Source organism: Schistosoma mansoni, chromosome 6 (genome assembly GCF_000237925.1).
Source record: "Schistosoma mansoni strain Puerto Rico chromosome 6, complete genome".
Lineage (NCBI taxonomy): Eukaryota > Metazoa > Platyhelminthes > Trematoda > Strigeidida > Schistosomatidae > Schistosoma > Schistosoma mansoni.
The window spans coordinates 2,175,935-2,244,318 of NC_031500.1; the positions used below are offsets into that span (position 1 = coordinate 2,175,935).

General features: G+C 35.2%; 1 protein-coding gene and 2 non-coding genes across 3 annotated transcripts in view; all 3 read right to left on the reverse strand.

Moving 5' to 3' along the window:
• Window positions 1–34,266: 34,266 nt before the first annotated feature.
• On the reverse strand, window positions 34,267–34,333 carry Smp_tRNA_01219_Pseudo_TTG.1.1. The gene has a single exon. It is a non-coding gene (tRNA).
• Window positions 34,334–36,022: 1,689 nt separating this feature from the next.
• On the reverse strand, window positions 36,023–43,892 carry Smp_123120 (hypothetical protein; the record flags this gene model as incomplete). Its single annotated transcript, XM_018797929.1, has 4 exons — window positions 36,023–36,037; window positions 42,111–42,181; window positions 43,079–43,312; window positions 43,514–43,892. 4 exons carry the CDS (start codon window positions 43,890–43,892, stop codon window positions 36,023–36,025), a joined length of 699 nt encoding a protein of 232 aa, XP_018652923.1.
• A 24,397-nt stretch (window positions 43,893–68,289) lies between these two features.
• Smp_tRNA_00844_Pseudo_CGA.1.1 overlaps window positions 68,290–68,384 on the reverse strand; it is a 436-nt gene continuing 341 nt past the window's right edge. The window contains exon 1 of the tRNA in view: window positions 68,290–68,384. This exon is cut by the window's right edge and continues 341 nt beyond it. This is a non-coding gene — a tRNA.

Here is a 68,384-nt window from a genome sequence, read left to right on the forward strand (position 1 = left end):
ATCTTAGTAAATTCTGAGAACCATGCATTAAATAATTCATTTGTAAAATGTCAATCAATCATCTCAGACTTCCTTGTTCTTTCGTATACACACCAATCATTCTCTGTTCTTGTTCTCTTTTTCTTCGACTTTCTTAACCTTCTGCTACCAGGTATTTCACTTTCGATTGGTGTTATATACTACTTATATCTATCGACATCAGTAGCACACACCACAATACTACAGTTAAATCGACTTGAAAATATAGCTTATTTAAATTTTTTTTAACTTTTCTAAACTATATATCACTCTTCGATGATACCTCAAGGAACTACAGAAACACCTCATACAAAACATCTTAATCAAATCTGAATAACTTGATCTAGTGATTTGATTACATTTTATAATTAATGCACACAAATTTAATTTCATTCATGTCAGTCAGTCAATCAGCCACAACGTAGAACTTCGAACTTACGTACATCAGTTCGAGCCGCCATACCACATAAGCACAGAGATGCAGTTGTCGACTCAAATCCCATAGTAGTAGAAGTACTTAGAGTATAAGCAGTAATCGGAAAGATTAGGGAACGAACTGCTACACAGTAAACCCATCCTTCATTCATGTAGTAATGATAATAATAGTCCATATCTTTCAAAGACTAAAATATCATGTAAAATGTTCGTATGAAATTAATTTATCTGATGTAACATAGATAGTTTGACAACCATTAACTGAATATGCAATTATAAGATGATTGAGGGTATCAGTTCAATCTGACGAAGGACATTAAAAGAATATAAGTGTTTGTAGGTATAAAATGACCAATGAGAAAATACTTTGACCTTATAGGACCAGTTAAATGTCACTGAACCATAGCCAAATCATCCGGCTGAATGTCGAATAGTTCATCAATCCCCTCAAGGTCAAGGACAACCAGCGCACACTAGTTAATTGCACGCCACGAACAGACGCATACAGTCATGCTCACAACTTATCCCTTATACCTACTTAAAGTAATGCGCTTTCGTTATTACGTCGTTTGTGTTATACGGTCTTCATAGTATTCATACCACTTTGATACGGCGAAAGGTTAATCCATGTTAGATGTTGGCTGCCAGATGTGATTTCAATGTTAGTTGTTGGTCACACTATTCCCGTCTAACTCGAGTACGCCCTAATCATTCTACATAGATCATATACATTGGTGGTTTAAGGCCTATTATATTTCACTTGTTCATACAATACACACAAGTACTCTACAATGACAACTCACTATCATTACTATGACTCACTTTACTGAACATTAAGCATTTGAGTAGAATTCCTGAAATTCTAGCGCAAAACTCCTAACTAGTAGAGTACAATCATGTCTGAAGTGAGATCAATGGGTATCATTCTATGATATTCGTTAATTACTGTATAAATATCACAAACTGTTTCAAGCTGGAACTATGAACCAATACATTTCAACAAAGTTATCAATAAGTTACAAAACTTGAAAACCACTACTTTCAGCCCTAAATTGAATTTATAAACAAAGATGGATAGTGGCTAGCAGTGAAATCTAGGACGCGTAATTTGCCCAAATTGGAACTTGTCAGCTGAATGTATTTGCATCTCAGAATTGATGCTCACTCCAAAACTCAAACTTAATACCATTCGCTTCAAACACCATCACGTAATCCACTTAGCTACTGAGTCTACATAGTAACTAACTTGTGCAGTGGGCTGAAGTTTAAATTCACTTGGTATTATTTGCTTATATCTTCCCATTGATGTTTAGGACTGCAATTGGTCAGTCTGTTATTGGCATATGTGTATACTGTGCGCATTGCCTCGATATTTGCCTCAATTGACAAGCATTGTAAGCAAAGATGTGTATTGGCTAGTAGTGGAATCCAGGACACTTGTTTAGACTTATTTGGGACTCGTCAACTAGATGTATCTGCATCGCACAGTTGATGTTCATTCCGAAACTCAAACCCAATACCGTTAGCTCCAAACGCCATCACGTTATCCACTTAGCTACTAAGTCCAGATAGCCACTTGATTGTACAATCGAGTGAATTTTAAATTCATATGGTATTGTTTGGTTTAATCTTCCCATTGATGTTTACGACTGCAAGTGATCTGTCTCTTATTGACATATGTGCATCCTGTACAGATTGCCTCGATATTGCCTTCAGTTATAAACATTGTAAGCAAAGAGGGTTGATAGCTATCAATGGAATCCATGACACGCGTTTCCTCCTATTTTACTATCCACTATCTATCTTTCTTTAAAAAACCTTGTAACTTAAGACAATATCGAGGCATTCCTCACAGAATACACATATCCCAACAAGAGACTGATCAATTACAGTTCTGAACAACACTAAGAAGATTCAAACAAACAATTTCGAATGAATTGTTGCTAAGGTGTATTATTTAATAAGTCCCTAATAAAACGATACATTTTTTGCAGTACTCACTACTTCTTTATTGATATTCATCTAAGACAAAAAAAAATCCATTTGAATGGAACTTTAAACGATACATTCGACTTTTCTTTCGTTTTTTTTTCTTTTTCTTATATTCGTTTCTACTTAGGATAGGTAAAGAAAAAACTTTTTTTTTGTATTTTTTTTTTCGGTATATTCATTTAAAGAAATATGAACTCGTTAGTTACTATGCAAGATATTGATATTAAAATTCCCGGGTTTTTTTATTTTTTTTAACTTTTTTTTGGCATACATATCTATATACATTCAACTAGAATCTTCATTTTTATAATCAGACATATAATGTCTATTAATAAGAATAAACAGATACCCTAGATACCAATCTCTTTTATATGTATATATGTAGAGATGAATTCACTTTAGTATTGTTTGTTTGAATCTTCCCATTGATGTTTTAGGACTGCAACTTGTCAGTCTCTAATTGGAATATGTGCATATTGTGCGTAATGCCTCGATATAGCCTAAATTCACAAGCATGGTAAGCAAAGATGGATAGTGGCTAACAGTGGAATCCAGGACGCGCGTTTCGTCTTATTTGGGACTCGTCAGCTGGATGTACCTGCATTTCAGAGTTGGTATTCACTCCGAAACTCGAACTTTCGCTTCAAACGCCATCGCGTTATCCACTCGGTCACTGAGTCCTGATAGTCACTTGCTTGTGCAATGGAGTGAAGTTGAAATTCACATAGTATTGTTTGTTTGAATCTTCCCAGAAATGGTTTTTATTTGAACTATTCATATAAAGAAAGCAAATATGTCTATTTAGATTTTGGAGATGATTCAATCTCAATATTATTATTAACTAAGCTATATTGATATCAGAAAGGGATTTGAATCTCGTGAGGTAGTATCGTGGATGCGCACTGCTGAGGAGTCCCACAATATGACGAAATGGCCGTCCAGTGCTTCCAGGTTTTCCATGGTGGTCTAGTTTCAATTGATTCATGATCGCAACTATTAAAATGAGCTATATTAGATAATAATCTAGGACTCGGAAGTACTGGACTATCATTGAGTGATGCTAAATTAACCTTGAGAATATCCATTTACTAGGACTAAATGAGGTTTATAATTGTGTGTGAAGAATAAGGATCATGATTTATAGTTGATATTTAGGGTTATGAGTTAGAATTAGGGTTTTCATAATGAATTGACATCAGTTAATATACCAAAATGCTCTTCAACCAAATGAATGAATGAATGTCATGCCAAAATCCAATCTTAAATCTAATTGGTTCGTCCAGAAATTATGGTCTTGTCGATAGTTTAAATTCTTTTGGTGTTGTTATTTAGGAATGCAATTGATCAGTCTCTTGTTGGCATATGTGCACCAAGTGAATTTAAGCTTCACCCCATTGCACAAGCAGGTAGCCATCAGGACTCAGTAGCTAAGTGGATAGCGCAATGACGTTTGAAGCGAAAAGTACTGGGTTCGAGTCCGAGAGTGTGGAACACACTAGAAAGAACAGCCCAGGACAGAATGATTTAAGAATTCCTCATCGATGACCTATGCCTCAAGAAAGATTATGAATTTAATTAAGTTATTGACAACTTTGCAACTTAAGCAACCATTTCAGCAAACACAAATGATATGTACTATATACAACTCCAACTTCAATAAGATGAACGAAACTAGTTCTATCCTCATCTTTTCTTTCCACTAACTAGATTGAGAAATCCAAGTTCATATAGAAGCTTTGCTCAATTCAAGTTTATTCAATTATACATCGATCAATTCAGTGATTAAATTTATGAATGCAATAAGAATGCCTTTGAAGATGTTACAATTATTCGGAGTCTGAGAACACCATAACCAGTAAAATCTTTATGATCGAAGTATAACAACCCAGTCAAATGAGAAGCCGGGAATGAAGAAGTTCAAAGATATATTTGGAAGACTATCGGTATATCGAAGGAGTGTTTGATCTGGGCTGGCGTGTAGTCGGAAGGGATACGTAGCACGGTGTATCCACTCGTGATGGGAAACGGATGCATAACCGAGCTCCTTCAGCTAGATAAGCCCAGTATAACTAATAAGGTCAGCACCAAAAGTCGAAGACTTACAGAGCCACTGACTATGGAGATTTATTTACTGCTTCATCTTCATAATCGATTAACTAACTTCTTACTGAGTGACTAGATTTTACTGATTTAAATTCATTGAACTTCAGTGAACAAAATTCTATCATTGCAAATGAATTCAAAATGAAGTCCATTGAAAATTAAATGGAGAAAATCACTTCACTTCGATTTGGGGAATTTTAAGATTGATTTTCTTTCTTATACGATGTATTTAGGGATTAGACGTTGCGAAGATATCCCTTTTTTACTAACTGATTCCTCTTAGATTCTCTTGAAATTTAACCAACCTTCACATTTGTTGGTTTGACAATGTTCTGAAACGTAGATCTATTTATTTTGATAGTTTTAACCTTTTTTCTTTTTTCCACAGTGTCTTTTGAAGGTTGTGGTTGATGGAAAGTGTCTGTTACTGTTTCTAACCGTAGGTTGCTTGTTGGTTCCGTGTCATCCGATAATACAGATCTTCATAACTGATTGATATGGTGTGTTCATGTGTTTTTCCCAAAACACTACATCATATATTACATAGCCTAGTGTTGCTGTCACCCCCTTCTGTATCCACATAACATGTCTCGGATTCTAATCTCATATAAACAGAGGAGATCCAATTTCAAATCTTGAAAATTTCAGTATTGATCAGAGGGGGTTTTGTGGAGAATTTAGTATTTTCACAGTTGAAATCATGAGTCAATTGAAGCTAGACCACCATCGAAAACCTTGCTCAGTGGTCTATCGATTAAGGGCTCCGGCTCGAGACTGGTAGGTCCTGGGTTCGAATCTCGCGAGTGCGGGATCGTGGATGCACACTGCTGAGGAGTCCCATAGTGGGACGAAACGGCTGTCCAGTGCTTCCAGGTTTTCGATGGTGGTCTAGCTTCAAATGACTCATGATTTCAACTGTGAAAATTTCAGTATTATCATTTTCTTAATAATAGTCCTTTTACTTAAAATCAGGTGATGGGTTGTCACTAATTTGCAACCCACGGGGACTCTGTCTGGTGATTTCTGACTCCATAGTGCATTATTTACTGTGTAGTCCTGTTCACTAGTGAACAATTGTGCAATATATGTCAGTGGTCATAAACATACCGACAATATTACTAACAATACACATATGAGTTACAAAACCACTCCATTATTTCTGTTTCAATATAAGGTGTTGAGCTTATCAACATATTTCCTGTTCACTTCTATTGAGTATAATCAATACATTCAAAACTCTAAAATATAAGGTTTATATTTCCTGAATGTTTTTTGGTAACTCGATCAGAAGATTCAGGCAACCAAGAAAAAAAAACTGGATTAAACCTCACCTCATTGTATAAGCCATTGATTATCTGGACTCAGTAGGTAAGTGGATAACGTAATAGCGTTTGAAGTGAACAGCATTGGGTTCGATTCATAAAGTTAACATCAACTCCGAGATACGGGCTCATCCAACAGATGAGCCCCAGATAGGACGAAGCCTATATCTTGGTTTCCACCGTTAACCACTATCCATTTGTGTTGGAAAATACCCTGAAATATACCTTGCACGGAAGAAGGAAATTATAAATGAAATTTATCGTAAAGTACTTCTTTGAAAATGTATTTCATTTCTAAATTATCGAGTGTATAGTTGCTGAAGTAAAACAAAGTGTGTTACTTATCAATTAGTGTTATTTCGTCTGTTGTTTCACTGGTTGCTATGGTGACAATGTTTATGATAGTAGTAGTAGTAGTAGATTTTCTGATAAGATTTGTAAGATTGACATTTATATCAACAGAAGGGGGTTTTAGCAGAGATTTTAGTAATTTTATATAGTTGAAATCATGAGCCAATTGAAGCTAGACCACCATGGAAAACCTGGAAGCACTGGACGGCCGTTTCGTCCTATTGTGTGACTTCTCAGCAGTGCTCATCCACGATGCCACCTCGCGAGATTCAAATCCAGGACCTGTCACATATATAAACATTCTAAATAAATTACATTATAAATTGACCTACTGGTAATATCAGATAAGTAAAAGCTTATATCCTTTAAGATATTTGTCAATGATATGCCTAAATACATTGAATTTTGTTTTCACTTATACTGAGTAGTAAAATTATCAGCAAGAAGCGCTGGAAGTGGATAGGACACACATTGAGGAAAGCACCCAACTGCATCACAAGGTAAGCCCCTACATGGGATTTACAAGGCCAAAAGAAAATAGGAAGACCAAAGAACACATTACACCGAGAAATGGAGACAGACCTGAGAAGAATGAACAAAAGTTGTATAGAACTAGAAAGGAAGGCTCATGACAGACTAGGATGGCGGCTGCCTATGCTCTATTCGGAGTAACAGGCGTAAGTGAGTAAGTAAAGTAAGAGTAATAAAATTATCGCAAAATTCTATTCACCAGGCCGCCACTGAAAACCGGAACGTACTGAGCTGATGTTTCATCCTAGCATGGGAGTCTTCATCAGCGTACATTAACAAACTCAAGGCCGTAAGTTTGATGCTCACACCCTTCAACTGTACTGTAGGTATCCAAAGTTGTATATATCGAAATTTAAACAATTTTACGATATTCAGTGACTATCTTTCATTTCCTGGGGTGGATAACTGTAGCACACCCGACATTCTGAGCTCCACTGGTCACAACTTCTCACTAGAGCTCTAGGAATTCCGTCAAATGTTTTTTTAAGAAAAGTTTGATTGTGACTATGAAGATTCAAAAGTCTAGTTGGAAAGTTATTGGCATTTGAAGAGATATGTACTAGTTGTAAAGATCGAAACTACGAGTATTTGGTTCAAATGCTGGGAATCGAATCCTGGACATTCGGTGTTGACTTCCAGTTACGAGGTTAGGAATGCGCACTACTGATAAGTCCCATACTAGAACGAAACGACCTTGCAGTGATCCCAGGTTTTCAATGACTGTCCAACTTAGATCGGTTCATGATTTCAACGAAACTGGATTTTTCGATTGTCCCAAACTACCACATACTTCTATTTATGAACGAAGCTTCTTTGAGTCATTCATATTAAGTAATTACATTGATCCGGCTTTATATAAATAATAAACGCAAACCCTGACTAGGGTCGAAAAGTCAGAGGTTAATCAAAAATATGGTTATGTAAATCCTGGATAAAATTTGGGATACATAGAACAAAGAGAAAAAATGTCGATACTAACAATCAAACATTTTGAATAGATTTTCAGAGTATTCATTCTGTTACACTAGGTTCTAGTCACATTGAGAACATTAACACTGAGATACATGTACACCCTACTGATGAGCCTCGAAGATGACAAAACGATCGGTTTGAGTTCCATTGGTAGAAACAGTCTGACCTTACCACCTATGTTGATTGTTGATCTGGTTGTTAGAAGAGGTATCAGTCTCATGATTGCCGAAGAATATCGGCTTTCATCATGAAGCATTACAACTTTTCTAAATGAAAACCCTATAACTCCCAGGGTAGAGTTTAAATGGTTTCTTTTGGTTAACGCTTTTCCAGAAAACTTATCTTCTACGGGATTAAGTTGCTAACCCCAACCACAACACTCCTCCTTTATTCGGGGTTGGGACCGGCAGTAACCTTAGATGGGCATCATGCGGAGTTATCATCACTAACTATGATCAGATGATCCATGTTTGAAAATATGTTGTACAGTAGGCGTTCTATAAGTAAACAAGGTTTTTAATTGTTAAGATGATTAGACCGAATGTTTAATAACACTCTTTTAATGAAATGATTTGATACATTCGAGTGTAACCTTTCATGAAACCAAATTATTGACACACACCACTCAAATGAATTAAAGTCAAAAGCGAAACGAGTAATCAGATGGATAGGCTATTTCATCTATTAAAATAACTATATTTGTAGATTACTCATTCTCTAACGAATTGTAACATGGTTGCTAGATCTGCTTTATTCCTATCATATCAAGATAAGACAGTTAAATATAACAAACAAATTTATTATGTAGTTGAAATCTTGAGTCAATTGAAGCCAGACCACCATAGAAAATCTAGAAGTACTGGACGGTCGTTTCGTCGTATTGTGGGACTACTCAGTAGTGTGCATCCACGATCCTGCCCCGCATGATTCGAAACCAGTACCTATCAGTCTCACTGGTGACTGGCTCCAAGAGGTATTTCTTGGAGTTCTAGTAAGAACCAGTGACCAATGGAGTTCAACAGGGTCTGTTGTGTGATAGTAACTCACTGAAGTCAATGGTGGATGGTTGCTCGATTTCGTGGAATATTTGAAGTTGTACTTTAACACCGTTGGATACCGTTCGGTTCAGTGGTCTAGAAGTTAAGCGTTTGCACGCCAGATCGATAGATCGTGGGTTCGAACCTTGCTGGGTAGGATCGTGGATGCATATCGCTGAGTAGTCCCACACTAGGACGAAACGGTCGTCCAGTGCTTCCAGGCTTTCCATGATGGTCTAGCTTCAATTCACTCATGATTTCAACTATATATAATTACTAAAATCTCCACAAAACCCCCTTCTGTTCAACTATTACTATGATATATCTCTACACAACTATTTAGTTCACAGGAAAGTAAAAAAAGCAAACACGATTGTCTACAATATGTTTTCCTTGTTTGTCATAAGAAAAACAACTACCTATAGACAAACTATAAGATTTCTTTTGTGTATGATTCATTACATCAATGTAATCTTTTTGCAATACATGTTTGTTACAATTATATATTTTGTCTAGTTGAATAGTGAAAAAAAACTTTATCGGGGGGGGGAAGGGGTAACAGAAAAATCATAACTACTCATTCAATTGTAAAGTTTTAGAAAAAACAGTTGGTTGAAGAATAAAAATTGACTTGATATTGTTTTGGTTGAATTATCTCATTGATGTTTAAGGCTGCAATTGATCAGTCTCTCTCTTATTGGTCATATGTGTATACTGTGTGCATTGCCTCGAAATAGTCTCAAATCACAAACATTATGGCATTTGAAGCGAAAGGTACCGGGTTCGAGTCCCAGAGTGAACATCAACTCTGAGAGGCAGATAAATCCAGTTGACAAGTCCCAAATAGGACGAAATGCTCGTCAAACTGGATTCCACTACTAGCCACTATCCATTTTGCTTATGATGCTTATGAATTTAGGCTATATCGAGGCAATACGCACAGTATGTACATACGGCCAATAAGATACTGATCAATCGCAGTCCTAAACATCAATGGGAAGATTCAACCAAACAATATCAAGTGAATTTAAACTTCCCTCAATTGCACAAGTTCGTGGCTATCTGGACTCAGTAGCTAAGTGGGATAACATGATGGCGTTTGAAGCGAACGGTATTGGGTTCGAGTTTCTGAGTGAATATTAACTCTGTGATGGAGGTACATCCAGTTGACGAGTCTCAAATAGGACGAAATGCGCATCCTGGATTCTACTCCTAGCCACTATCCATTTTTGCTTATAATAGTTGTTTAAAGAGTTGTGTGTGTAGTGTGTGTGTGTGTGTAAGTGAAAGAAGCCAAGTTTTCTCTTCTTTACATCTATTACAATTAATCATTCGTAGACTGACAACTGTTCATAAATAATTTCGTTTTAAAATTTGGTAACTTGCTAGTTGACATAACAACTAAGATAATTTACGTTAGAAATGAACCAATAAGAATTAAGAGAAAATAATTTTTAGATTATTTTTGTGTGAAATTCAAAAACCCAGGGTCTTTCGATTTTAGATTATTAGGGTGAATTCTTTTTAGCTTTCGTTGAATGTAAATGACATTGTGTGGTGGTCGATATTCGATATTCTCCTTAAACTTCGTCCTGATAACCGTTACACGATAACGTCCTAACGGTGTGTAATTCAGAAGGCGAATACGAAGGGTCTATTGAGAATATTATTATTAGATCACACACAGATATCCAAAATTACAGGTACGTTAGGCAAGCATGGAAGAGTAGTGCCGTAAAGCAGACGAGTGAGCGAGAGATCAATTGATCGAGTCAGCGAGTAAGCGAGCACAATGCAGTGAACAGGATTAAGATGTACATATATATACAAATGGAAAAGCATGAATCATCGAATCAATTAAGCGATTAATAGTAAGGCTAGCAGAATGATTACATGAGTAGGCAGTAAGCAATGTTCAAGCGTACGTAATAAAGCTACAATAGTATAGATAGGTTGTTATTGTACGAATGACTCTATCCGTTAAATAAGTTAACAAAAGGGCTTAACCAAATTAGATATGAACAAACTCAATTGTATGTGAGCTGCTATAATTGTAAAGCATTTCCGTAGTGAATGAGAACACAAACTAGGATAATTAAATGTATTTAAATGCAAAATTACAGAATGTGTTGATAAACTCAGAGACTTTTTTACTTACTTACGCCTGTTAATCCCAATGGAGTATAGGCCGCTGACCAGTATTCTCCAACCCACTCTGTCATGGGCATTCCTTTCTAGTTCTATTGAATTATTGTTCATTTTTCTCATGTCTGTCTCCATTTCTCGGTGTAATGTGTTCTTTGGTTTTCCTCTTTTCCTTTGGCCTTCACGATTCCATGTGAGGGCTTACCTTGTGACGCGATTGGGTGATTTTCTCAATGTGCGTCCTATCCACTTCCACAGTTTATTCCTGATTTATTCCTCCGCTGAAATCTGGTTTGTTCTCTACCACAGTAGATTGTTGCTGATAGCGTATGACGAACAGATCTGAAGTATCTTGCGTAGACAACTGTTAATAAACACTTGTATCTTCTGGATGGTGTCTTTCGTAGTTCTCCAGGTTTCCGCCCGATACAGTAGAACTGTCTTGATATTTGTATTGAAAATTCTGATCATGTTGTTGGTTGACAGACAGTTGTTCTGACTTGCAGATGTTTTTCAGTTGTAAATATGCTTCCCTTGCTTTGCAGATCTGTGTCTTTACATGTGCATGATAAACTCAGAGAACCATATAGTAAATAATTCATTTGCAAAATGTCAGTCGATCAATTGTCTCAGACTTCACTGTTCTTTGATTTACACATCAATTACTCTCTGTTCTCGTTCTTATCTCTTAGATGTTCTTAACCCTTTGCCTCCAGGTACTTCACTTTCCATTGATGATACATACTACTTATATCTGTTGGTATCAGTGGCACGCACCACACTTCCTCCTAATTAGATTGTTGTTATATCCTTATTAAGATTAAATTACGGGTAACTTCCGAGAACTATTTATAGACTAATATTATATATTCATATTCTTATTGTATAACAATTCAGTAATTAGATTATGTATATCCATATTTCCCTTAGATTGACCTATAGACTATTATTACACGATAGACTATAAATTACTATACTATACTATAAATTATCGTCTCTCATGTTCACAGCCACTTCTTGGATTGATCTTGTATTTATGTTATTTCCTATTTTATGGTGTGATGCGGTCTTTCTGTCTGGTATATAAACCGAGTATGCTTGAAATAAATGACTCGAATAACAGAAGCTGCTATTAATGTTCTGGACTCAACTGGAAGAGTTAGACGGACAAGGTTGAACGTCATTGTTTTGGTACAGACAAGTCGTATTCCGATTGGTCGATAAATCAAGTGGTAAAAAGCCAATGCTCATTTCATCTTATCTCTAACTGCACTTAACAGTTTACATGTATGTACTGAAGAATAGATAAATAAATGAGCATAAATTGTGTGTTTGTTCATTTCTCCGAGTAGATCCTTCTAAAAAGCGAGACTAAAAGTTCAATGTATTTTTAACAGTGTAACTGTCCTTCATTCGTTTGATATCGGATAGGATGTTCATATTTTAAGATGGTTCACGATAGTCAGTGAACAAACCATATCGAATTTCTTTCATTCAACTAAAAATATAGGGATTGAAATGTTTTAACTGGATTTATACATTCCAGGTGATACTTCTGACAAACCTACACTACTCTGGTGACCTCAGTATTTAACATATGGTTGTGTAATATTTCATTTTGTGCTTTCAACTGAAACTTGATTCTCATAGGTCTTGTTTCTTGTCTGAGCGTTACTCGTTTTTCATTTCGAATTATTCAACTTTTGACAACAGCTTTTCACTTACTCCTCTGAATATGTTAAAGTAAATTATTTTCTAAGATCTTTAATATGGATTAGAAAACAGTTTAAAGTCATTCAAATGATTATCATTCATTCTTTATGGTATAGGAAATGACCTTAAATGTACCGTTCATAAGTCAACAGAATATCTACTTAAGAAGAATTAAACGCTACCGGCTGATGGATTACATTGCTGTAATACATCTCTTGAATGTACTATCTGAACAATTTATCAATCATTAGACTTAAAACAATCCTCTATCACATGTTTGTTCTTTACATTTAATGTTGCTATTTATATCATGATGATCATAGCTGTAGACTGGCATGAATTCTGTAATGATAATAATAATAATAATAATGCAGCTTAGGCCGCCGATCAGCATTCTCCAACACACTCTGTCATGAGCCTTCCTTTCTAGTTCTATCCAACTTTTGTTCATTCTTCTAATGTCTGTCTCTATTTCTCAGCGTCATATGTTCTTTAGTCTTCCTCTTTTCCTTTGGCCTTCACGATTCCATGTGAGGGCTTACCTTGTGACGCAGTTGGGTGCTTTCCTCAATGTGTATCCTATTCACTTCCAGTGCTTCTTCGCGATTTGTTCCTTCGCTGAAATCTGGTTTGTTCTCTACCACAGTAGATTGTTGCTGATAGTGTCTGGCCAGCGGATCTGAAGTATCTTGCGTAGAAAACCGTTAATAAACACCTGTATGTTTTGGATGATGTTCTTCGTAGTTCTCCAGGTTTCAATCCGATACAGTAGAACTGTCTTGATATTTGTACTGAAAATTCTGATCTTGGTGTTGGTTGACAGACAGTTGCTCTGACTTGCAGATGTTGTTTAGTTGTAAATATGCTGCTCTTGCTTTACTGATCCGCGCCCTCCCATCTGCATCAGATCTACCGTGTTCATTGATGATGCTACCCAGATATGTAAAAGTTTTTACATCCTCCAAAGCTTCTCCGTCAAGTGTAATTTGATTGGTGCATGATGTATTGTAAAATCTATTTACAGTTAATAAGAAACTTTCAAACAGAATAATGATTTTTCTGTTAACACAATATAAGGTATGTTTTGTCATTATTGTATATATTTAATATTATTATTACCAAATGCCCTGGTATGGCCGAGAGTGGGGAGAGTTAGATCTTCCTCTCGAAATGCTCTCACATGGTCACGTCAATAAAACTACTGTCAGAGAAGTCCTACTCACTACCTTTTTGCGGCGTGGGTGTTATTTACAAAATCAAGTGGATGAAAAGCAAATGTCCGATGCTTTAACCGGGTTGGTGGGCACGAAGATTTTACCTAGGGGATTCTGAAAACCCACATTCCAAACCAATGGTGCACATGAACTCTAGGATCCTGAGGGAATCAATTGTTGGTCGCCGGCTAACATGATACTGCATCTCCTGACGTTTCTTCACTTCCTCGTGAACAAGACCTTTAGGTCAAAGGCTCCGATCGTGACTCCTTAAAAAATCACCTGCCTCGGTTTGGGCACTCAAGCAGTATCCCAGCCCTCACACAAGTTGAATGATTTATATTCAATATTTCACCATTCATTTATACAACCATTCAGACTATGGTTTCTATCGACATATTACTGATGGAGGCTTGTGAAGACCGTAGAATTCTCATAGTTTGAATCACGAATTAATCTTGGCTAGACAATCACTGAAAATCAGGGACTACTAAGTAACTGTTTTGTACTGGCTTGAGATATCTGAGCAGTACTGTTCCATCATTCAACGATGTGGTTCCGAACTTAGGTTCTTCCGTATTGTCATAACGTGTGAATGTGTGTGTGCCCTGTTTGATATATAGACGTGCTGATTACCGCCAATGAGAGAGCAGCTTATTATCGATCGAAGCAATGATACATAAGAAGCTGTACGAGCAGTCTTGAGTGCTACTCAGTCCTGCTTTCTGCCTATCCCAGCCAGTTAAGTCAATCTAACTAACTTACCCAATATATTTTATATGTGTACATACCGATGTGCAATAATGAAATTGATATATTGGATTAATCAGAAATCTGACAAGTGACAAATGTACATGATTGACCAGGAAATGGCTTGTATATCTAAGGAATGAGATATACTTCAATGATGGCTTGATTGTATATAGTCTTGATTTAGTTAGTCAATTACCGTTGTTTCTCACTCGAATATCCGATTGAGTTCGTTCTGTTTTCTTCGATTTTCTTAACCTTCTGCTGTCAGGTATTTCACTTTCGATTGATGATTCATACTACTTATATCTATCGATATCAGTAGTACATACCAGTGTTCACTGTTGTTCTCGTTTACTACACTATTATTGAAAATTCTCTTCATACAACCTTTATACAACACAATGACAATGTCAAATGTTTAAATCAACGTAACACATCAATCAATCAGTTTTTTGCTTCTTATCACTTCGTTTACAGTAAACTCTCTTAAAAGAAACTAGTTTAATAACGGTTCACAGACTTATAAATGAACTTGTTATAAGGAATACCTAAGTAGAAAAGAAATTTTAGGCATGACATTTCCATGACGATACAGAGACAACAAATATTTCCCAACAATTAAACTCTTCAAAGAACTTATGGCTAACGATTTTATAGAATATGATAATTAAGAACTTTAGGATGAATAAATTCGTATACGTGTTAATCATGTTCGGATACTGATAGTGTGGTGTGAGTTACTAATATCCACATAAGTAGTATGTGATGATGGTCAGGCATTGATTATATTTCAGTAGAAGATCGTTAAGGAGAGAGCGGAAATGGCACGCAATTGGTATGTTTTGAGTCGGCTTCCGGAGAACCTTAACAGAGTCTCCAGAGGCTCATCAAGAGCCCCAACCAATCAGCGATTAATTAGAAATTGTGTGAAGTTATGTTACTAAAATAACGAGATCCTGATTGGCTGATTAACACACTGCTACTATGTTTAGCAGTATTCTAGAACTTTCGGTAAAACTCAAGGTCTCTTAAATTACTATAAAATCCCTGTATTTTCTGTACATAAATGAACCCTGTAGTAAAGTGCTTCCCACACACTTGTGCCTTTTCTCTGGTCTTCAAGTCGCTGAGTAGTTCTAGTTCGGGGGTACGGAACTAGCTTAGGGAAGCGAATATAGCGTTCCTAACCGGCCAGACGTAACAGTATGAAAATACATGAACAATTATAATCGGAGACTATGGATGGATATTTTCAGAAGAAACCGTGCAAATTGAGACATTTGATTGATAGTTTGCAAAATAACTATTCACTATATGGTTATCATATTTTAAAGAGATATTCTGTAATGTACATTCGATTGTCCCCCAGTCGTGTTCTCATTCACTACAATAGTAACCATTGAAAAATTGATTAACCCTCCAAAAACTACTCAACTTTAACAAAGTTCATTTATTTCATTCTAGAATAGTTTTAATTTATTATCTATCTCTTTTCTGATTGGTTAAAAACTATTTTGAAAAATTATGCGGTTAATTTAAAAAAACATTTACACAAACTTATATCGATACTATACTGTTACTCAACTTACTTCCTTTTTCCTTTCGTAAGAGGATAGAAAGTAGAAAACAGTCAATCAATCAATGTATTACACTTCAATGAAGGGATATGAAAGAAAAAAAAAAGAAAGAAAAGAGACATTTTTTTTCCATTTCTATTCAACACATAGGTGTTTAAATGTCTATTTTCTGGCTTGTAACAGTATTAATAATAGTATAAATAACTTTGGAAATTGTACTGTAATGTAAAATTTTACAGTATCATGAATAGTTTCCAACCTGTGGGGGGAGGGTGGAGGGGATTGAAGTGAAAAGGGGGGGGGAAAGGTATTATAAAGAAAGAATTAGTTGATAGGTAATGGTAGATATTTACATACATTCAATTCAATGAACAAGATATTATCAACATTTTATGACATAATCGTTTGAATTAGGCTCGTCATATTCCATTTTTAAAACTTATCAAAATATCTTGATTAATCGTATCCAAGAGATAAGAATATGCGATCTATTATATAATGATGAATAAGATTTTTTTTGGGGGGGAGGGGGAGTCTTATCATCAAATCACTGTCTAATACAATATTTATATAAGGCACATTGATGACATAAATTCTTCATATATAAACGATAAGCTCGATTCCCCCAAAATCCATATATGATTGTATCTAATATTGCACTTGTATAAGAAAATATACTTGTATATTGTAACCATGTATATAAATTAGATTCATATTGTAACCATTCAATGATTAATATAATAGATCTTGGTCCACGACATATAACAAAGATTAATAATAATATAATTAATATACGTAATGTACGTCTATGTTGTCGTCTTAATGCTTGAATGAGTATAGATTCATCACTGGAACGTGTTTGAATTAGATCTTGTGTACGTGATTGAAATAATGAATTAAATAGATCATTAGTACTTTTACGACGTTTCTGGATAGTATACATAGTAGATGATGATGTCTCAGTTGATGTTGTACGTCTAGATGTATGAATAGTATTATTAATAGTAGTATCATTATTAGTAGTATTAGTAGTAGTAGTAGTAGTAGTCAATAATGTTTTCGAGATCAATGTCACATTTGAATGATTCTCATAGTATTCATTATATGATGATATAGTTGGTTGAATCACAGAAATACTATTTCTACGTTCATTGAATAAATATTTCTGTTTATTATCAATACTACTATTATTATGATTATGTAATAATGAATGAGTAGTATTGGTAGTATTTGATAAATTTTTAATCGATGAATATTGAAAACTATTTTCATTTAAATCAATGAAAGGAACTAAAAGTGTATTTTGTTTTTGTTCTTGTATATTAGATATTGAATGGTTAGTGTCCAGCTGATCATTTAAAGGTTTATGGATTAGTGTATGATGCTCCTTAGATGTATTATTAGTAGTATTATTAGTAGTATTCATATGATCATCATCAAAATTCATTCGTATATCTTGATTACTACTTTCAAGTACACGTAATAATGGTATAGGGAAATTAATTGTTGTTGTAGTTAACTTTCGTTTAGTTGGTGAATTTACAGATGAAATAGATGTACCAGATATAAATGATGATTTACTAGTATTACTGGATTGTCTAGAGAAGAATCGTTTATCTCTTGATGCTACCTACAAAAGGGGGTTAAGAAAATATCAGATAAAAAAGTAAAACCCAAGTGAAATAATTTGAAAATATAGAATCAGTTAGTTAGTTCAAGGGGACAAACCTAATGTATATTACCAGATAGGGCAGGATAAAGAAAGCAACTTCGAGATATAAGGACAAATATCAAAACAACACTTGGGATGTGTGTACATCAGTTAACATTGTCATACTCTATTAGAATAGCAAGATAAAATTGTTAGGGCAAATCTTAGAGTGGTAAAGATGTGGTGGATGCTACTGACAGTATTATAAGTAGTATATTGTAGAGCGTCGCGTGGGAGTTGCTGCAGTCGACATCCGGAGACAAGAGTCTCAAGAAGAGAGTTCAGAATACTTTCGCGACTAAAAGAGAAGCTATGAAAGACTGTCTACAACAAGCTTGGGTTGCGTAACACATAATAGATCCAAATGGAAAACTGAAAATCTGTATTCCATCTGTACTTGACTTATTTATACATTACAGAGATAGTAACAGTATAAGTATCAGCAGAAAATATTAGGCATCAAAAATACAACTTAACAATGTAAAAATATAAAATAATCATAAAGGGGTTAGAAAATTCAGGATCTATGTAAAGATAAAAACTACATGAATCTGATTCATTGTGAAAGATTTTGATCCATTTGATTCCAACTATCTAACCATTAGTTAAGATAGCCAAACAGACCCCAACTAGATAGTTTACACCTATGAACATGGCTCAGTCTAATTAGCAATAACTTCATAGATTGATGCTATGTCTTGATTTGAATACCAACCTACTACTACTACACCACACATCCCCCGTCGAAGCAGTCAATGGATAGCCATACATTAAACATATAACAACCACCTCCACTGATGAAAATTTACCAACTCATCAATTGATTTGCCACTTTGTTTTTTACCTAGTACACTTGTGTGGTGTAGGTTGCTTACATCCACATAAATAGTATATGACGATAGTCAGGAAGAGAATGAATTTCAGTAGAAGATCGACAACAAAAGAATAGAAAAGAAATGTAATTCGTATGAAAATGCATGAACAATAATAAGCGGAGACTATGGACTGATATTCGTAGAAGGAAAGGTCAGGATTGACAGAATTAATTGATAGTTTGCAAATTAACTGTTTACTGTATAATAAGCAAAGATGGGAAGTGGCTAGCAGTGGAATCGAGGACATGCGTTTTGTCGCATTTGAGACTCGTCAGCTGGATGTACCTGCATCTCACAGTTGATATTCACACTGAAACTCGAACCTAGTACCTTTCGCTTCAAACGCCATCGCGTTATCCACTCAGCTACTGAGTCCTGAAAGCCACTTGCTTGTGCAATGGGGTGAAGTTTGAATTCACTTAGTATTGTTTGTTTGAATTCTTCCATTGATGCTTAGGACTGCAATACTCACAGTATGCACATATGCCAATAACAGAGAGAGACTAAGCAATTGCAGTTTTAAACATCAATGGAAAGGTTCAAACAAACAATACTAAGTGAATGTTTATTGTATAGTTGTCAGATTTTAGCGAGATAATCTGTAATTTCCATGTCAAATACATTCGATTGCCTTCACTCGTGTTCTAATTCACCACATCCTTTTCTTAACCCAGGCATTATGTACTCGATAGTTCTGAAATATACAATTAATGCTTTGAACACATCTATGATCAAATACTATCAACCTATGAATATCTTCTATTCTTATTAATCATATTTCATATTCATTATAACAGGATAAAGTGAACTATTATATAATAAACCATGTACACTTTTCTGATGAGTGCCAAATAGCACGAAACTCGAGTCCAGAGTTTCCTATTGACCACCTCCAACCACTATCTTAAATCCATTCTTTAATTGGTAAACAGATATCTTACCTATATATATCATATCTAAATATACACTTGGTATATCATTGTTTGCATTACAAGGCAATCCCTAACTTGGAATCCGGAAGGGAAGCGGAAAAGAGGAAGGCCAATGAACACATTACGTCGGGGAATAGAAGCAGATATGAAAAGGATGAATAACAACTGGAAAAGAACTGGAAAAGAAAGCTCAGGACAGAGTTGGATGGAGAATGTTGGTGAGAGGCTTATGCTCCTCGACGAGGGGGTAACAGGCGTAAGTAAGTAAGTAAGTAAGTAAGTAAGTAAATAATATCATTGTTTATAAAAGTTCACAAATGTAAACTATTAATAAATAAATAAATAAATAAGATAAATATGTAAACAATTTTTTTATTTTTTTAAAAAAAGAAAAAAAAAGAAAAAAACAAAAAAATCTTTAATCAAATAATTATCCAATCATTGATGGCATTTTTCTTTTTTTTTTAATGAAGGGAATATAATCGTTTGTTTTCTTAATATGGTTTTAATATGACCTTAATAGATAAAAGTACTTTTATTATTATTATTATTATTATTATAAAGTAATAATAATGATATTTATTGTGACTGATTAAAGTTTAATTAAAAAACTGTTATGTCTAGACCTTCAGTAAGTCGGTCAGTCAGTTACAATGTAGGATTAGGCATAAATCTACATCGGTTCAAGTTGTTATAACCTCATAAGTACAACAAGATAAACGCCAAATTCATAGACGAAGTTACTTCAAAGGTGGAAATATATAAAAGAAAGGTTGTATATAACGATATAGTACAGGAAGAAAGAAAGATATGAATCAATTTTAATAGTATAGTTTAAGAGAAGACAAAAAGTGTATACACCTATGCCATTGCGATCGATTCTGAGTTATGTCACACAGAGTCTCCAACCGTTGGTTATGATAGTCACGTGGACCCCAACAAAGTAGTCTACATCTACTAACATGGCTCAGACTAGAAGTTAGTGACTTCAAGGACTGATACCACAATTTGGTTTGGCCGCCCCTAACTCTCTTCCAACCATCCCCAATACTAGTCAGCATTGCGTGTCGTGGTAATCGGTGTTCAGGCATACGTAACATGTGGCCCAACTATCTCATCAACTGATTCACCATCATTCCCCAATACTCTGCATCTAACCTCACTATTACTTACCCAGTGATTACAGAAGATATGAGCAATATTTCTAAGACATCTGTCATCAAATACTAGTAAATTACGTGTATCTTCTACTCTTAATGGTCATGTTACGCAGCGGTAAATCAGAACAGAACGAAATGCCATACGGTATACTCGCCCCTTAATTGATAGGCAGATATCTCATCTTCACCATAAGTGACATGACTTGGCAAAAGCTAAACGAGCTTTCCTAATCTGTGTAGAGATTTTGTCGGACACCAATTTATTAAAGCCGATCAAACTTCCAACATAAGTGAAGTTGTTGACGCGTTCGACCACTTCACTCCCTATCCTTAATTCAGATGTTGACGCAGGCCAGTTCGGGAGTTACAATTTACATGTACATGGAGAGAATCGCATTCCAAACATCCTGGCAAGGTTATCGAGTTCTACCAAAACACTCTACATTTTATCAGTGTCTTCACCAAACACGATTATGTCATCTGAGTATTTTAAGTCACTAATTGAACCTCCTGGAACGAGATCAATCCCACAAAATTTCAGTGGACGAGAGCGTTATTTCCAGCAGTAGGTCTATGATGAAATTAAACAAAAATGGAGATAGTGGACAGCATTGACGGACACAACTTGAGGTTGCGAAATCAGATGACAGTTAGCCATAAGCTATCACTCGACTTGTAGTGTTCGAGTAAAATGCCTTCGCAAGATTTACGTACTTTCGAGTTTCACCTTTCAATGACATACACTGCCACAAAACCTCTCAATCTACAGAGTCAAATGCTTCTTTCAATTCAAGAAGGACCACCATTTTTGGGCGCCGATAAGTATGCCTGTGTTCTAAAATCTGACGAATGGTGAATATGTGGTGGATGCATCCACCACCGGGTCTGAAGCCAGTCTGATTTTCTCGTGTTTTCAGTTCACGAGTCTATGTTAGGCGTCCGATTATTATTAAGGCCATACCGCGTACTACTTGGGCACTCGAGTGCTAAAACACTTCAAGTCTCAAATGAGAAGACAGAAGACGAGCGAGAAGGAATTTCATTCCAAAGTGTTAAATATGGTAAAAAAAACTCTCAGGTATTTATAGTTTTTAGTAAAAACGAAATCATCATTACAGTGATCTAATCCGCGTGCGGTCCAATCAGGAATCTACACGTCAAGATTTTGGAATGTTCTTCCAAAAGATGACTAAATGGAATTTATTTGGCTCTTTACGAGCTTCCTAGAGTTTCCTTGAGTTCACCCGCGGACCGTCCTCACAAAAATGTTATAGAATTTATAGTTTCAGAAAGTGATCCAATTAGTCAAATGGCAATTTACAGATTTATAGATAATATTCACTACAGAAAATGTTCAATTAAGGAGTATTCAAAGTAAATCGCCGAATACCGAAACGACAAATGAAAAAAGAGTGTATATCAACAAGAGGGAGGATATCAATAAAGGAGACTATCAAAATTCAGCTGATACTGCATACGACGAAATAGTAGACAGTGTAAACACTATTCGGTGCCCTGCTTCTGTTGAAGAAGTTCTTCAATCTTCGATTCTGTTGTTTCTCTTTTGTTTATGGCCACCATAGATTACAGACACACTTTGTTGATGAGTTCCAACTAGCATCAAACTCAAGTCTGTGTAGATACGCACGACAAATTTATTTTGTAAATAGTTTTTGATATTATTTGCATTTATTTTGTGAATCCTCATAGTTTGTACATTTAACAGAAATGATTGTAAAAGTAGTTTAAAATTTCATGATCTTGAACTATTCCTCTTCCGTTTGTGAATACCTCATAGCACAACACACGCTGCTAACCGTTCACAAATACACTTCTACATACACGACTCCCGTTCTCAATCGTCTGTTGTTATGATAACTGAACTAACAAAATATTTATTATCTACATTTAAAAACTACAGCCTAATTCCCGTTACATACTACATCTGACTATATCTCTGGAATTACAACAACCTTATTGGAATTTTATATAGTTGAGATCATGAACCAATTGAAGCTAGACCACCATGGAAAACATGGAAACACTGAAAAGCCGTTTTGTCCTATTGTGGGACTCCTTAGCAGTGCACATCCACGATCCCACCTCACGAGATTCGAACCCAGGACCTATCAGTCCCGCTCTAGGTTCGAATCTCGCAAAATGGGATCATGAATGCGCACTGCTGAGGTTTCCCACAATAGGACAAAACGGCCGTTCAGTGTTTCCAGGTTGTCCATGGTGGTCTAGCTTCAACTGACTCATGATCTCAACTATAAAAAATTACTTAAATCTCCACAAAAGCCCCCTCCTATTTGAATTATTAATTACCTATAATTATGGATTATGGTACAAAATTCATCTCAAACACCTCGAAGCCTGCCAAACCAAGTAACGTCTCATAAATTTTCTTTGTGTTTATGTTATATCTAGAGCCTTGATTCTTATTATGCCGCGTACTACTAGACTACTTGAACGATAGAACCCGCAACGTCGCAAAAGAGAAGACAAAAGACTATTAAGTAGGAAGTTTATTCCCCAAGTCAGTGTGAAAATATAATACAGAATTATCATGTATTTATAGTTATTGGCTGAATGCAAATCATCATTTCGATCAACCAATAGGCAAATAGGGGTCATTCTTATCCATCCAATGAGGAAGCTACACGTCGACATTCTAGAACATTCTCCTAACAGTGATTGAATGGAATATGTCCGGCACTTTATGGGCTTCTTAAGGCTTCCTAGAGTTTACCAACGAGCCGTCCTTACAGTTTATAACTATTAATTGATATTCATTCAGTATTGTTTGTTTGAATCTTCCCATCGACTTGTTAGGACTGCAACTGGTCAGTCTCTAATTGGCATATGTGCATACTGTGCGTATTGCCTCGATATAGCCTTAATTCACAAGCATGGTAAGCAGAGATGGATAGTGGCTAGCAGTGGAAAGCCCTTCGCACAAGCAAGTGGCTATCAGGACTCAGTGGCCGAGTGGATAACGTGATGGCGTTTGAAGCGAGGGTACTGGGTTCGAGTCTCAGAGTGAATATCAACTATGAGATGCAGGTACATCCAGCTGACGAGTCCTAAATAGGACGAAACGCGCGTCAAACTGGATTCCACTTCTAGCCACTATCCATCTCTGCTTATAATTGATATATTATAACGTTAACTTTTGGACGTAATAACTTTATTATCATTTTTGTGTTCATATTAATTTTTGGATCCATCACACGTTCACAATTTCTTATCGAATACAACCTTAGATTATTATGTTTACTCTATGATGACAAAAAGTAATTTTAAACATTTTTGAGCAGTTTACAAAAAATTATTTCTATTGCTTGTAAAATATATATTGTTTGAATTTCGCTCAAAAAACCTCAAGGTCATGTTCTTAATTTTGATTGGCTCTTCTCTATACTCTCTCTCTCTTTTCTTTCACCATATTTAAATTTACAATATCGTGTGGGTCATAGCAACAACATTTATGTCTCTTATTCAACTTCCTTATTATTATTATTACTTTTATTATTACTAATATGGTTTTTATTACTACCATCCATTATCATAGTTTACTAAAATGATTATTATTAATAGACTATCAATTATCTTTTAGTCAGTATAAATTTTTACCCCAGCAACAACAAAAAAATAAAGAAACTTGTCATATAGTCATCTATTTTATTTTTTACTTTTGCTAGTCTCTTCCACCTTTTTTCAACATTTACCAAACTGAAGAAGGCAAAAAAGGATTCATTTAACTGGTCAATATTCTAAGAAGTAAACGATAAAAGTATTTCATGAACTAATTATAGACAAGTTACCGTAAAAAAAGCGATAAAGATAGAGGGGGGGGGAAGGAGGGAGGGAGGCAGGGGGTACAAGTTCCATTTGTTTTAATTCATTCATAAATTAAAAAAAAAAGATTTCTAATTTCTGAATGATACACATTATTGATGGGGAAATTAAAAGAAGTAATCAGGGTATAATTTTTATTACTAATCCCTAATAATAAAATGAGAATTTTAGTTAAAAGTAGTAACTATTTGATAATTTACGATGATAATTAAACAATATTATCAGAATGGAGGGGGGGGGGTTGTGAAGGTTTTAGTAAGTTTAATGATTGAATTCATGGAAAACCTGGAAGTATCAGTCAGACGGATGTTTCGTCCTTTTATGGGACTCATAAGTAGTACGCATCCATGATCCGACACACGGAACTTGAATCAAATACCTTCAATCTCGCGCGTAAGATTTTAAACTCTGCAAAACTGAGCCGTCATCTGACGGTGTTAATGTATAACTTCTATCGATTCATGATTGGGTGCGCAACTATCTATTCATAGTCTATGGCAAATACCTGTCTTTACCCGATATGGATTGAACTTCATTGGTCACAGCTTCTCACTAAAATTACAGGAAGTCATCTTGGAACCGGTCACTTGTGAGTACATGATGATTCTGAACAGAATGGGGTTTTAAAACCATTAAGAATTCTATAAATGCGTTGACTTTATAAACAAAAGAACACATTACTAGATGATTATCAGGACTCAGTAGCTGAGTGGATAACGCGATGACGTTTGAAACAAAAGTTACTGGGTTCGAGTCCCAGAGTGAACATCAACTATGAGATGCAGGTACATCCAGCTGACGAATCCCAAATAGGATGAAATGCGAGTTCTGGATTCCACTGCTAGCCACTATCTATCTTTGCTTATTATGCTTGTAAATTAAGGCTATATCGAGGCGATACGCATAGTATGCACATATGCCAATTAGAGACTGACCAGTTGCAGTCCTAAACATCAATGTGAAGATTCAAACAAGCAAGTGAATTTAAATGAATAAGTAATTAATTAGATTTAAAGTGTGCAATTGGAATTCATTTTCCTTAACACACAGACATTAGTTACTTTTGGAATATTTCAATAGTTATCTCATTCGTGCGAGTTTGGATTTTTCGAGGAAATTTATAAGTTATCTTAAGATTCAGATCGACCCTGATGATGTGTGTAAAGTAGCAGGAAACCTCAAAATAAAAATTTAGTAGTTGAATTGATGAATCGATTAAAGCTAGACCACCACGGAAATTCTAGGAGCAGTAGATGACCGTTTCGTCTTTACAACAGACAAGGTTGAACTCCACTGGTCACGGCTACATGAATTAACTTTCAATAATCCAAGTTTATTTCATTTTATCAATTATGAATTATAATCCTGAATATTAATTATTGGGAAATGATAAACTATTTCATTGACACTCTCAAGTGACAGTGCTTCTAAATGAACGCTTGAATCGGCTTTCTATGTTCTCCTAATGACCTCCAGGCTAAATCTACACGACAACGTGAATACAAAATAAAAGGCGTGAGGTATGGAAACAACGCGTTACCCCAACGTTGGTTTATGTATCGTGAATCGGGGACCTTGAACTTCTAGAGAATTCTGGAACCATACTAAACAGTAGTAAGATAGGTAATCATCCAATCAGAAGTGTAACAAGTGACTCTTCACTTTCTAGGAGTTTCTGAGAAACCCTTATTCAATGATGATTGGATAGGATATTTCCCAGAGTTTTCAGGGCCTCTCTAGACTTTTTCGAAGAATACTTTGCATCCCCTCAACATCAAGTCTGTTGGACAAATCGCTGGTTATTTTAATTCAGTAGTATGGTTGCTAATATGTGAGTGATGTATACTAGGTTCAAGTTTCAGTGTGAGTATCAAAAGTGGAGCGCAGTTACATCCAGATGAAGAGTCCCAAATAGGACGGAACACACAGTCTAGATTCCAGTACTATGACACTAGCCGACACTAGCGATATTGAAGTAATCATCTTATGATGTACGTATGATAACAAAGATTGATTAAGAATTATTAATCATCAACGACCGGTAATTACGAACGTTTACTGATGAAAGTCTTTATGAAACTGAGTTGATTACTACTGCATAACTGGACACAGAAGAATTCTCAGAACCAAATGCACGATCCTTTAATTTGTTTCCTAACCATTTGAATCTTATTTCCGTTGATAGTGAGTATTGGAATTGATCAGTCTGATCTTTAGCGGATTGCCTCAATATTGCTATCAGTCACCAGCATTGTTAAGTGTAAGTGCCTAGTGACTAACAGGGAAACCAGGACAGATGTCTTGTCTTAGCAGGGACTTGTAAGCTGGATGTGCCAATATTTTAATGTTGATGTTCACTGCGAGTCTCTAATTCAACGCCTTTAGCTCCAAATGCCGAATGAGTTATACACTTATCTACTGATTCCAATTAGTTCCTTCCTTATGCAGAGAGGATGAATTTAACTTCATTTTTTGGGGTTCAGTTTAGTTTCAAGGACTAAGACTTATCGGTCTGTCCTTGATTGCCTCAAAATTGACTTCAGTCACAAACATTGTTAAGCAAAGTTTGAATTTGAGATAAATTAAGTGTAGTCTATAGTCTCAACAAAAATAAGATCCATACATCCTCTATCAATGAATCAAAATTCGTCCTCTTTGCACAAACCAATGGGTATCTGAGCCCAAATGTTAGGCGGATATCACATTGTTAGTTTATAATAAAAGGCGGCAGGTTCGACTTCCGGTGTGAATATTAACACTGACATGCAGTTAAAATATACAACATCATTGTAAATTCCATCATAACATATACCTTATATGTAACCATTTGAAAAAGATGCCAAATTATTTTAAATTTTGAACGCTGATGATCCACAATCATCATCAAATAGTAAAATGATTTAAAAAATCAATTATCGTAGACAACACGGTAACGGGAATTTCGAACTACTGAAGGTTAAACAGTAGTCTTTAAATATTTGAAAAAATTCAGTTTGATGTTCTGTCTATATTTAGGCTAAAATACTTCAACGCAGGAATGACTCAAACTTTAATCAAATGAACACATTAACAGTCAAATTACCTAACATAAACTCAGATCATTAATAAGCTTCATTTTAATCACTTCAGAATACCCTCAAGACATTTTCAAGAAAATACAAGAAGACAATGTACTTTAACTGAGGATCTGGACAGTTAAAGGTCACGGTAATAATAAAAATAATACTTGCTTTATTCAGTGTAATATGTTTGATTGAAGTAAAACGTTTTAGCACGACACATGTTAAATTACAACAAAATTCTTATTCCATAAGTATTTATACTGATGAATGCTTCAAACAACCAATAAACATCATACTAGTGCAAAAGCCAGTGTCTGTCTGAACTCCGTAACTAGATGAATAGCACAATGAGGTTTGAGGCAAACGGCACTAGTCCCGCCTCCCAGGATGAGTATCAACTCTGAAATCAAGGCACATCCATCTGACAAATCCCAAATAACACAAAACTCTGTGTTAAATTCAACTGCTAATCACCATCCAACTCCTCTTATAATCATTATAACCTAATGGCACTACCGAGGCAATGCACACAGAATACACATGTAACAAAAAAAAATATACTGATAAGTGTATTCCTAAACACTAATGTGGGGATTCAAACAACCAATACATCATGAACTCCAAACAATATGTTTATAAAGGATTTCAAACAATGATAAGCTGTCATTCATGTTCGTCCGTGTATATCTACAATCAGTCATACTACCATGATACGTCATTTAATTACTGAAAATCTATTTCATTTATTAATTCTAGAGTAATCATCCCTATTTTTTCCCAAAAATAGAAGAAGGAAAGATATGAACCATTATGGTAGCATGATGTGTGCTACTCATGGGGATGGACACAAGTAGTACGTATCAGCAGGCAGCAGTGAAATGTTTACTGGCAAAAGAGGGAAATAAAGAGAAGGAAGAGTAAAACAGAGAGCAGTCGAATTAATAGGATCCGATCTGTCGTGTTGATCGTACGTTAGAGATTTTTTCATAATAACACATATCATTATTTATTATTACAATAATTCATTATATTCTCAGAAAAATTATGTGTACTCTGCTTTCAGACACTAAGTGCATGAGAATCACTTATGCTATCCTATTGCGCGAAAATAGAACAAGGGATTGATTGTATTACTTATGGCTTCAAAGTTTAAAGTTTTAAATATTAGGCTACTGGTCCATCGGATGGAAAATGTATTATTAAGATATATATAGTACATAAAAGATGTCTAACCCCAGGGCATGTCTCAAATTAATTGACCTGTACTCAACTAGTTGCTAGCTCATTGATTTCAAGGTTAGGTGTTTACGAGAGAGATTGACCGTCTTGTATTCGATCTACGACATGTAGGGTCACAGGTGTACATTGATGAGGCGCCTCATACTAGAACAAAACAACAGCTCAAAGCCTCCATGTTTTTAATGGTTACCCACGTAATAGTGTATTATTTTATTTGGTTACCTATCACATGGTTTTATTTTTAATATTAAAATTGGAATTTAATAACAAACAACCTTTTTTTTAATGTTTATAGTGGTAGATTTCACAAATCAGTCAACAAAATCTGTCTATGAAGGGATATAAAAGCGTATATTAGTATAATTTCTAGATGTCTCTTTTATATAAGTGATCAGATAGACAGTATCAAATTCTTTGCACTAAAAAAATCAGTGGTTAAGCCTTAGTTATTTAAAAGCTATTCTGATTTTTATTATGGTGTGCGCTACTTATATCAACATAAGTAGTATATAACTCTAGTCAGGAATAGAATATCTGGCAGCAGCCCCTAAATGCCCTAATACGGCCGAGAGTGGGGAGAGTCCGCTGTCTCTCTCGAAATGTTCTCACATGGCCACGCGTATATAGCCTCTGTCAGAGAAATCCTACTCACTGACTTCACGCATCACGGATGTTGTTTACGAAATGGAGAGGACGAAAAGCGAATGTCCGGCGCTTTAACCGTGTTGGTGAACACGGCACGTCCACCTAGGGCAGTTGGAAAACCCTGATTCCAAACCAATGATTCACATGAGCTGGCTCCAGTATCCTGGGGGAACAAATGGTGTATGAATCAATCGTTGGTCATCTCCCTACGATGCTCCACTGCCTTGTAGATCAGATCTTTAGGTCAAAGGCTCGGGGTGTGGTCCCCTAATAAAACCACCTGCTTCAGTTTGGGCACCTGGGCAGTATCATAACTCTCATACAAATCAAATGAGATTTGTGCGGCGTATATGTATCTGGTGCTTCCTTGTGTTTTAATAAATAATAATAATCTGGCAGCAGAAGGTCGAGAAGGAAAGAACGGGAACAGAAAGCAATTGGTATGGAAATGTAATAACAATAGAGTCTGAGATGATTGACTGATATTTGTAAAAGAGAACTGTCAAGTTGGAAACAATTGATGGATGTTTTGCAAATGAAGTATTTAATGTATGGTTTTAAAATTTTATGTTGAAATACATTCGATTGTCCCCATTTGTGTTCTCGTTCACTGCATTATTATCGAATATCTAAAATTAAATTTATGTATTGAAAAGCAAATAGTTCTTTTGAGATCATAAACTAGTTTAAGTTAGACAACTACCAAAAACCAAGAAGCACTAAATATTTAATTCAGACTTTTATGGGATTTATTACAAGCGTACATCCGTAACTTCGCCCTCGAGGATCGAATCCAAGAGATTCGATACGGAATAGGAATGCTCAATCTCTAAACTAATATGTCATTATCTAATGGTGTAGATGTATAGTTTCAATAAGCCTCCAAATGCTCTGGTACGGGCGATAGTGGAGAGAATCCGCTCTCCCTCTCCAAATGCTCTCACATGGTCATGCGTATATTACCTCTGACAGGGAAGTCCTACACACTGCCTTCTCGAATCACGAGTGGTGTTTACGAAATGGAGAAGACGAAAAACGAATGTCCAGTGCTTTAACCGTGTTGGTGGACACGGCACGTCCACCTAGGGGAATTGGAAAACCCTGATTCCAAACCAATGGTGCATATCAGCTCCAGTATCCTTAGGGAACAAATGGTGTATGAATCAATCGTTAGTCATCGGTTACTATGGGACTGCATGTCCTCACGATAACCGTCTCATATCCGATATTATTGAACTACACTAGTTATGAATTCTCTTTCAAACGTCAAGAATCAGATGACAAACGAGTGTAACTATAATATTACTTTATCTCAGTTAACATGAATCATATTTGACCATAGTATGATTGAGTTCCCCAAGCTGAGATGATTAATTGTTGTTCTTGACAACGATTATCAAGACACATTTCACGTAAAACTGAGTATTTCAGTTATTTCACAACTGATATATCCATTCATTTTAATGATTTCGTTTGTGATTGATTGTCTTTGTAGGATTTCTTATCTACATTTGTTCTAGTATACATATCAACTATCTTATATAATTATGATTTTCAACTCTTTCTATAAGTTGATTACAACATTACATTAGTTGTACCAATAATAATGATTGTGTAATGATTCTTTGTAGCTTTCGTAATCATTTGTGGGTATAGGTAGAGTAGATAATTAGGCCGATCTCCACCACTCGGGTTACCGCTGATGTTAGTTCATGGGAACAGTCCCATTATCCAGGGGTCACGACGAAAACGTGTGAGTTGTATACTCACTTCTGATTCATAAAATGAATTTAAGTGAAGATCAGTCTCTTAGTTGTCATTTATGAATCCTCTGTGAATTGTCTTGACGTAGACGCTTGTCACACGTATTATAGAAGAGATAAGTTGTGGCTTACAGTGTAATTTAGGACGTCAGTTTCGTTAAAATGATTATTTCGAACCAATCCTTATAAGATGGATATATACCAACTAAAAGACTAATCAAAATTTAGTCAAAAGTATCTAAAATCAGGATAACTCAAAAAAATCTCACAAATTAAGGTAAGTTCATGACGAGTACACTAGTGACATGCTACCTGAACTCAGTAATCAAGTGAACATCAACTTTGGGATGCACGTAAAATCGACTGATGAGTCCCGAATGGGGCGAAACGCGTGTCTTGAATTTAACAATCAGCTACGATCCATTTCTCTTATTTTAATATAAGGAGTTATGAATATTTTTCTCTTTTTATAGTTAAGCATCAAGGAGTGATGTTAGTTACACAACTTTTGAAAACAAGGAAACAATGGATAATTGTTGCATCTTTTTTGTCCACAAAAAACTTGAGCAGTACCTCTAGAAGTGTTAGTCAAATAAAAATGAAGTTCAAAACTGTCAGACGTAAGGAAAATATCATAAATGTCAGTGGATACTGAATGTACAATATTGAGAAGAATAGCACTCTAAAATCCAAACTCTGGATATATTGTCCAGAGGTATTCGATAATCTCCGCTCTATAAACCAAATGTTTTAAACTTGACAATGTAAATCATTGGTAAGAAAGTCAATAGTCAGACAATCCGCATAGGATGCACATAGTGAAACTAAGAGACCAATAAAAATCCAGTCAAGAATATCAGTAATAAGATAAACCAGAAACCTTTCGTAAGTTGAATGAAAATTCATATACTTTACATAAATGATAGGCTATCTCAACTAAATAACTAAGTGGATAAAGTGTTTTTAGAGTTTGAAGCTAAAGGCATTGAGTTTGAATCCCAGAGTAGAAATGAACATTTTGATGAAGTTAGATTTGGTTGACGAGTCCAAAACATGACAAACTGCTCGTTTTGGATTCTACTGTTGACCATATTTAATGTAGATTTATCGAATAATTGGTCTACGGTAATTTTATCCTAATCGTAAGCATTTATTCAACCGGTTAACTATTTATATTGTTCGAAAATTACAAATAATTAGTTATGTTGTTTTGTGGAGATTATAGAATTTTCATCAATTTTAGATAGTAACATTATTAAGCCATGACCCAGTGGTCTAAGGAATAAGCGTTTTTTCACGTGATCGAAGGTCGTGAGTTCGAATCTTCTTGGTTAATCCGTGGATACGTACTTCTGAGGAGTCTCAAGCTAGGGCGAAACGGCCGTTCAGTGCTTCTTGATTTTCAGCGATTATCTGAAATCAGTTCATATTTTATAATCTATTAAGATTAGCTATAAATCTGCCACTCAATATAATGTCAAAAATAATCTGGTCTTGAACAGATTCTTTATCTATGGTGTGTTTAAGTCTTGTATCTGATATGTATATGAATTTATAATTCTGGGTTATAGGAAATATAAAAGAGTCAACTTTTCTTGTATTTTGATTGGAAGTTAGGAACAAAAGAAATGTGCTTGATTCAATCAGCATTAATACATACTGTAGGCAAGTTATGGAAAAGGAGCAATGCAGGTGTACATGAAAATCATCGAATTCCAAATTAGTCACTTACAGATCACCTACTAATCCTGAAACCTGAAAATTTTTGGTTGAATTCTTGATGAAGTTGTGGATGAACATTACTATTGAAAATTATAATAAGTGTAAAACGTTATAATTTCCAATGTCAATCTAAATAACATCAAGTTGTGACCTGTTATTGTCCCGATAACAATAGTGAATGATAACTTTGGGATCCACTTATGGACCAATATTATGTATATATTTTTTATCGTATAATCGCTAAGTAACTGAACTATTCCTATTCATGTTACCCTTATCATGAGCTTTATTTTGAACTATAAACTATTGTTATACGATTTACCATTCATGAATTACACCCAGTCTATTGATTACTGTTCCCCTTAATCACAGCCACATTTGGCTAAATCTTGTACACATGTTATTTTCTATTTTACGGTGCGATGTAGTCAGTTTGATTGGTATATAAACTTAGTATGTTGGAAATACAAGGAATCATACCGTAGAGGCTGTTCTGGACTTAGCTGGCTGGGCTAGGCAGAAGCAGGATCGATACGTACTTTAAACTGCTCGTATGTCACTATTCCCATCGATAAATTGCTGCTCTCTGATTGGCGGTCTTATCACATCATACGTGAACAAGTCATCCACTTGGCTACAAGTTATAACAGACTAAATATCATACTCATGACTTAGCGTTATATTAGATTTACACTTCAAAATAACAGAAAAACAATTAACCACGAATATACATCAAATTTTGTAAGATAAACATGATTGATTGTTATACTGAATAATATTGAAACGATCTTGTGATTACCCTGTTTGATTGAATCCAACAGGATAATCGAAATTATAAAGTACATTTAACTATTTTGCTTCTTTAATCAAGGACAATTTTCATAGCGTACAAAACACATAGAAACAATTTACTTAGTATTGTTTGTTTGGATCTTCCCATTGATGTTATTAGGACTGTAACTTGTAAGTCTCTAATTGGCATATGTGCATACTGTGCGTATTGCCTCGATATAGCCTTTATTCACAAGCATGGTAAGCAAAGATGGATAGTGGCTAGAAGTGGAATCCAAGATGCGCGTTTCGCCTTATTTGGGACTCGTCAGCTGGATGTACCTGCATCTCATAGTTGATGTTCACTCTGAGACTCGAACCCAGTACCATTCGCTTCAAACGCCATCACGTTATCCACTCGGCCACTGAGTCCTTATGGCCACTTGCTTGTGTAATGGGGTGAAGTTTAAATTCATTTAGTATATTCTGTTTGAATCTTCCCATAGTTAGAGCTGGTCAGTCTCTAATTGCAGTCCTAAAAACATCAATGGGAAGATCTAAACAAACAATACTAAGTAAATTTCAACTTCACCCCATTGTACAAGCAAGCGGCTATCAGGAATCAATAGCCGAGTGGATAAAGCGATGAAGTTTGAAGCGAATAGAACTGAGTTCGAGTCCCAGAGTGAACATCAACTATGAGATGCAGGTATATCCAGCTGACGAGTCCCAAATAGGACGAAACGCTCGTCAAACTGGATTCCACTTCTAGCCACTATCCATCTCTGCTTAGAATGCTTGTGAATTTAGGCTATATCGAGGCAATACGCACAGTATGCACATATAGCCAATTAGAGACTGACCAGTTACAGTCCTAACACATCGATGGGAAGATTCAAACAAACATTAATGAATGAATTGTATTCTGTTTGTTTTAATACATCATTACGTCTATTAATCGCATTACCTACTCAGGTGCATTTACGTAAAGTTTAAGATTTTTCGCTGTGAAGGTTACAAAAGGTCTAATCAGAGATACCGTGATTGCTAGTGGGTAATATGCATTGAAAAGAATGTACATTGATGAGATATAGATTGTTTGGACTGCTAACTTCTAAGTAGCGAGAACTCAATATTTATCATCAGGATTGATCAAGAAGTAAGAAACCGAACTTTGTTGAATTACTTTGTGCTGAGAATTCTGCATCTTACCAAGAATATGATATTAAATAAAGCTAATAATAATAATGATAGTTTCATACTTGTATAAAGCATATGTTCATTGCTCCTTAGTTTTGATTAAGTGTTTAATTAAAGTCAGTAAGTTAAGTCGAACTCATACTAGACAGTTTTAATAAAACTCTCATACTATTCAGTATTATTTATCGGATTAATAATAATATAGTGTGAGTGGTAACATTCTATTTAAAACTTATGGGTCAAAAGTTTGAATCATATTCCATCAATTTTGTTTTGACAAGCGAGTAGATATACTACTAAAGCTGAATACATAAATCCTTACTTGGCAAACAAGTTACCAAATTAAGACATAACATCGGTTCATGAAGTATTTATAAATAGTTGTCTACGCAAAATACTCAACAGTCACTGGCCGGATACGATCAGTAACAACGTTTTATGGGAGAGGACAAGCCAGTTTCCAGCTGAAAAGGAAATTAGGACAACATGTTGGAAGTGGATCTTACGTACATTAAGGAAATTATCAAACTATATCACGAGGTAAGACTTAACTTGAAATCCGTAAGGGAAGCGGAAAATTGGAAGGTCAAAGAACACATTACATCGGGAAATAGAAGCAGATATGAAAAGGATGAATAACAACTGGAAAGAACTAGAAAGAATTGCCCAGGACAAGGTTGGATGGAGAATGTTGATGATTGGCCTATGCTCCTCCACGAGAGGTAACAGGCGTAAGTAAGTAATTAAGTAATCGATTCATGAAAACAACAACCTCATTCATCCTTAACATCTATAACATAATCCATTCATTTAAAAATAATGAAAAATCTTTTTTTTTCACGGAAAAAACTCATTTCATTATTTAGTATTTCGCCTTATGGACATAAAATAAGGGAGACATCTCAGCAACAATGTTTATCATTGTTCAATAAACTAATATTAATAAAGGGAGGGGGGGGTTAGAAAAAGATTATCATAAATATTGGCAATGGATCATGATAAATAAGGCGTAAATAAGTTAATCAAATCATATTACTCTCGAAAGATTTTTGTTTGGAGATTATATCGTGCATTCATTTTATATGGACAATCATTGAAAATCAATACTGTACAGGTGAAAAGCTAACATGCAATATCTGAAAATCTTCAAATTCAATTACTGGTGACAATAGGGGGATACTCTCTGTTGAAATATTCTATACTAGAAATAAAAAACAATTGTCTAATGATTCCTGGTTGAAAGCATGAGTCAATTAAAGCTAGACCACTAGGGAAAACCTGGAAGCACTAGACAGCTGTTTCGTCCTATTGTGGGACTCCTCAGTAGTGCGCATCCATGACCTCACCTCGCGAGATTCGAACTCAGGACAATTTACATTTACAGGGGAGAATCGCATTCCAAACATCCTGGCAAGGTTATCGAGTTCTACCAAAACACTCTACATTTTATCAGTGTCTTCACCAAACACGATTATGTCATCTGAGTATTTTAAGTCACTAATTGAACCTCCTGGAACGAGATCAATCCCACAAAATTTCAGTGGACGAGAGCGTTATTTCCAGCAGTAGGTCTATGATGAAATTAAACAAAAATGGAGATAGTGGACAGCATTGACGGACACAACTTGAGGTTGCGAAATCAGATGACAGTTAGCCATAAGCTATCACTCGACTTGTAGTGTTCGAGTAAAATGCCTTCGCAAGATTTACGTACTTTCGAGTTTCACCTTTCAATGACATACACTGCCACAAAACCTCTCAATCTACAGAGTCAAATGCTTCTTTCAATTCAAGAAGGACCACCATTTTTGGGCGCCGATAAGTATGCCTGTGTTCTAAAATCTGACGAATGGTGAATATGTGGTGGATGCATCCACGACCGGGTCTGAAGCCAGTCTGATTTTCTCGTGTTCGTAGTTCATGAGTTTGAATTAGGGGCCCGATAATTGAGGCTAGTATTTTAGATACTATATTAGTCAATTTAATCCCTCTATGGTTATCACAGGATTATTTTGACCTCACCTTATATATTAGGACAATCAGTGATTGTGACCAGTCAGATGGGATTACGTCCAACTCCCAGATTTTAGCTAAAATATTGGTCAACCTAAACGCTAAAATTGGACCACCATATTTAAAGACGTCTGGAACCAATCCATCTGGACCAGGTGCTCTTCCTCGTTTCGGATTAGTTATAGCATTGTGAAATTCAATTAAAGTCAAGGGACCTGTCTCAATATTCCATTCAGGTTGTTTGGGAATGGTGGGTAGTTGTAGAGTAGCTGGAGACCAGCTAAACTGTTGTCTAAAGTGTTCTGCCCATCGTTCTAAGCGTCTGTGCTGAGAGCCTCTTCCTTTTCCATCGCTTTCGCTTTCGTGGCCTATTACTGCTTTTGTTTAATCTAGATCTGATTTGTTTTCGCTCTTTATCGTTTTCAGAGCCTGATAGGATGAGTTCACGAGAGTCTATCAGTGCAATAGATATAGTGGAAATCTATTGGTTTTTCGTGACCCTTTGATTCAAATCACTAATAGATGTCACTGCTATTTGCTCAGCTGTCTGTATATCTTTCCAGCCAACATCTGGGTCAGTTTCGCTTTCAGAACTGCCTAAGTGTGACCTCAGTTGTTTCTGGAGTGTACTTATGACTTTCTCATCACTGAGTCCAACTTATATTGGTAATATGTGATCACACAATGTATTCTAAGCATCACTAATGTTTGGCAAGATCACTCAATTAAGTAATGTTGATTTACAGTTCTTAATTTTTTTTTTTGATAGGTAGTGTTTTTCATTCATTAAATACAGATTAATATACGTAGCTTTAAGACACACTTTATATTATAACTAATACTACTAACAAGTTAATCAAACTGAAATAGACATAGAGCAGGATTCGGACTAAAAGAATAATAAATTTCCTATTCATAATAATAGCAACAATCGTACTTATTTAATTAAATGACTGACAATGATTTTACAGTGCACATCGGTTACATAATTTCAATGATTACTCATATTACATGATGTATATTAACTGTCTAGATTGAGCTGTACTGTTCGGATTGTACCGTTGAAGCCTATATAGTGTCTGGTTCTCCTATGGGATTGAGCTGTACTGTTTGGGTTAATCCTGGGCAGTGTCTGGCTCTCACGTTAAACGGGATTGAACTGTACTGTTTGCGTTGCAGCGTGAAAGTCTGGATGGTATCTGGTTCTCTTGAAAACCAGTGCAAAATTACCCTGGCCCATAAGGGTATATTATATAACATAATAATAAATAATAACTGTCTTAGATATGAATTCACTTATTTAGTCAATTTTCATTTCATAATCAAGTATTGGAACATACTAATTAACAATTATTTTCAAAATTCTTCAAAAGGTCAATATTGTCTAGTATGGAAACAACTAAAAATTAATAATGTAGCTTATTTCTGTGAGCATACTATGCCTAATTAATGCTCCATAATCAATATTTCACATATCTTTAGTTTTTCTCAATAAACTTACTATAGTCGATTAGATTGAAGTTAAGCTCAATAGTAAAATTTCCGACTATGATAGTCAGTCAGTCAGTCACAACGTAGAACTTCGTACGTACGTACGTACATCAGTTAGAGTTGCCCTGTAGTGCCGCGATTCGTTAATCGTTCGTTTCGATAACCGATATAATTCTAATCTTAACGGCGCGTAAAATCAGAAGACAAAGGATAGCAGCAACTACAGTTTATTGTCGAATAACTCAGGTCAGAAAGTTAGCAACACCTGAGCGAATAATAACGAGCGAGTGAACAGGCGAATAAGCGAAGGAAGTGAACGAGGCGAAAGATGATGCGTATTGGAGATGGCTGGGAAGCCAACTCGATTTAAGCAAGCGTTAATCAACATTTATAGTCGGACAAAAATAAATGACAGACATATGATGAATAAGATACGAAGTGTACACATATATGCTCATATAAAAGTATAGCCAAGGTTAATAAGCGAATAATGAACAAGATCAAAATATGACTCATGACAGGCGAATTGGCTTGGCCAGTAGCTAGGATAAAGTATATGGGCTTAACAAATAAACTGATACTACAGCCCTACCACATTAACACAGAGATGCAGTTGTCTATTTCCATCCTATAGTAGTAGAAGTAGTAAGAGTATAAGGAGTAATCGAAAAGATTAGGGTTTGAAGATGTTATTCAAGGAGTATAATCCAGTGATAAGGATTTGAATCTCACACTTCAGAGACATTAATTCCTTGAAGATTTCAGATATTTCTCACAGATAAATGTTAACTAGTGTTAGTAAATACCGAAACATGGCCATTTCAAACAAACCGAGAATTTATTCACTGAAGAAACAACTTATACCAAGCCTCGAAACATCAAAAATTCAATTTTACAACCATTAAAATATTACAAATATAATATTATTATCATTGTTAACAATCTGCTCAATTCATTTAGTATTGTTTGTTTTAATCTTCTCATTATTGTTTACAACTGCAATTGATCAGTCTTTCTCTTATTGGCATATGTTCATACTGTGCAGATTGCCTCGATATAGCCTTAATTCACAAGCATAATAAGCAAAGATGGATAGTGGCTAGCAGTGGAATCCAGTTTGACGCGCGATTCGTCCTATTTCGGACTCGTCAGCTGGATGTATCTTCATCTCTGAGTTGGTGTTCACTCTGGGACTCGAACAAATTACCTTTCGCTTCAAATGTCATTGCGTTATCCACTCAGCTACTGAGTCCTGATAGTCACTTACTTGTACAATGAGGGGTGAAGTTTAAATTCTGCTCAATGATTAATTTATTTGAAATTATTAAATTATGATATTACAATGTCAAGTTCCACAACAAATCACAACATATCAACCTTGAAAAGTTTATAACAAAATGGCTATCTCAAGGCAACCCACATGGGATTTAAATATTCAGAAGAGATCAGTTAAGCCCTTACTATTTATGATATAAATATCAAATCGGTCAACAGTCAGTGAACAACCAGTGTAAACATCCTATAACTAATAGGTTTCTTTAACAAGCACATCATTTATAATGAAAAATCACACGAAATACTTGGCTAAAAAGTGTCTAGCTTGCCAAATTACAAGTTTACATGTGGATACTATGTTTTTAGTATTCAAGTATTCGATTTCCATTTGTAAAATTTTAGATTTTATAAATCATCATTAACTATGATCAGATGATCCATGTTTGTAGGGGAGGCGTTCTTAAAGTAAACAAGGTTTGTTATTTTTTTATAGTTGAGTTCATGAGTCGATTCAAACTAGAACACCATGGAAGACCTGGAAGCATAGGATGGTCGTTTCGTCCTAGTACAAGACTCTTCAGCAGTGTGAACCCACGATCCCACATGCCAGACACGAACCCAGAATATTCTGTCTCGCGTGAGAACGCTCAACCTCTAGACCATTGAGTAGGTATCCAATGGTGTTAATGTCTAACTTCAACCAATCCGCGAAATTGTGCCTCCGTCGACTATTGCCTTCAGTGAGTAACTGTTTCACAATGGAGACTCCAGTGGTTAAGCGTTCGCGTGAGAGACTTAAGGTCTTGGATTCGAGTCCCGTGTGTGGTATTGTGGATGCACAATGATGACGAGTCCCGCACAGGGACGAAACGGCCGTCTAGTGTTTCCAGGTTTTCCATGGTGGTCTAGCTTTAATCGACTCATGAATTCAACCATTAAATTACTACAATCTCCGTAAGACAATCATTTATGGATGACGTTTGAGCGACAACACTTTAGTAACCTTGAGAATGTCTACCTAATTACTACGGCTAAATATGAATCATAAATCTGTGTGAAGAATGAGATTTATGAATTATAGTTAGTAGTTAAGGTTAGGAATTAGATTTACGGTTTTTATCACGAACTGACATGAGCTATAATGCTGTTTAACCAAATGGATGAATGAATTTGGCATCAAAATCCAAGACCTACTATCCTAAATCTGATTGGAAAGTTCATAAATTATAGTCTCACCACAATCCCCGCAAAAAAAAAATATGATAAAAATCGTGTAAATTTAGTTTTAGTCAGTTAGTCAATAACTAGAATAAGACCCGGTTGATTTGTGCATCTATTGAAGTTGTCATACAGTATCAGTCACCCGAATGAGGTGAAATTGTCAGGAATAGAATATCTGGCAGCAGAAGATTAAGAAGATCGAGAAGAGAAAAATAGAAACAGAAAGGAATTGATGTAAAAATCCAGAAACAATGAAGCCTGAGACAATTAATGAACATTTTGTAAATCACATATCAGATTATAGTTGTTTTTTTTCTATTTTACCAAGTAACTTTGTAATTTGTGCTAAATACATCATAATTGATTGTCCTAGCCTGTGTTCTCCTGCACTACAATATCACCTAATATCAACATCAACAACTATTGATTACAACTATCATGTGAATCTGTAACAGATAGGCAACTACATCTATATTGAAATAGTTCAAACTGACAATCGATAATAATATAAACACTCTTTTGATTATTCCACGAAACAGATGAGAAATATACACTTCACTTATCATAATTGATTGATCATTGGGTGGTGATCAATGTCATGTGTATCAAATCCTTCTTAGTGCAGATTGAATACTACCGATCAAGTTACAATGTGGTTACTAGTCTAGTTGGCTCGACACTGCATGCATCACCACCACCTAGTCATCAATCAATTGTGAGTACATCTTAGTCATACAGGAGATTGGTCGCGGTACGGATAACTCAGTGGTAACGTCTGTGATCATGAAGCTGGGAGTATCAGTTACCTCAACATTACAGGTACATCTTGCTGATGAGTACCAAGTAATACAAAACCTAGGTCCAGGACTCCCTGTTGACCACCTCCAACCACCCACTATCTTATCTCAACACTTCACTTATATAATATATAATGAATTTGAAAGAAAAAATGAAAATCATTAAAGAACATTATAAACATAAGATTTACACACACACACACACTTACTTTTTGATAAATCAATAAATTTGTTGTGATTAATATCATTAATGGTGCTATAAATTGTCCAATAATTAATGCTGGTATAATAGAACTAGTATAGTACATATATATTTGATATTTCATATGTATATTATGTAATAATGATATATGTTTTTTTATAAAATTATTATGATTAGTAATATATGTATAATAATAATAATTATATACTATTAATGAATTAAAATATTTTATATAACTATCATTTATACTACTATTATTATGTATAATATAAGTAGTTTCAAAATTTGAAATCATATCCATTTGTTGTTGTGGTTGTTGCTGTGGTTGTTGTTCTTGTTGCCATGGCAACTGTTCAATATTAATATCAATCAGATTATATTGATTATTATATAATAATAATTTATGTTTTTTAATATATTGTATAATATTATTTAAACTATATAATGATGCTAATATAAATAATATAAATGGTAATAAACATAATAAAACACGTAAAAACCATAAAAAAATTTTATATTTTTCATGATTGATTTTTTTATTTGAATTAATGAATGATTGATTTTTTTTCATTTTAAATTGATTACATATTACATCATCAGAATTGAAATATTTTTTGATTATATTTTTAAAAAATTTAAATTTATATTGGGGTGGATTAGATTTTATTGAAGTATTGATGATGATGTTGTTACCATGGTGACATGTTGTTTTATTCCCTGTACTATTATTATTATTATTGTTACTATTAAGAGTTTGTATTTCACTAGGCCAATGTATCCCAAGTGTACGTTCTAATGCAATCCATAAAATAGCACCAATTTCTAATGTTTGTGCAATATCTATTGTCCATAAATTAATAAATGCTATAATAGTTAACCATACATTTAATATATAATATTTATGTTTATCAATATTATATATAATCATTTGACATATACACCAACTTAATAAACATAATGATAAACTTAAATTACTTATAGATAAACCAAATAAACCTCTTAAATAACGACGTTGTCGTCGTCCACGTGGTGTATGATATTGTATTGAACCATGATGATGATGATGATAGAATTGATTGGTCTGGTTTAATTTAATTAAACTAATTGATGATGGATATTTATTTAATGGAGGATTTGATAAAGAAAATGAACGTGTTGTTGTTGTAGTTGATTTGGTTGTTTTATTGATAGTTTCATTCGGTATAGTTACTATGGATGATTGATTAGATAATAAACTATTAAATCCATATGAATTTCTTTTATTTGACCATTTCTTTAATAAATAATTGAATGATAAACATTGTAGATTATTAATATTATTATGCATAAGAAGATTAGTATTAAGGTTATTACTACTAGTAGTATTGTTATTAGTAGTATTAGTAATAGTTATAAAATGATTAGAAAAACTTGAATTATTCGTTGGAATTGATGATTTAGCACATCGATCTAAATATAATAAACCAATATTTGTACAAAATGAACTGAATGCTAAAAACATAATAATAAACATATCAAAATGAAAATACCATTGTTCATGGTTAATAGAATGATGATCATTTTTTGAATTTAATATTGATTGATCTAATATTAAAGATTTATTTTGTAAATTTTCATTATGAGTAGTATTATGAGTAGTATAAATAGAAGATAGATTTACATGATGATGATTCTGTGATATAATAGTATTCAATGTTTCAATTTTACCATAAGTTATAATAATTCCATAGAATTGAATAAATAAAATGAATGGTAATAAATTTTCTCCAATATGAATCAATGGAATCATAACTTCATTCACGTTTATACCGAATAGAAGTAATAGACTCTATGTTTTTCAATAAGTTAGCAACTATTCATTGCGTTTTTTATTTTCTTCGGGGGGGGGAGAGGGTTTTACTCAGTGATAAATTAAAAAAAAAAATCAAAATTCCAAAAATGTTTTATTATCCATATTCTGTTAATTGATGGATGTAACTAACTCCTTTTCCATTATGATGTAATAGAGACCGAGAGAAAAAGAGAGAAAAAAATGAACCGGTTCATCATAATATTAACAAAAAGGGTCAGTTAACAATTTTTAAAAATTAAAAAAAAATTTTTTTGAAATAACCAATCAAATCAAAGTTGATAAGTTTATCAATCTATCTTTGTACCTGTCTGTCTATCTATTCGATATATATATATATATACTTCTCCTATAGACACATTCCAATCTTATGACTAATATATATCGAGTTACAAAAATATGACAAGGTCATCAGATAATGATTGGCCGATACTAAATATCTATATAGATATATATCAACTATGAATATATTCCAGAATTTAGGACTAAATGATGGCTGGAAGCATTGGATGGCCGTCTCGTCCTATTGTGGGACTCTTTAGTAGTGCGCATCCACGATCCTGCCTCGCGAGATCCGAACCCAAGACTTGGCGGTCTTGTGCGCGAGTGTTTAACCTGTAAACCACTAAGCCGGCCGGCATCTAACGGTGCTAATTAATTTATTTAAACACATAAATATTAGCACAAAGGGACACCAGATATATATGAGCACACAAATCTCATTCGATTTGTGTAAGGGCTGTGATACTGCCCACGTGCCCAAACCGCAACAGGTGGTTAATATACGGGACCACATCCGGAGCCTTCGACCTAAAGGTCTAACCCACAAGGCAGTAGAGCATCGTGAGGAGATACAGTCCCATAGTAGCCAGTCACCAACGATTGATTCATACGCCATTTGTTCCCTCAAGATACTGGAGTCAGTCCACGTGCACCATCGGTTTGGAATGAGGGTTTTCCAACTCCCCTAGGTGAACACGGAGAGAGTCCACCAACTCGGTTAAAGAGCCGGACATTCGCTTTTCGTCCTCTGAATTTCGTAAACAACACCTGTGGTGAGAGAAGGCAGTGAGTAGGACTTCCGTGACAGAGGCTATATACGCGTGGCCGTATGAGAGTCTTTTGAGAGGGAGAGCGGACTCTGTCCAGTCTCGACCGTACTAGGGCATTTGGACGTTAATGGTGTCAATGGCTCACTTCAACCAATCTAATAAATGATAACTATCCTATTTCTTTGTAAGAATCAAAAAAAGCAAAAAGTATGTTTGAACACTGGATACTTTGTTGTTTTCTTTTTTTTTATTTATTGATTAGTGAATTAAATGTGAAAATGAAAAAAGAAGAAAACAAATACATATTTCTCCCTTTTAATTTGGTAATCATCCAGTTCCGTAAATTAGGTTAAATTCCACAATTCTAGTCATTTACTTGAAGTTTCTTTTTCTAGTAATTAACAATGAAAAATCTTAATAGTTGAAATCATGAATCACTTGAAGCTACACCACCATGGAAAGCCTGGAAGCACTGGATAGCCGTTTCGTCCTATTATGGGACTCCTCATCAGTGCACATCCATGATCCTACACTCGCAAGATTCGAACACAGGACCTATCAGTCTTGCGCGCGAGTGCTTAACCTCTAGACCACTGAACTGATGGGCATCCAACGTTGTTAATGTCTAACTTCAACCGATCCACGAAATCGAGCGACACATCCACCATTGTCTTCAGTGAGTTACTATCTCACAACAGACCTGGGTGAACTCCACTGATCACTACTTCTCACTAGAACTCCAATAAATACTTTTTGAAGCCAGTCACTAGTGAGCATAATATCCACAAAACCCCTTCTGATAGTAATGAAAAATCTGTTTAATAAGATCTGAAATTACCACTCGATAAGTGAAATAAAAACTTTTCAGTATGAAATTATGGAGATGATTGAATTTCATTGAAATCTTGAATCGATAAATGCTAGAATATCATTGGAAACATGGAAGCACTGGACGACCATTTCGTCTTCGTATGTTACATCGTGAATCCAATTTCTGGTGGAAAGTCTTGATTAGAGGAGTTCAACCATGTCTACTGTAAGGCAATGGAAAGACAATGTAAGATGTAAGACAATGGAAAATGGTTGCACAATATCGTTGATCGGTTGAAGTTAGACATTAACATCGTTGGATTCCGGGTTAGTGATCTAATTGTTAAGCGTGAAATCGAAAGTCCTAAGTTTGGTTTCTGCGTACGAAATTGTGGATGCTCACTGTAAGGTGGTCCATCTAGTGCTTCCAGGTTTTCAACGAGGGTATGATATTGATCGATTCATGATTATAACGATATTAAAATTGATTGGAACGAAGGGAATTTTTTGGCGATTATATTATTTTGTAGATTGTATTCCTCAAAAACTGGTCTCATGACTAAAGAGTTGCCCAATGTTCCCTGATTTTCAGTGGTGCTTCATATGAGATCGGTTTCTGACAAATTCAACTCAAAACTCAAACCATTTCCCAAAATACATTTTTAACTAAACTATAATGGTCATCTCGTAAGTGGTTTACCTTGAAATGTTCTTGAAATTCTGATTAGAAATTGCGACTGTTAAAAATTAGTCATGCTGGGAATGAAACAGTTGAGATTAGTTGGACCGGATGATCGTTGGACCATATCTTAAAATCATCAAGGTTGAAATTGTACTACTGTACGCCGACCAAGTCAGTCAAATTATTAATCGTTCTGCGCCAAACCTGAGTGCCTATGATAGATCCCTGGAGGGGTCTTGAGTGTGAACTTCTGGAGAGTTTCTGACGATGGAGAAATAACTGTTCGTTTCTACTTAATGTTCAACGACTACTCAACTTAGATCACTCCATGATAATTGACACCTACATACTTACGAAACGTTTTTAAACGGCCAATGAGATATGTAGCATTACTCTTCTCAAGGCTATTAGGACACCTTATCGATAAGTGCAAATATTACGGAACCAAGACCCAAAGTTTCCTGTCGTTCATCATCAACCAACACCTTATAAGAACGTTAGTTATAACCGAAGATGTTTCGAAAATGTATTGTTTATTTATGTATAGGTGAAGTGGTTGTTCACCTTGGTCTATGTAACATCTCTCACAGATAGTGAAATTTATTTTGTGCACAATGTTAGTGTTTTTCCTCCACCGTTTCCTATCATTTATATAAGATAAAAGACTAATGCGGTCAGTGTTATTAGAACAGACTAAGTTGGTGTTTATGGAATACTTTCAAAAGGTCCACTTATGCTCAAAAGTATATACTGATGATGTTTTCCAAAATATCAGTAATAGCTCCTCAATTTAGACGATCAGATCTTAGTATCTAACAACAAGTTTATCAGGACATCTGTGACGATGACGTGACATTTTACCGAGAACAGATTTACATACTCGGTTGTGAGCCATATTATTTGAGTTCGAAGGCTAATGACACTACGAGCGAAAAAAATCCAAGTAGTTGAACTTATGACCAAATTGGAGAGAAAATTTCCAGAGTCCCAGTAACAAGCTGTGACCTGTGGGGTTCAACCGTTTCCGGTGTGAGGAATATATCATTCGAAAACAATGGAAGATAGTCGCTCGATATCGTGGATTGATTTATGTTAGACATTAACACCGTCGGTTGCCTACTCAAAGGTCTAGACTTTAAGTGTTCACGCGGAAGATCGAAGGTTATTGGTTCGATTATCTTTGTTTGGGTCATGGATGCTCACTCCTGAGGGGTTTCATACTAAAACAAAGGAGTTTTCCAGTGCTTTCTGGTTTTCAATGGTTGTCTAAGTTAACTCAGTTCGTGATTTCAATAAAATCCAACAATCTCTACAACCCCATACAGATAGGTGATTTAAAGTTTGAATATGTGGTTTACTAGCTAAAAGTCAATTAACCTAACCAGAAAAAGCAAAGCTATCAAATCTCACAGTATTTGTTAAAGATTACAATAACACCAACATATTATGTAGTGGTTTTTATAACAGAGACTGGAAATGAATCTCCTCAGTCAGTCAATCACTCATAAGTAATGTAGAACTTAACACATATATATCAACATAAGTTGCCACTAAACTGCATCATCATAGAGAGATAGACAAATGTAAGCGTACTGAAAAAATCCGTAGTAACAGGAAAGATTAGACAGAGATAATATGATATGAAGTGAAGCAATAAATTTTCAGAATGAAAGCGATGAGTTTACTTAAAAATTCAAGATCTAATAAACGACAAATAATAGGAGTAACTGAATCACGGTGACCAATTCTAAGTCATGTCATTCAGCATCTGCAACTATTGAATACAATAATCGTGCCAACCTCAGCTAGATAGTTTGCATCTACTAACAAGCCTCAGACCAACAGTCAATGAGTTCATGGTATGATCGAAGAGAATATAATTTATGAACGAACCAATCAGGTATAAGACAACAGGTCTTCGATTTTGGTGAGAAATTCATACATTCATTTGGTTAAACAGCATTTTAGATGAGTCAGTCAGCTACAACATAGGACCAGGCACATATATGCATCGGTCCAAGTTGCCATAACTTGTTAGCACAATAAGATGAACACCGAATTCATAGAAGTAGTTAATTTAGTGCTGGTAATATATAAAAGAAAGATTGTATATAAGGATAAAGTACAGGAAGGAAGACAGATATGAAGCGATTTTAATCTCACAGTTTAAGGGAAGATAAAGAGTGTATACACCTACGCCATTGTGTCGATTCTGAGCCATGTCACCTAGAGTCTCCAACCATTGGTTACGACCGTTGCTGCTACCTTGACGTGGTGGTCGGACTTGCCTATCATGATGAACCAATCGAGCTGTACTGGCTAAAACAATCGTTTCTCAAGGTCCTACCATGCCAGACAGGTCAGTTGAAGAGCGGCGAGACTAAAAGCAGCAAACCCAAGGTCCGAAGGCGAAGTCGTACTGCTGACTGTACAGAGGTGTGACAGCAGTAAGGTGTTTCCTTCAGACAACCAGCATAACAGCGATGCAGCCTTACCACAAGGAGGGGTGAGGTTAGAAAAGGTTGACCCTAAAAATGTACACATCGCCTTATTCTACAGATTACTGTCTCCGGCGGTAAGGTCCCAACGAGTACGGAGCTAACACAAAAATAACCCACAAACAGGTCGTGTATGACCGACCTCAAGCAGTTGTCTCTTGGGCACTGCAGTCACTCTCTCAGGTCATTAAGACCACTTCTAATCCAATTTCCTTTCTATAAATTATAGTCTCACCATATGATCTAATGTTTTGATTCAGTTACCCTGAGTTTTCTTTCAACCTATTCTCATAACAACTATCCCTTCCCCAGTCTAATTTATATAAACATATCTATTTTCATACTGATCATTGGAAAATAAAATCAGTTAGATAAGAATAATATTGATATCATTTTATTATCCCAAGAGAAAAAAAAGGGGAATTGACCTTCACCTTACAAAGACAAAAAATCGTTTAAACATGATGATGATAGATTGTTTTGTAAGGAATGTATTACTTGCTTTCAACAATTTTTGTTGAACCTAGTTCAACAGTAATCAGTATGATATAACTACATTAATAGTTACACTCATAGGATATAGATTGGGTACTAAGATGTCAGTCTATGTCTATACTGTGTAGAATACTTAGATTAGAAATGTATGTCTATTTGTATTGTTAAATAGATAGAGAGATAGATGTGTATGTGTGTTTGGCAATGTAACCATCTAACTTGGTTACATACCCATTAATTTTCTTGTCAACTTAACAACAAAACAAAAAATGAACAAATAAAGAATAAAAAGGAGGAGGGGAGGGGTGGAGAAAATGAATGTCAATTACTTAACATTTAAAAAAAAAGTACTTCTGAACCTGTAACATGAAAATATACATTTTGTGTTTTAGATCGAATTATCACTGAATTATTAATATACACATGTTCAACTTCGTGGATTGGTTGAAGTTAGACATTAACACCGTTGGATGCCGGCCGGCTCAGTGGTTTATCGGTTAGGTGCTCGCGCGCGAGACCGGTAGGTCCTGGGTTCGAATCTCGCGACATAGGATCGTGGATGCGCACTGCTGAGGAGTACCACAATAGGTCTTACACGGCCATCTAGTGCTTCCAGGTTTTCCATGGTAGTCTAGCTTCAACTGACTCATGATTTCAACTATATATAAAATATACACTTGAAACTGTTGAATATAAACAATGAATACTATACACAGAGATGGATGGTGGTTAGCAGTGGAATATGAGAGGTGAGCTTCGTCCATCTCTGCTTATAATGTTTGTGATTTAAGACAATATTGAGGCAATTCTCATAGGATGCACATATACCAATAAGAGAAAGATTGATCGATTGCAGTCCTAAATATCAATGGGAAAATTCAAACAACCAATACAATATTGAAATAATAACGAATGTTGTTTTATGAAATGTCTTTTTGTATCGACAATGTTCATACAATTCAGGACTCAGTAGCTGAGTAGATAACGCGATGGCGTTTACAGCGAATAGTACTGGGTTCGAGTTCCAGAGTGAACATCAACTGTGAGATGCAGGTACATCCAGCTGACAAGATCCAAATAGGACGGAACGCGCGTCGTGAATTCCACTACTAGCCACTATTCATCTTTGCTTATAAAGTTCATGAATTAACTATGAAAATTTACTGTGTAAATAAGAACATTAAGTTTTACATGATTAGTAGAATCAGTTGGAGAGGTTACTTCTTGGTACTTAGATAAATTTACTTAATTTATGACAGTTATAATCCTCTTTGAACTCTGGAAACATTTATACATCTCCTCAAGGTTCCACGTTCTGAATATTGTTATAGATGTGTAAACGATAACCTGTGAAAGGACAACTTTTCATATTAAATCTAGAAAAGAAGATGAGTTAGCAATGGTCTTGTCAACCTAAAAGCAAGATCTCAGACCCCATGGGACAACTGCTTAGATCTCTTTATATAAGACTTTCTTGTGAATAGTCTTCTATGTATAAATTCTATACTTTTTCCAAACCTGTTTCCGACAATCAGAATTTATGGAGGTAGATAAGGTGAGCTTTGATAACAGCAGTGAACTTGATGTTATTGTACTTTTGACAGTATAAATTTACTTTGATTTAAGATATATACATAATAAGAAGTAATCATGACAAGAGTATGATTTATGGATAACCTTTGAGCAACGACGACGTAGTAACCTTGAGAATATCCATCTAATTACTACAGCTAGATGTAAATTATAAATCTGTGTGAAGAATGACAATTATGAGTCGTAGTTGATGGCTGGGGTGAGGAACTAGATTTACAGTTTTCATCACCAACTGACATCATCCAAAATGTTGTTTAACCAAATGGATGAATGAATTTCGCACCAAAATCCAAGGCCTGTTACTCTTAATCTAATTGGTTCGTTCATAGATTATAATCTCACCATAGTAACTCATAAATTGTAAACATCTGTAATCAACAGAACAAATTTTTACCATACCACATGTTAAAAAAGGATGTTATACTTGAAAAAAAGGTACAAGATGTTATCCCTCCTTTTCTTTTGACTATCCCCTCTACCACATCGATGGTTATGTCATAAATACATATTACATTTCTTTTTAATATAGTTGAAATCATGAGTCAATTGAAAATAGACCACCATGGAAAACCTGGAAGTATTAGACGTCTATTTCGTCCCAGTATGGAACTCCTCAGCACTGCGCAACCACGATCCCGCACGTGAGATACGAACCTAGGACTTTCGGTCTTGCGCGCGAAAGCTTAACCTCTAGACCACTGAGCCGGCATTTGACGGTGTTAATGTATAACGTCTATCGTTCCATGAATAGTTGCACAACCATCCATTCATTGTCTAAGGTAAATACCTGTCTTTACCCGACACCGATTGGACTCTGTTGGTCACGGCTTCTCACTAGAACTCCAGGAAATCATCTTGGAACCGGTCACTAGCGAGCACATATTGATTATGAACAGAATGGGGTTTTAAAACCATTAAGAATTCTACATCAATTCATATCAAACTTTGAAGAAGTCAAGTGTTTGTTATTGTTGCTTAGATTTACAGATTTGCACTGATTATAAAAAAAGAGGGAAAAATGCCCAGAATCCAATAAATATAAATACTATTCCTGTAATTTAGATAATTAGGATACAATAAATCTGATTATATGAACAATATCAACATTAAATTCATTTAGTATTGTCTATTTGAATCTTCCCATTGATGTTTAGGACTGCAACTGGTCAATCTCTAATTGGCATATGTGTATACTGTGCGTATGGCCTCGATATAGCAGGTACATCCAGCTAACGAGTCCCAAATAAGACGAAACGCGTGTCCTGGATTCCACTGCTAGCCACTATCTATCTTTGCTTTAATTATAGTTTAGTTGATTAGTTACCAAAGTAATTTTCTTTTCTTTTAATCTTTTTAATGAAAAAAATTTGTTCATTGTAGAAAAAAAAGCGAGAGAGAGAGGGGGGGGAAGAAGAAAAAACAGAAAAAAACGGAAAAGAAAAGAAAAAACTATATCCAACAAATGTAAGTTAATTTGTTTACCAAAAAAACATTTTTTTTTTGGTTTCATTTTTGGCATATACAACTAGATTGGAATTTAACCTTTTCAATAAGTAAAATACTTAAAAAAATATTTTTCTTTTTTTTCTTTTTTTTTCTTTTATGAAAATGATCATCATTGCATAGTTACTATTGATTTTAAATGAATAAAGTAATATATTATAAGTAGTATTATAAAGTTATATGACATTATATAATATGACAGATGGAATGTAGTTACGTTTTTTCTTTTCAAGGTGAATATTATTGAAGAGGTCATAGAAAATATAGAAATTTATAACGTTGTTATAACTTGTTGCCTGCCTGGATACCTTGTGAATGTGTATAATGTGATAATATTGCTAATTAGAGAGTAGTGATTTATCGATCGGATCAATGATGTAATAAACCAAGTGAGAGCAGTTTAGAATACTTATCGATCATAGTTTCTGCATAGCCTAGCCAGTTAAGTCTAGAACACCCATGTCAGCCTTTGCGGTATGAATGTATTTCAGACATACTGGGTTTCAGAAGGGGTTTTGTGGAGATTTCAGTATTTTCATAGTTGAAATCATGAGTGAATTGACGCTAGACCATCATGGAAAACCTGGAAGCACTGGACGGCCGTTTCGTCCTATTATGGGACTCCTCAACAGTGCGCATCCACGATCCCGCGGGATTCAAACCCAGGACCTACCAGTCTCGTGCCTGGATTTCTACACCAACCAAACAGATCACATCATTCCATAAAATAGGAAATGTAACATTTATACAAGATTTAGCCAAATGTGGCTGTGAATATGGGAGATAGTAATTGATAGACTGGGAATAACTTAGGAATGGTAAATCGTGCAGTAATAGTTCATAGGTCAAAATAAAGCTCATAATAAAAGAGGGACATGAATATGTATAGTTTAGCTACTTAATAACTATACGATAGGAAATATGTGTATAGTATTGGTCCATAAATAGATCCCAAAATTTATCATTCATAATTCTCTTTGGGATATAACACGTACCGTTTCCTTTGTATCACGAATGAGACGTTAATTTACCTTAGAAAAATATTTACATTAGAATCAACGATTAATATGGTAAGGGTTGTGACTTCTTAGTAGTTGATCTGAATAAAATCATCGTGGAATGAACGCCAGACTTTTGTTCTCGTTGTGAATAATTAATGTTTAGACTAATGAGTAGGAATTTAATGGCTATATATTTCTAATTATTCCTTATTACTTACGCTTGTTATCACTCATGGAGGAGTATAGGGCCAACCACCAGCACTATCCATCCAACTCTGTCCCGGGAAATCGTTTCTAGTTCTTTCCAATTGCTACTCATTGATTTCATGTCTGATTTCGATTCCCGACGTAGTGTGTTCATTGGTCTTCGTATTTGCCCCGTTATGCAGTTATATTAGTTATTAATAAGAAAGATATATAACTCTATTCATTCACAACCTTAAGAGATGGTAAAAATGTCAGTCCTAAATGACGTTGTCAGATTCATCTTTAAGTTTTCTCAAAATTTAAGTCAAACTATTATCATCATCAGAGCATTCAAGGTTTGTCAAATGAATATACGAATTGAACTACTAAGAGTTAGTCATGAAATGTAAAATGAACACCTGATAAACTCACGAAGTATTTATGGTTATTTATGGAAGTATTTAGCAAAAGAGAATCTCTATTTTCAAGTTGACCCAATATCTCCATGAAGGTTATGAAGACTGAGATCAGGATTCAAGTCTAAAATGACCGTCGATCTTCTGTATTGGTACAAACATCAAAAGTGTACAGTCGTTTTTACTTTTAGATCTCTGACTCACCATCCTAGTGATCGGTGGTTGAATAAATTTTAGAAGAGTGACTGTGCATACAGAAATCATGAAATGACTGAACATCTGAAGAGCCTGATTGCAAGAAAATTTCTGGCAGTTTTCTGGATAGGAGATTTGAACTGTCATAAATGACAAGTATTCTTAAGGGAACAAAATTAATTAACCGCAAACATTACAAGATGAATTTTTAGTGACATAAGTATGAGAACTTTTTGATAAGCCTTCCAATGAAACGCTCAATTTAGTTTCCTGAGCTCTTCTAGTGACCCTCAGACTAAATCTACACAGCAACTTGAACAAAAGAGGAAATTATAAATACCTCTTAACAAAACTCAGTTTAAATAAGTGTTTTTTAAAAGTCAAAATACTTTAATGGAAAAAGAATTTTGCATCATATCACCCAACATTTCCAGCTGGTGGTAATGATTATTGGGTAGGTCCCATTCAACAATTACCAACATTGCTCAGACTAAAAATCAATGGTTTCATCAGCTGACATCGTCGTTTGAACTGACCGCTCAAAGCTATTTTTTAAACTAAACATCTGACAAGTAAAACCGCATGTGGGGGCAGACGGTGTTCAAGCATGTATGCCACGTGTTGTTGTAACATTATTCGAAAAAAGGTTTATAGTTTCATCATTCTCATTAACCTCTTTGTTTAAAATACTATATGTAGTTCGAGTATTACTCACCATATACCAGAAATGCTTTAAAGGAACTATGATCGAATAGTTACAATCTGCATATATCTCCTTTTTCAGATATCATATTCCACAACCATTGAGTAATATAAAGCGGGCTACTGCGCAGTATACCCAACCCCTAATTGGTAGATAGATATTTTGCCCATACCTTAGACAGTGTACTTTTGCAAAAGTTCGGTGAAATTACCATATCCTTTTCAAGATATCATCAACTATTAACCTACCAGGTCTTGTAAGACCCACAGAATAAGATAATAAGTCAATATGTTCGACTAATTCATTTTCAATGAGAATAATGTAAATGTTCGAGTAAACCGAACAACATCATTACTATTATGTTTATTATTATTTACACAGGTGAGCTGCGACTCAAATAGATTAATGATTATGTATCATATTGTGTAACTAGTTGACAAGGATACTAATCTTTCTGATAGTATCAGTTCCCTCAAAATAGCAAGTATACCTTACTGTCAACTAGTATAAAACCTAGATGAACCATCTATCAAACTACTATATAATTTCAAAACGACCCAACAGATTTCACTCATCACATATACAATATTATTTTAGAAATACTTTCTCAAAGAAATGTCATTGTAATCACATTTCTACATACATGTCTACAACTGGAACAACTGAATACTCATATTATCTGTAATAAAGATGAGTACAGTTAGAATATGACTGAAGAAAAAAGATCACATGCCTAATCCAACTAAATTTTACATGTAAAACAGCTGCCTTCCTGATAATGACTGTTAACTGAAAAGAGTTATCGATTAGTGAGAGTCTAGAAATCATCCAGTAAATTGATATTACAACATTACTTACTTACATACGCCGGTTACTCCCAATGGAGTATAGGCCGCCGACCAACGTTCTCCAACCCACTCTGTCCTGGGCCTTCTTTTCTAGTTCTATCCAACTTTTGTTCATTCTTCTCATGCCTGTCTCCATTTCTCGGCGTAATGTGTTCTTTGTTCTTCCTCTTTTCCTTTGGCCTTCAGGATTCCATGTGAGGGCTTGTCTTGTGTCGCAATTGGGTGATTTCCTCAAAGTGTGCCCAATCCACTTCCAGTGCTTCTTCCTCATTTCTTCCTTCGCTGGAATCTTGTTTGTTCTATCCCACATTAGCTTGTTACTGGTAGTGTCTGGCCAACGAATCCGAAGTATCTTGCGTCGACAACTGTTAATAAACACCTGTAGCTTCTGAATGATGGCTTTCGTAGTTCTCCAGGTTTCCGCCCCCCATACAGTAGAACTGTCTTGACATTTGTATTAAAAATTCTGACTTTGGTGTTGGTTGAAAGACAGTTGTTTTGAGTTGCAGATGTTGTTCAGTAGTAAATATGCTTCACTCGCTTTGCCGATCCACGTCTTTACATCTGCATCAGATCTACCGTGTTCATCAATGATGCGATACTATTTTGTATTTAGTTACTTAGATTGCCATCACTGTGTTAAAACGAAGATTTTTAGAATTAATAATAAGTTTCATAAGTTTCTGAAGAACATAACCAACTGTCTTTTATTGAAAACCTTCAGTCACTTAAATTTAGCTCAGTAATGTATACCGAAAGCGAGACTGATCGGGATGATAGATGTGTGGGTAGATAGATAGATCGAGAGAGATGGAGAGATAGATAGATAGATAGATAGGTGGAGAGATAGATAGATAGACAGTAACTTCTGTCTTCATTTCGGTATGCTAGTAAAGTTTGTCATCTAGTTAGATCGACTGACAATATTTATTATTGCTCTGATTGTTATTTTGTACCTCTGTTCTCTACATCTTCGTTTCCCTCTTTTCTAATTAATGTGTTGTTTATCTTGATTTTACAAATATTTTCTTCAACTGGTTTAACTATAAACTAACAAATTCATTTAGTATCATTTTTATATATACTTGAAATCATGAGTCAGAGTCAATTGAAGTTAGACCACCATGGAAAACCTGGAAGCACTGGACTACCGTTTCGTCCTAGTGTGGAACTCCTTAGCAGTGCGCATCCACGATCCTATCTCGCGAAATTCGAAACCAAGAACTATCAGCCTCGCGCCAGAGCACTCAACCGATAGACCACTGAGCCGGCATCCGATGATGTTAATTTCTAACTTCAACCAATCCACGAAATTGAGCAACCATTTCACCAATGTCTTCAGTGAGTTCCTATCTCACAACAAATATGGTTTTAAGTCTCAATATGTTTAAACTCTACCAATCACAACTTTACTTTTGAACCTTAGAAACCATGAGATAATCCCATGAGAGAAATTACTTAAATTTCTATGTGAAAATTAGAACAACACATTTAAGTGAAGAATACTGTTTTCAATTAGATCGTCATCAGGCTTTACTCTAATATATATGAGTATTTATACCAAAATGTTAGACCAATCAAGGCTATTTGAGTCAATAATCACAATGAAATAGAATACGTCACCGAACATAATAGTTAAAAGTACAAGTTGATACTGGGAAGACAGGTGTACTGATAGTAGTAAGAATATTAAATAACGATAACAAAAGTCCTGGGTTCGAATCTTGCGAAGCGAGATCGTGGATGCGCACTGCTAAGGAGTTCCACACTAGGACGAAACGGTAGTCCAGTGCTTCCAGGTTTTCCATGGTGGTCTAACTTCAATTGACTCACGCTTTCAACTATGATAATAAAAGTCTTATCAATAGTGAAATGTACGAATTTCTATGTATTCTGCTATATGAAGAAGATGGGAACGAACTCCGTTGGAAAATGATGGAGGTATAGAATAGATCAAATGAAATGATTTCGATTTATCCACATTATGACCACTATCAATTAGATGTGCCAAGATAGAACTACGTATTCTTTTTGTCTGGTCCTTCACAAACCATGCTGGTAGATGTTCACTCATTCGTTGGTTAAGTTGCCTGGTAGTACGTCCTATATAGCTATCTCCACAGGAGCAGCTGAACTTGTAAATGCACATAGAGGAGGCAAACTCAGATAACTTTTCCTTCGTTTGAGTAGACATCGCTGGTCGACTCTAGAAAGTCAACGCAAGATTGACTGCGTAGAATGTCTCGCTAATTACTTTCGTTAACCTATCTTTCAGAGTATCGCTAGCCACATCCCTGTTGAATTGTAGTTTCATGTATAAAGGTTTCTTTCGAACAGTTGATTACTCTAACGTTTTCATGTAAATACTCATGTATATTAGAGTAAAGCCCGATGACGATCTAATTGAAAACAATTGTTCACTTTTATGTGTTGTTCCAAATTCCTATGGCTAGTATCTTTTCATCATATCAAAGATTTTTAGTCTTCCTTAACTCACTGTTAGCCTCCAATACCTATCTTAATGAAACCCTCAATCCATTATTGTATAAAAAGATAAGTAGATATTGATATGTGATAATTAATTAGGTCTAGACTAAACAATAGGGTCAACCTTTAACGATGTTTTAGTCAACTAGAAAGCAGCATTTAGTGATAATTTGAATTTATTATACGAAAATGATAGAATTACAACGACTATTAAATTAACGATATCTATGGTAATAGAACAATTTAAACAATATCAATATAGAAAACCTGGAAGCACTGGACAGCCGTTTCCTCCTAGTGTGGAACTCCTTAGCAGTGCGCATCCACGATCCTGCCTTGCGAAATTCAAAACCAGGACCTAACTGTTTCGCGCATGAGCGCCTAATCTCTAGACAACTGAGCCAGCTAGCATCTGACGGTATTAATGTCTAACTTCAACCGATCCACGAAAGTGAGCGACACATCCACCATTGTCTTCAATGAGTTACTATCTCACAACAGACCTCGTGGATGTGCACTGCTGAGGAATCCTACAATAGGACGCAACGACCGTCCAGTGCTTCCAGGTTTCCTATGGTGGTTTGATTCATGATCTCAACATTAAAATTATATTTTGAATGTCGAACGAATAGTTTAAATGTTTGGCATTTCAAATAAAATCTAATTTGAAAGTTTTCGATCTGTGATTATGAATTGATTGATATTAGATCATCATTAAAATCTTTAAAGTAATAGACTGCCGTTTCGTTCTTGTATGGGACTCCTCAGCAGCAGTGCACATCCATCTCAGTCAAAAAATCAAAAATCTCCACAGCCCCCATACTGATAATTCGGAAGTAATAAACGTTTCTTATAACTTGCACAATACGTCATATTGATTATATTGTCGCATATAGTTTTAAGATCTGAATAATGGTAGATTTTAGTAATCTCTACATGAGGAACAAGCCAGCTGGGATCATTATAAGCGAAGATGGATGGTGGCTAGCAGTGGAATCCATGACGTGCGTTTCGTCCTATTAAGCACCCGTTAGTTGGATGTATCTGCATCTCAGAGCTAATGTTCACTCTGGGATACGAACCCTGTACCTTTCGATTCAAACACCATCGCGTTTTAGCCACTCAGCTGCTGAGTACTATACTCAATAATCCTAGCCACATATTGACCAAATTTATCAGACTTAAAAATCTCCTACATTACAAAAAGCTCCATACATAATCGAGGCTTATAATAAAATCAATCTTAAACCAACTTGTAATATAAATGTCCAGTATAGCCAAATCCAATAATTAGGATAAAATCTAATATACAAATAATCTAAATACAATAAAGATTACAGGTAATTTCATTTTACATAGTAATTATTATTGTTATTCATTATTTAAACACATAAATATTGGTACAAAAGGGCACCAGATATATATGCGCCACACTCAGAGTCTTTGACCTAAAGATCTGATCCACAAGGCAGTGGAGCGTCGTAAGGAGATGCAGTCCCATGGTAGTCAGTGACCAACGATTGATTCATACGTCATTTGTCCCCTTAAGATCCTGGAGCCCATGTGCACAATTGGTTTGGAATCAGGGTCTGCCAACTCCCCTAGGTGAACTTTTCTTGTCCATCAACCCGGTTAAAGAGCCGGACATTCACTTTTCGTCCTCTCACTTTCGTAAACAACAGTAATACCACGAGGAGGCAGTGAGTAGGACTTCCCTGTCAGAGGCTATATACGTGTGGCCATGTGAGAGTACTTGGAGAGGGAGAGCGTACTCCCCCGACTCTCGGCCGTACCATGGCATCACAAAATAATCTTTGATAAACAACTACTGAAAACCAAAGTAGTATGAGATAGCTGTTTCGTCTTAGTATGACACTTAATAGAGATTCAGTGATGTGCTTGTTAATTATTAACTTTGAAAATTGATTGTGAAGTTTCAATGAGAACCCGTAACCAATGAAGTTCAAGAATGTCGAGTATAAAGTATACATTAGAAGATGGTTGTATAATATTAAGAATTGGTTGAAATTTAACATGTACACCTTTGTATGTTTATTTAATGGTCCAGAGCTCAAATTTTCACGTGTAAGATCGAGGGTGATTTGTTCGATCTCTATTCACAAAGTCATCGATTCATACTTCTAAGGAATTCCATACTAGGACCAAATTACTTTTTTAATATTTCCTAATTTTGATTGATCATTCAACTAAGATTATTACATGATGTTAAATATGAAATCGAAAAATAATCTCCATAATCTGTTATAACACAAAAAAATATTATTGACTTACTATATCATCACTTGAAATAACCTCAGTACCATCTTGGTATGGATTACTTATATCCACATAAGTAGTATATGGTGATGGTCGGGCATTGAATGTATTTCAGTAGAAGATCGATAAGCAGAGAACGGGAACGGCACGCAATCGGTACGAAAATGCATGAACAATTATAATCGGAGACTATAGACGTATATTTGCAGAAGAAACAGTCAAATTGAGACAATTGATTGATAGTTTGCAAATCAACTGTTTACTGTATGATTATCAGATTTTAGTGAGATATTCTGTAATGTTGTGCTAAAATACATTCGATTGTCCCTATCCATGTTTTGTTCATTACACTATCATGAACATTATTAACCTACACACCTTGATTGATTAATAAACTTTGGTAGATCACCATAATCAATTTAATCTCAGTTTTTTTTTAAAAATATGAAACCGAAGGTCCTCGGTTCCAATCCCTCGAGTAGAATCGTAGATGCGCATCAATGAAGAGTCCCATACTAGAACGAAACAGCTGTTCAGTACTTTTAGGTTCTTCATAGTGATCTAACTTTTATTAACCCATAAATTATGATCATGTTTGATCATGTTTATTGAACTATACAAAAACAAAATCAATCTTAACACGATCATCATAAATGATCCAGGTTAAATTAAATTTTGTATTTAAACTTGTGTAAATTTGATTGACCTATAATTATATTGTTTGTTTTTGTTTTGTAGACGGTATAAACATAGTTCTGGTCGGTTTTCATGTTACCATAGTGACGGTGACAAACTTGAGATAAATATGACTTTGATAAACGTGTGTTTTGATGAATAATTTTTATGATTATTATAATTGAATAAAACAGTCAAATGTCGTAAGTAATGAAATGATAAGCAAAGATGGATAGTGGCTAGCAGTTGAATCCAGGACGCGCGTTTCGTCCTATTCAGGGCTCGTCAGTTGGATGTATCTGCATCTCACAGTTGATATTCACCCTGGAACTCGAACCCAGTATCATTCGCTTCAAACGGCATCGCGTTATTCACTCAGCTACTGAATCCTGATAGCCACTTGCTAGTGCAATGGGGTGAAGTTTAAATTCACTTAGTATTGTTTGTTTGGATCTTCTCATTAATGCTTAGGACTACAACTGGTCAGTCTCTTATTGGCATATGTGCATACTGTGAGTATTGCCTCGATATAGCCTTAATTCACAAGCATGGTAAGCAAAGATGGATAGTGGCTAGCAGTGGAATCCAGGACATAAGCAATTATAATCTAAATAATATAATGAAATGAATGATGAAATATGGATGATGTAATTAATGGAAGTATTATTTACTATTTAAGTCCAGTGCTTTCAGGTTTTCCGTGGTGATCTAGCTTTGATTTATTCATGATCTCAATCAATAAAATTATAATATCCACAAAAACCTCTTCTGATAATAATCATCATGAGGTCACCAGTGACTGGTTTTGAGAGGTATTTCCTGTAGTTCTGGTGAGAAGCAGTAACCAGTGGAGTTCAACCGTGTCTGTTGTGAGATAGTAACTCACTGAACACAATGGTGGATGTATCACTCAATTTTGTGAATTGGTTGAAGTAAGACATTACCACCGTTGGACGCCGACCAGTTCAGTGGTCCAGAGGTTTAGCGCTCACGCGCGAAACTTATGGATCCTGGGTTGGAATTTCGCTAGGCGGGATCGTGGATGCGCAGTGCTGAGGAGTTCTGCAATGGGACGAAACGGCCGTCCAGTGCTTCTAGGTTTTTCATGGTGGTTTAGCTTCACTTGACTCATGATCTCAACTATTTATATTATTTAAGCGTTTGTTTGTTTAAGGAGAAGAAAGAAAAAATCTATGTTAAGTTCTGTTGAACCTAATACCAGAAATGCTTATTACTGACTATCTATTCACTTCTTATAATCCCAGATTATTTATTCAAGTCAACTTTGTTATATCTGGCCGATTTTGAACGCTATATTCGCTCCCCTAAGCTAGTTCCGTAACCCCCGAGCTAGAACTACTCAGCGCGACTTGAAGACCAGAGAAAAGGCACAAGTGTGTGGGAAGCACTTTACTACAGGGTTCAATCTTGTTACAGAAAATCATAGGTATTTATAGATGTTAGCCAATCCATTAACGACATATTATGGTACCGACCAATAGTATCACGCCACGTTGGAACTCTAGAATATTCCATCGTATTCTGATTGGCTGGGGCTCCTTATGAGCCACTGGAGGCTCTGTTGGAGTTCTCCGGAAGCCGACTCAACAAACTTGAACAATAGAGGAAAGGTGTAAAGTGTGAGAACAGTTTTATTCCATGGTTAGGTTATGCACAGAAAATTGACTGTATTTATAGTGATGCAAGTGAGCTTGGTCTTTTAGGACGTTCTAAAAACAGACTAAATATCAGTAATGGTATGGGTAATCAAGTAATCAAAAACAAGTTGTATGATATTTCATTTTTCTAGATATTTGTGAGAAATTCCTCTTCAACGCTAGTTGGATTAAACATTTCCTAGAATATCCTAAGCTTCTAGAAACTTTGACAAGTGGTACTTATGGACTTCTCAACGAGAACTATGATTCATCACATGACAACAAGTAGCGCCATATTCCTCAAGTCATTTAATACTAATCGAATCCTAACGATCAAGTTGCATTGTGACGGACACTAATCTTAGTGACTTGACATCGTGTGCACTACGTTTCGATGTTAGGTGGTTGAGTGTATTTATAAGAAATCATTTCTTGATCTTGGTTCCGTGCTATTTTAAACTCATTAGCAAACAATACCTACAACATGATGGTAACTGGTAGATTAAAACCGAAGTCACTGTATAAAAGATTACCACTGAACTAGTCAGGATCTGACTGACCTCTTGTGCGGCCGAGATATTGATCACTAAGTGTTGACAAATGTCACATTTGTCTAGTTTTTAGTGCTAATTAGATTTTATTAACTAAGTTCTCATCTGATCACTAGTTTGAGTAATACGACCCTACGGGAAATAGTTTAGATTTGTTGAATATCCGTAAGTGATCGATAGTCTTATTTTGCAGAAGTTGAAATCCTTTAGAAACACTTATCTATAATTTTAAGGAGATAGAAATTTAAAATCACAAATTAAAGTTAAATCACCATTAAGAACTACAGAACACAAAAGAGGAGGACCAAAGACCAAAGAACACATTACATCGAGAAATGTAGACAGAAATGAGAAGAATTAACAAAAGTTGCATAGAACTAGAAAGGAAAGCCCAGGACAGAGTGGGTTGAAGAATGCTGGTTGGCGACCTATGCTCCACTGGGAGTAACAGGCTTAAGGAACTACAGAACACAACCCGAACTGTTTACTAATTCTCATCAATAACTTTGTCAAAGATCTATCTTGGGGGGCCTTAAGCATTTATAGTAAATACATCACATTTAAACCGTTGACTTCAGTATTCAATAAGTCATATGTTAAATTTCTCAAACATTACTGTAGTTGTAAATAATTCCTCAAAATCAATAGCTTTGTAAGTGTTCAACATTGGATGCTGATCACATTAGTTTAAGTGAACTTGTTTAGCTGAAGGCGTTCGGTCATACATCCGCAGCAGATCACGTTACAACACAGCGTGGGAAACATCTGCTACAATCGTTATCCAGATTAGATCAATCGCTTCTCGATATATTGATAACCCATCAAATATATCTTTCAAACCTCTTCGCTTCTGACTTCTGATTTTAACTGAGGTGGGCATGATTCGATTATAGAAGGTGTTACTAGTTAAAGTATTGTCAAACTACAAATACCGGTGGTATCTTCATTACTAAACTTTACAAGTTACTTACTTACTTACTTATTTACGCCTGTTACTCCCAATGGAGGATAGGACACCGACCAGCATTCTCCAACCCACTCTGTCCTGAGCCTTCTTTTCTAGTTTCTATCCAACTTTTGTTCATTCTTCTCATGTCTCTCTCTATTTCTCGGCATAATGTGTTCTTTGGTCTTCCTCTTCTCCTTTGACCTTCAGGATTCCATGTGAGGGCTTGTCTTGTGACACAATTAGGTGATTTCCTCAAAGTGTGCCCAATCCACTTCCAGTCCTTCTTCCTGATTTCTTCCTCTGCTGAAATCTGGTTTGTTCTCTCCCACAGTAACTTGTTAAACTTTACAAGTTACAACTTCTTATTTCAATTATATATGACTTTATTATACTAAACAACTTTTTTAGTATTTTAGTATCATAAGGATGAATCTACATAAATTTAATCAAAAGTGTATTCCCAATTCATGACATTGAATGTTACTTAATCGAAGTGCAATCTTTATTCACCAAGTCTTACTTTTGAACGATTAACATGTTACACATATGGTACTGGATAGGTACAAACGTACCTGGATACACACACACACACACTTACACTACAAACCTATGTACACATAATCGAATATGGTGCTGTTCTTATTTCCTACTATTATATTAAAGTATATTTATGGATAGAATACATTAATAATAATAATAATAATAACAATAATAATAATAATAATAATAATAATATTTCCCCCCATACATGTGAATATTTGTGTAAAGCACTTGTTTAGTTTAACTTGTTGTATCAGGTGATTATTGATCTACTCACACACACACACACACACACAAACACACACACAAACACATATGCACTTATATGAAATAAGATCTACTTGAATAGTACTACTATTGTACTATATACGATGAATATCTATTACTGAAATTATGATTATCAGTAGTGTTGTATTATACTAAGGGGATGTCAATTATTCAGTTACCTGTCAATATATATATAAACAATGAAGAAATGATTGTAGAACTATTTGTATTATTGTATACACAGGGTAGTTTCTCCCTCTTCTTCTTCTTCTTCTACAATTCTGTTAGTTACTGTTTTATTTGTTCCTTTTTTTTGTTTTTTCTCTTCTTTTTCTCTACTTTTTCAACTTTGGAACTTATCTTGTCAGTTTTATATCAACAAGTGTTTATGATGATGATGATGATAGTTGTGTACTTATAAATGTACAATTCAATCATGGATATAGATATTTCTTTATCTAGGTTGACAATGATGAAAAAAAAAAAGGAATAGGTAAAGACGTAAACATTCTATCTCATAGACACGAACAAATACAGATGAAGACAATAGATGTAGAAGCAGTCTATGTATCAATAGGCCTTAACATATACAAAGGAAAAAGCAAGATTCTCAAATACAACACAGAGAATATCAAGCTAATCACATTTGATGGAGAAACTCTTGAAGAGCTGGAAACATTCACGTAACTGGGAAGCATTGTTGATGAGCAAGGAGGATCGAATGCAGATGTAAAGGTGAGGATTGGCAAAGCAAGGACAGCATTTCTACAATTGAAGAACATATGGAACTCAAAACAACTCTCAACTAATTTCAAAGTCAGAATCTTTAATACGAACGTCAAGACAATCCTACTGTACGGAGCTGAAACGTGGAGAACTACTACATCCATCGTTAAGAAGGTACAAGTATTTATAAATAGTTGTCTACGCAAAATACTCAACATCCATTGGCCGGATACTATCAGCAACAGCGTTTTATGGGAGAGGACAAACCAGGTTCCAGCTGAGTAGAAAATTAGGAAAAGACGTTGGAAGTGGATCGGACATACATTAAGGAAATCATCAAACTGCATCATGAGGCAAGTCCTAACTTGGAATCCTGAAGGGAAGCGGAAAAGAGGAAGGCCAAAGAACATATGACGCCGAGAAATAGCAGCAGATATAAAAAGGATGAATAACAACTAGAAAGAACTGGAAAGGATTACCCAGGATAGAGTTGAATGGAGAATACTGGTGGGCGGCTTATGCTTCTCGACGAGGGGTAACAGGCGTAAGTGAGCAAGTAAGGATGCGAACAAGCTAAATAAGAAGTTTTGACAAATTATAGTTTTTTTTTTGGAGGGGGGACGTTATTTCATTTTATTCAAAGCTTGTATAACAGTAACATTTACTTTTGTCCCCAGTTGATTCTACAGATTATGAGCTTTCGTTCGATGTATCATTCACTGTCATAGTATTCTTTGTTACAAAGCTATTGTAATTTAGACGTAAGCTTTTGTACTCTATTTTCTACTCTAATGTCTAACTTCAACCGATTCACGAAATTGAGCGACACATTCACCATTGTCTTCAGTGAGTTACTATCTCAATACAGATACGGTTGAACTCCACTGGTTACTGCTTTCCACTGGAACTACAAGAAATACCTCTTGGAGTCAGTCACTAGTGAGCATATGTTGATTATTATCAGAAGGGATTTTGTGGATATTTTAGTAATTTTAATAGTTCAAATCATCAGTTAATTGAAGCTAGACCACCATAGAAAATCTGGAAGCACTCGAATCTCGCGAGGTGGGATCTTGAATGCGCACTGCTGAGGAGTCTCACAATAGGACGAAACATCTGTCCAGTGCTTCCAGGTTTTCCATGGTGGTCTAGCTTCAATTGGTTCATGATCTCAACTATTAAAATAATTGTATTTTCCTGATTATTATACGTTGTAGTCGGGCTAGTTATCTATTTCTTCATATATCTTTTTACACTAATCAGAAATCGGGTACCAGATCGGAATTTGGAATAAAGCGAGTAGTGTTCCAGTTGTCTTGTCTTCTCTTACGCACGCGTGTCTGTCAGCCAATCAGGGATAGAATAGTTATCTTCTCTCTACCTCATTTCGAACTCACGTATACTAGCCTCAATGTTAAGCCATTCAGTCTATCGCGTCAATGTCTTAATCCACATTAGACAAGTTATCCTCGGCACGAAAGTGGGTAGACAGATCAAAGATGTAACAAGGTATTAGATTTTTGTTTGTTTTTTTTTTACTTTTAAAAGAAACAACATAAAATAACTAATTCATATGTAGTAGTTACTTGGATCTTTCTATTAATATTTAAGACTTCAAATGATCAGGTATATTCAGCTGACGAGTCTCAAATAGGACGAAATATGCAGCCTAAACTTCACTGTTAGCCACTATTCATCTCTGATTATTAATTAGGTGTTTATAAGAATTGAACATTGACTGTTGTTACTGTATATAATTCGAGGTAGTAGTTTACTGGAATTTATAACAAATGGCAGCTCTATTTTAGCTCGCCTAGCTAACAAAGGTCATGAGGTAAATAAAATCAAAGTCGTTTCAAGTGACCTATCGTATCTCAGAAGCTATTGGGATCCAAATTTTTAATTCTAATTTATGTCTTCAAAAAAAATCCATGACAACTTTATCCTCTATATGGTTGAATATGACTTAATGAATGATTTTATTGATTTCTCTACATTCTGTATCTGTTCGTTACTCATCATCTCCTTCCATTTCCAATCAATTGAACACAGTTTAATTTGTTGTTATTTGAATTATTCCATCGTTTATATTTCTGACAGAAATGTGACCAATCTCACTTGGTATATATATGTATCTTATGCGGATCGCCCTAATATAACTATTATGACACAAATTTATATAGAAAAAGATAGAATTTCGCTAGCAGCATAAACCAAGCTGTATGTTCCGTCCTATTTGGGACTTCTCAGACAGATATACTTGAGGGGTTTTTGTGGAGATTTAGTAATTTTATAGTTAAGATCATGAGTCAATTGAGGC